Source organism: Rattus norvegicus, chromosome 14 (assembly GCF_021556685.1).
Source record: "Rattus norvegicus strain SHRSP/BbbUtx chromosome 14, alternate assembly SHRSP_T2T, whole genome shotgun sequence".
Classification (NCBI taxonomy): Eukaryota; Metazoa; Chordata; class Mammalia; order Rodentia; family Muridae; genus Rattus; species Rattus norvegicus.
Window position 1 is genome coordinate 79,778,931 of NC_141547.1, and position 71,192 is coordinate 79,850,122.

Below are 71,192 nucleotides of genomic sequence, written 5' to 3' on the forward strand. Positions count from 1 at the left end.
GGAGCTCCAATCACCCAGAGCTGCTCCAGGTGGGGCAGTCAGGGCTGTAATCCCAGCATCTGCCTGTAGGTTTGCTGGAGAGGTGGGAAAAAGAGAGAACTCATGCTTCTGAGAGAAGCCAAGGAATGAACTCCTTCCCCACATACCCCTGGTACTTCTGAGCCTGGACAGTCCTGCTAAAGAGTTATATCCTTCAGGGAAGCCATGACTGTGCTATGAGAGAAGCTGGACAAGTCACTGCAGAGGGGACATACATGCTGTGATGTTGTGAAAAAGAACCTGAGGTTTGGGGGTTAATTGGCCTCTCTGTTCTTTGATTCCTCCCTGAAAACGCAGTTAATCACAGCACCCTGGATGAGAGCCAGCCGTGAGCACTGAGCCTAAGAACAGTTTAGAGCAGTGCCTGGTGCCACGGAAGGTCTCTGGTGCAGGCCTGTCATGTGGTACAGACTTGACTATCACCTTATGCCCACACTCCCTACAGCCTCTGGGACAGAGCAGGGAGCAAACCAGAATTGCCTGAGGCATCACTCTCTGAGGACCCTGAACCTTGCCATCTATGTTGTCATGGTGCTGATGGTGGTGGTGAGGCTGGGAAGTGGTAATGGTGATGGTTACTATGGTGGTGGTGGAAGGGGTCATAATTGTGGTGACAGTGGCGGGTGGTGGTGAGAACAGTGATGGTAGTTATGGTGATGGCAGAGACCACTCACTCCGATCTCTCGTCATAACGTTGGTGGTGGTGATGATGGTGATGATGGTGGCAGTGATGGGGTGACAGAAGTGAAGGGTGACGGTAACAGTAACGATGATGGTGACAGTGGTCATAGAGGCTGTCATAGTTAGCTTCAGTTGTCAGCTTGACACAAACCTGGAGTCTCCCGGGGAGAGGAAACCTCAAGGGAAGACTTGCTTCCATCAGATTGGACTATGGCCATGCCATGAGGCATTTTCTTAATTGCTAATTGATGCAGAAGTCTCCGGCTCACTGAGGTTAGTGCCATCCCAGGAAGGGGAGTCTGAACTGGATAAGAAAGCTAGCTGAGCAAACTTGAACAAGCAAACCACTGAGCAGAGCTCCTCCATGGTCTCTGCTTCAGTTCCTGCCTCTGGGTTCCTGTCTTGAGTTCCTGCCTTGGCTCCCATCAATGATGATCTGTAACCTGTCAGCCAAATGAATCTTGTGGAAAGCTGCTCCTGGTTAGCGTTTTATCACAGCCACATGTGAGGCAAGGAGCGATGCTAGGCGGAGGTGGGCCAATGGCCGCAGCAGTGGTGTTGATGGGAGACAGTGGTGGGAGAGGATGGTGCTTGTACTTGCTGTGAATAACACACCGCGACCAACAGCAGCTTACGACAGAGGTTTATTTTGGCTAATGGCTACAGAGGGATAAATGTCCTTCGTGGCAGGACAGCAGGACAGCAGGACAGCAGGACAGCAGGACAGCAGGACAGCAGGCATACTGGCTGGAGCAGGAAGCTGGGATCTCGCACCAAAGCAAGCTGGACATAGCATGAGGCTTTATACCCTCATTTGTCCAGTGAGCGACATGCTTCCTCCAGGGAGAATGAATCTTCTAAATCTCCCCAAACAGCAGCACCAACTAGGACTGAGCACTCGAAAACTGAATGCTTACTCTAACCGCTGCCATCCTGGAGATGGGGATGATAGCAATGGTGGTGACTGTGGTAGGCTAAAGTTAAGAGGAATAGAGGAGGGGAGGCCAGGCAGGGCAGGGGCTATGGGACACAATTTTGAAAGCTGGCATACTCACCCTTGCCTTGGGGGCAGCTTCAGTTTACATGCATGTGCCCTGAAGATGGCAGGAGTGGTGGGTGGAGGAAGCTTTATACCAGTAATACCAGTACCAAGAACTGGTAGGCTAGGAAACTCACAGCTCTTACCAAAAGCAAGGGACCGGATTTCACGCTAGATACGAGGCGCCATTGCTGCCCTGAATGCAGTTGCTGCCAGGCCAAACTCCACACATGGTGTGGACTTGCTTTGCATCCCATGTCCCCAAGCCTTCTTCCCCACCTTTAAAATGGGGCCATAACCCCTTTGTGTCACCTTCCCGGTGGATAGATGTACAATGGCAGAGTATGATTGCACGATGTGGCTTGAAGATGGGGTTGGTACCACCAGCGTGGTCCTGGTGATCTGAATGCAGTAAACTTCCTCGCCAGTGCTTGGGAAAGGATATTTTCCAACTTGGCAGGTCCATGTGACATCATGAGACCAGGAGGACCTGAGAGCACCTCATTACCAGGGTCTGGGAACATCAAAAAGGACTGCACTGCACATCAGAGGTCCTAGTTATGAGCATGTATTAATATTTCCAACACGGGTATTTACAAGCTTCCCCAGAGACAGCCCTGATGGGCTGCAGGGTCGCACTGGGCTGAGGAGAGCGTATTGATCTGGGGGAGAGGTCAGTGGATCCAGACCTGAATCTATAAGACACTGAAATCCATCAATCCAGTTCCCAGGCTGCAGGAGTGACACCCAACCCCACTGTGGTCTTCACAGCCTGGTCAATATGGCTCCATTAGGGCCACCACCCTAAGTCCCCCACCCGGCTGTCACCTCTGTGCTGTCCAGATTAATATGTTTCTTGGCATTTCGTTCTGTGTCCATTAGTGTCACATTGCCAGCTGACCGGTTGTTCAGTCATCGATCCCAGGAAGGCCTCCTCAGTGGAGCTGAGCCCTGTGAGGTCAGCAGGGGACACAGTGACAGCTTCTCCTAGCCTAAGGGCAAAGGCCACTAAGCTTCCCAGAGTCCATCTTCTGGGAACAGAGTCTGGTGTCCTGACTGAAGCTGCAGGGGCCAGAGTTTCTGTGTCCACTCCTGCTAAACCACCCTGTCTTGCCCAAAGGTGATCATGGCTATTGAGTTCCAGGCAAGCCCTGGGGGGCACTGTCATTGTGTTGAGGTCGTAAACCCAAGTGTCTGAGATTAGCTGTCACTTACCAAGTTCACAGCAAGACAAGCTAATAAGCTGGGCCATGTCGGTGTGGCCTCCCAACCCCCAACCACATTCTCCCCACCTTCCATTGGGTGCACCTGAGCTGACAGGGCTGTGCTGCATGGTGGGTATCGCTGCCAGAGGGCACCAGGCTGCCCCATGGTAGAGCCCATGCATTTGAAGACAAGTGTGCTGAGGGACAGGCTGCAGGGCTGAAGCAGGGAGCCAGAACCAGCTTGGGCACAGGTGGGGGCCTGACCTCTGACCCAGGGCTGGGTAGGACAAAGAACGGGAGAAGTAAAGGGTGTTAAAAAAGTATACAGGTGACCCACCATGAGCCGTCAGACAGGAAGACTGGGAAAAGTGTCTCTGGCTTGTTCAGCCTCATCTGCACTACCTTATCTCAGCCCTTGGGCTGCATGCTGGCTTCATTGGCTTAGAATCCCCAAATAACAGGAGGGACAGTAGCTGTTAGAATTCCTATTGTGCCATGTGTCCTTCCATGACTATAGTACGGTCTCATGACAGAGACACAATCTGGGGAGGGGGACCAGATGGCGGTGCCACCCAAACCCAGCTCCATGCTCCCTGACCAGCCATGTATGGCTAAACAGCACTAAAAGGGCCTTGGCTTGTTCAGAGCCAAGGTCCACAGCTCATCCCTAAGGAGCAGTCGGGAATGTCTGTCCTTCTGTTCTCCCACTTGGCAGGTGGCTTTTCCTCCTGCTCCCTGGTGCGGCAGTTGGGGACTTCTGCTGAAAGACTGTATGACAGCTGAGATCCCCTTGTCCCCAGGATACCTGACATTTGTGACTGTGGATCAATGAGTCACCAACCCCACCCCCCTCAGAGGGGCCCCTCTCCGGTTGCAGAATTAAAAGGCAAGCTTGTTGTTGGTGTTGTTAAGGGGCCTGTCACTGGCTCTGTTTACACAGGGCCAAGGTGAGAGAGTCCCCTCCCAGGTGTCTGCAGAATAAGTGGTCCCCTCCTTCCTCCTGGAGGCTGGAAGAGCCCCAGTGATTCCACTTCTAAATGGGAAGTGAGAGGCCCAGGGCAGGGCACAGAGTTAGCCTCAGTCACTGGTAAGTGTCTTACTAACTTCCCTTCAGTTCTAAAGGGCCTAAGCTTAGCTCGTAATCTTGATGTGAGAATGCTGGACTCCCCCTGTCAAGTCACCAACTGTACATTGTACCATGGGAGATAAGGGCAGATCTGCAATGATTGTCCAAGGGTCTCGCCTCTCCCTCCTCCCACCATGAATTGAAATGGAATCCTATGTGTCAATCTCAGTGAAGAATGCTATGGTGGTGGCCGGGTGATATGCAACACAGAGACCCTGCAGGGCAGTGGCTCAGTTGAGCTAGCACCTGCCCATGTCCAGGGAGTATCCTGCAAAGAGGAGGCCAGCACTCAGGGCAGTAGGTCGCCAGGACAACACACAGGTTCACCATGATGAGGATTTTCCAAGGATCCTGGTCATCACCATGCATCCCACATATACCTCAGCTAGAGCGTCATCTACAGAGGAAGGGATGGCTCTAAGAAAAAGCTTTACCAGTTCCCTGTAGCTGGCATACACGGATACCTCAGAGCTGGAAGGGGACCCATTGGGTCTTCTCTGCAAAGTTAGCTTGTGGGTGGCAGCAGGAAGCCAGTCTATCCCGTAGGGTGAAGCAGGCAGGCACTTGCAGCAATCTTGTGTCACCTGGAGATGCGCAGGCATGCAGGAGCTCTTGACTGGCACTATCTCTATGCTCGCCATGATGCAATGTGTGCATACATGTTCGTGGGCCCATGTGGCCCATCTCTCTGCATTCCTACACATCCTTTGCAGGTACGGCAAAGGCCAGACTCCTATACTAATGTCCTCTGATGTTCACTGGTGATGCCCTTCCAATTTATGTGATGCCTCTGGGGAGTTGGCTGGCATATGTACCAGAGAGTCCTCTGCAAGTGGCCAGCATCCCTGGAGGCTCCACTTTCTTAGTCCCACTTCATAGATGAGAACACTGAGGCCAGGCAGCTGCCACCAGTAGCCTGATACGAGGGGGATCCTGAGGCCTGCTATCCACCAGGAACCCACCCATCCTCAGTCCAGATGCCAGACTTCAGATGCCTTTCCCATCCTGCAGGCACTGCCAGCTTTCAGCTTGTCCCCCATCAGCCAGGTCATCAGAGTGGAATTGTGGCCATCAGCAGGCCGGCCGCTGGCCTCCCATTATGGCCGAATGAATGATTCCGTTTAGAGAAGTTGTTCAGGGCAGTGTCGCAGACAATGACTGCTGTCAAAAGATTGACTGGAGCTTGCAGAGATGAGGTGGGAGGCGAGGCGGAGCCCCGTGGCCTGGGCTCAGCGTTTACTCACTCACGCAGAAAGCAAGGATTGCAGTGCTGAGCGTTTTGCCGCTGAAATCTGTGCCTTTTGACCCCAGAGGGCGAGATAATCCGGGGCCTGTTTCCACTTGAGCTTGGGGCTGTGTAAACAGCTGGCTCTGAGTGCAGCCTGGTATGGACCTGTGTGAGAGACAGTCCCCTGTTGGAGACACAGCTTTACTTCCTGGCTACAGGCCTTCACTGTATCCCCTAGGCTCTCAAGTGTATACTTGGTGTGATGGTCCCTGAAGGAACTCAAGGGAGAATGCTCCCTCTGGCTTCCTCCTGAAGACTTTGAACTTGGCTGTGACTTATTTTCTCCTGGGTTGTCAAGCTCAGAGGCCAAGGGAAGCTTAAGTGTGTCAGCAGGAAGGACAGTCTCTTCTACGGCCTTCTAGTTTACCGTATTTCTGCAGATTCTCTTTGGGCTTTCTTATGTTAATTAATTTGCCTAATACTACAGTGCCTTCGAATCCTCGGCTGGAAAAGTGTGTGTATGAGCAAAGAGGTGACAAAGTTGACTGCAGAAACAGGGGACACAGGCCAGGGGACACAGGCCAGGGTCCAGTGACCTTCTTTCCTGAGGCTGACTTAGCTCTTGACAATCTCATAAAGTGAAGGGCCCACCTCCCTCCCACCCAAATACAGCCTGCGTCCGACCAGTCCCAACCAACCTGAACCATGCGTCTGGTCACTGGTTCCCAAGGCTGTCCTCAGGACCTCTCTGCAGTAACAACCTCTCCCAGGTGTCACCACAGCTGCTGCCGATTCTCATGGTGCTCAGAGCTCTCTTATGGCTTGTGCTGGAGTCTGTGGGAGAGGCATAGGCCCTGCTTGCCAACCTTGGTAGTCACAGAGAGATGAGCCCAGAACACTCAAGTAAAGGGCTGGAGGTTGCACGGTGAGTTGAAGGCAATAAAGATCTATGAAATACACACACACACACACACACACACACACACACACACACATATGCATACACACATGCACATATACACATACATACACAGTCACATACATGCACTCACATACATGACCTCACACACTCACAATGCACATGTACATGCACACACATATGCATACACACTCACACACATGCCCACATACACATACATTCACAGTCACATACACACACTCAAACACATTTACACACTCACAACTCATATGTGTGTATACACACATACAACACACATGTACATGCACACACATACACATGTATATGTGCATACTCACTCATACACTCACAAGGCACACATGTGTGCACACCCTGACAACAAACACGTGTGTGTTCACATAAACACCCAACACACACATGTGCATTCACACACACTTGCATACACATGTGTATGCCCACATGCACACTCACAGTGCACACATGTGCACACACATGCAACACACGCACACACGCACACACACACACATTTTAAGTGACAAGGATTCATAAACCATAGTCAAGAAGAGAAGAGTCATAGGGCAGGTGGTATTATTTCTCCTAACTCATCAGACTTTCCACACCAATGTCCCTGAGTATCATGGGAAGGTAGAAAGAAGCCTGTGGCCAGAGTGGCACCATCACAAGAAGCCTAGTCTTGGGGTAAGGCAAATAGACAAGACTTCACAGTTCAAGGAGCAACCATGTGACTGCTGATGCAAACAGATCCTCATGGCTGAGCCTCAAATCTGCCCAGCAGCCTCTGCTGCTCCACTGACCCCACCTGAGACATGTGGCTTTAGGTCACCAAATACAGCTACCATCAGCACTGAATGGTTGCTTCCCTTGATGCTGGGACAGAGAAGCTGACAGAACAACCTAAAAGAGTCCTTTTGGTTGCTCACACTTTCCAGGAAGATGTAGTCCATCGCAGAAGAGAAAGTGCTGTATGGGTCATGGCGGCAAGGAGAGTGCCACCAGAGCGCATCACACGTCAGTGAACAGGATGCAGAGAGAGAAAGCTCAGGTCAAAACAGAAGTGGGTGTAACCTCCAAGGCCTGTCCCCAGTGACCCACTAAGCCTCATGCTACAGAGGTTCTGCAGTTTCTACACAGTACCACTCCCTTTTGATCCAGCTCTACCTGGTACTTTCCTTGACAGACGACCTCCCCACACCCCTGCAAAAGAACAAACCAAAAACATCATAAGGCTCCGCCCATACCACTTCACTTCACTCACTGAAAGGTCTCTTGGGACCTCCCTGCACAGAACCTGACTTTACCACACACTCTTGGTCTCATGGGATTTTCTGAGAAACTTCAGTACAAAGCTCAAATTCCCGTTCTCATTCAACGTGCCTCTAAAACGTCACCATGTGGACAATGCCAAGTACTGCTTTATCTCAAGAAGTATCTGGGTATCAGACCGTGGCTGCTGCATCCTTCAAATATCAGGGAATACATACATGCCCTCCAGGTGGCCCCATTCGAGCATCAAGCCCTGGAGTTTCATCTCTGTGTCCAGGCACCACTCATTTCAGATACTCCTGAGCTCCCTTGTAAAGGGAAGAATTCTCTCAATGGAGCTTGCTCTTTGACATGCTGGAGCTTTCTGTGGGGAGGGTCTGTCCACTGAAGCATAGTTTTCATTACCCCATCCCATGTTCATGGTTGTTTCTGTTTAATGCCCTTATTCTCTTTAAAAATGATCTCTTTGCCCGGGTAATTTCCTTTGTCTGTAACTTGAAACACATTCACATCCCAAACTGTAGATTTCACATCTTTTATCTCTGCTTTTCTCTCTCCACACTGCCCCAAACTTGGCTAAACGTAGCCAATAATAATCATCCCACAGCCTGGCTGTTATGCCATTTAAACTTTTCCTCCAGCAAATAAACTAGCCATAGCTTTTGGATTCAGGTATATGGGCAGCCAGATGCTTTGGCAGCAACCCAAATGTCTGCTAGTTCAGTTTTAGATAGAGTCCTCATTGCCTTCTGAAATCTCCTGAGTCCAGCCTTCGCACTCTGCATTTCTGTCAGCATGTGCTCTGTCCTGTCACCGGCATGGCCCATTAATCTCTGACTACAGTATTTGGGGGCTTCTCTCACTTTCAAATCCTTCCATGTTCTTCTTGCAAGCCAGCTGCAGGCTTCCATGCACCACATACTTACGTTATGGTAGCATTAACCCCACTTCTGGTACCAGTTTTCTTTCTTTTTTTGTGCTTTTTTTTTAAAAAAGATTTTATTTATTTACTTCATGTATGTGATTACATGGTTTCTGTCTTCAGACACACCAGAAGAGGGAATCGGATTCCCATTATAGATGGTTGTAAGCCACCATGTGGTTGCTGGGAATTGAACTCAGAACCTCTGGAAGAGCAGTCAGTGCTCTTAACTGCTGAGCCATCTCTCCAGCCCACCAGTTTTCTTTATTGGCTTCTTTTATTGTTACTGTGATCAAATACCCAATGGAAGCAGCTTAAAAGAGGAAGAGTTTATTCTGCCTCACATGTTCAGGGGAGCTTCACTTTGTCAAGACAGGGGAGGTATACCAGTATAAATGGATGTATCCATGGTGGTGGGGTCTGGTGGCAGTTTCTCCCAAGGCTTCTCACATGATATCTCGGTTAGGAAGCAAAGAATGAGACGACAAAGGGCTGGGCTCTAAGCCAGAGGACCTACTCTGTATTCTTTGTCCACCAGCTCAGTCTCATAACTCACAAGTTCCACACATTTCCCAAACAGTGCTATCAGATGGGCAAACACATGGTCTGGTGAGGGACAGCTCATGTGTAAACTATAACGTGCGGCTATAGGGCAGAAAATCTCTATGTCCACATGGGCACCTGCTGTGACAGGCTCAAGCCTTCACCTTTGCCCCTGGTGGTGAGAAAAAGCTGATAAGCCTTGAAGAGACAGGCAGTGAGGGCTGAGAAGAATGAGAGGAGACCTGGGGGCATGGAAAGTAAGAAGTATGTCTGCTTAACTCATTGGTGAGGACACCTCTGCAAAGGGCCACGTGACAAGTGTCTTAGATTGATGTGACCCAGTCTCTACTGGGATGTCTCAAGTCAGCAGCTATGGCTCCGACGTATCTAGGACAGTGTCTAAGCAAAGAGCATGGCTGCGCCACAGCGAACTTTGTTCACAAAGATCAGCAGCACTGGATTTAGTTTGTGTTTGGTGGAGATGAGATGCTAGAAAGAACAGCACATTTCCTCAGAAGAACAGGGAGCAAGCTGTTTTGCCATCTAGAGACAGTGGGAAGAAATGAGAGCCTGCTGGGTAAGGAAGATGGTGGTGGTGTCGGTGATGATGGCTGTGGTGACATTGATGAAGGTGATGGTAAGGTGATGATGGTGGTAGCTCGGCAATGATAGTGCTATGACTGTGATGATGGTGATAAAGGTGGTGGTGTTGATGAAGATGGTGGTGATGGTGACATTGGTGATGATGGTGGTGGTGGTGGTGTTGTTGTTGATGATGTTGATGATTATGATGGTGGTAGTGGTGGTGGTGGTGATGGTGGTGATGGTGTTGTTAGTGATGATGATGGTGGTGATGGTGTTGATGATTATGATGATGATGGTGATGATGATGGTGGTCATTCTGGTTGTGATGATGGTAATGGTGACAACAGTGCTAGTGGTAGTTGTGATGATTGGGGGTGATGGTGTGATAATGGCAGCTGTGGTGATGACTGTAACAGTGGTGATGATGGCGCTGGTAACGACAGAGATGGTGGTGGTGCGATGACTATGATAGTTATTTAGTTAAGGATGAGGATGAAGGGAAGGAGATGTTGGTGTTATTAATGGGCCAGGTTAGCCACCTTTGATAAGTAGCTTGAGAATATTGAGGGCAGGGTTACACTTTTCCTCTTATCTGAGATCTACCACATATTGGAGCTTCCCCAAGAGTAGCTACAGCATAATGCACGCTTACCAACCAGGCTATAGAGTGTTGATCCTGAAATCAGTCACATGGTATGTACCCCATGAGTCAGCCATATGGGGCCCTGGATTCCGGATCCCAGCCCCATCCAACAACTGTATACTCACCATCAGGCCAGGTTAGTCTGTCCCACCAGTGACTCTGAGTGTTCTTGTGTCCAGGTTAGGTGGAGGTCACTGCTAGTCTCCACAATGTCCCCACCCCTGCCGCCTCACTACTCCATCTTCCTCTGGCGAGGATCCCTGCTGCCTCCTAGAGCACCTGCCTCTTGATTTCCCCCTGCACAAGATCCTAATCTTGCCATAGCACCAGAAACAAGTCAGGGGTTTCTCTTGAGCTATCTTCTCTTTTCCATTGACCTCTCATCAGCATCATGGGTTCCAGAATGTGGCATCCTCAGGCTGATAGGACTGGCCCATCTTTCCATCTCCACCTCCATGCCTCATGACCTTTCCCCCATGTATCCCAGGTCCCTGTGCCCCTCTCCAAATCACCTACATCTTAGCTTACTGGTTCTGTCAAATTCCCACTCAAACTCACCCCTTGGGGCTGCATCTGACTCAGGGGAAAGACCCTACTTCTAAGTAAGGTCACACTCATAGTTTGGATCTCTGTGCCTTCCAGGGGCACAGTTTAGATAGCACAGCATCTCATGCTGAGTGTGACAAATGGTAGAGTCTCTTGGCCAGCTCAGCTTGCTGTAGCCCAGGCTAACTTCAAGCTCATGAACCTCCTGCTTCAGCCCTCTGACTTGGGGTTTCAGGCGTGAGCCCTCACATATCTCCTATCCATTTCTTCATCTAATTAAGAAGAATGCCATAAGTTTGTTGCTTGAGATGAACCGCTCTTGACAGACCTTGGTCCTCTCTATACTTCAAGCTTCCTAGTACAGCATCATTTCGTGTCTCTCTGATAGTCACCTACAGTAGTCCAGCCATTGTCAGCTCTCACAGCATCTTCAGAACCCCTTCTTCTCTAGGACCCTTCTCCATGCTAAAAAGATTGTGTCTTCACCTGTTCTGCTGGTGGCTTCCGTCAAGTCCTTACCTGGTTCACCCAGCTGGCCCACCAGCCCTCTGGCCACATACCCAGAAAGTAGGCCTAGCCTACTTTTTCCTGGGCTGAGTGGTCTTCTTGGTCCCTTGCTCCTTGACAGTTCTCCTTTCCACTCATGTCCTGCTACTCCAACCCCGAAGCCTGCTGCTCCTCTCCAATGGCTATGCCAACTCTTCAGTGTCTCCCAACTAGCTCTCCCTTAGGAAAGCATCAGGTCCCAGGCTTTGGGTGTATCCAGTCCCAAGCATTATATGGACCAAGGCCAATATTCCACAGAGTTGGGTTTAGTAAGGAAATAGGATACTTTGGGGCCTGTAAGGACTCATCTCTCAAAAATTCATCTTTCATGAGGGGACTACCTCACCTGCTTCTTCATCCAATCAGCTCTCAAAACTAGAAAATTACAGCAGGCATTTCTGGAGCCCAGTAGGAGACATGAAGCTGCACGAGGTACTCAAGATCGACAATGTACCACACATCCATCTCTACCTGCCTCTTTCTACTGCAATCTTGACCAGTTGTCTTTGGTGCTTGGTTTCAATCTCTGAATAAGAAGTTGGCCTTTGGAAGTAGCCTAGGTATTCCCATTTAATGGGAAGGACCTCTGCTCCTGCCTTTCTCCTTTCATTTGCCTCAGACATCTTTATGCCACCTGATAATCAGGCACCTGGAGCACAGAACAGTAAGGTGACCATACACACAGCAACAAACCAAGCCCGGATTGAACCTGGGTCTGCCTGGGGTGCACACAGATCTTACTGAGGGTCTGATGCTGTCCTAAAGGTGGTATCATAATCTCTGGAGCTGTCCCCCTACCCCCACTGCACATGAGCAGTGTGCAGGAGCAGAAGCAGGAGCATGCTGCTTTTGTGCTGTGTCCCAGTGTCCAGCATGGGACCAGAGACCTGCTAGGTACAAGGATGAACACTAGCCTTCCCTTCACCATGGACCAATGACCTCCTTCTCATCCCAGCAAGCACACAGATCCCAGCGCCCGTAGTCTGGACAATGGTGCTAAATGCTGGTGGAGTGATGCCCACAGACTGGGAGCCAACCTGGCAGATTCATGTCTTGAACATTGCATGTGCTCGGCAGAGCTATTCAGAACAGGTCACTGGGGGTTCCCTGCTGTCTGCCGTAGGCTGTTTCCAGAAGCACCCCCTAGTCAGATGGCAATCTGTCTTCCTGCTTCCATTGTCATCTCTCTGTCCCCCCAGAGGCAGCACCTTCGAGCTGTCCCTTGCTGTAACATGATCATGACAGGGCAGGATCTGGGCCACCAAGCCAAGAGACATCTTAATTAGTGGCTTTTCCGGAGTAGCAGAGCCCCCAACATTCCATAACTTGTCTGGTGAGTCTGAGCCGGAAATCTAGGCTTCCTCACATCTGTGGGTCAGGTTGGTAGCTCACCAAGGCAGTCCTTAGTGTCCTCTCTGCATATGAGCCTGCAGGGTGGAAAGATCCTAGCCTGTTGGCCACACCGTCTAAACATGTGTCTTGTAGCACACACTGCTTTCCCTCCCTAAATTCTTCATTGAGCTCCAATCTCCCAAAGTGTCACATAGACGTCTACACTCTCAGCACCACCTCTCTCACAGGAGCCACACTGACAGCCTGGAAGACAAAGGTCAGCCTGAAGCCAGCCCTGACTGGAGACTCAGGTCAGGTACCTATTACATGTCAGCCTCAGGTGCCTGAGCCAGTTTCTCATCTGCACAATGGAGTTGCTCTGTGTGTGCCTCTTCTCCAGTGCCAACCCTAACCATGAGCCCCACATCCTAAAACTGAACTTTTATTGGGCCAAGGGCCAGTCTTGACCACAGCCCAGTGCTAGGAAAAGTGATCACAAGAAATTGTGGGGGAAAGTCGGGACAAAAGCCCCATACCCCTGTGTTCTAAACTCCCTTATCATTATAGGTGTGGCTGAGCCACTGGACCGAGGTATGCAGAAAAAGACGATCATCAGAAAGAGGGCGGGATAGGGCAGGCTTCACGGAGCCCGGAAAGGTTTCATGTTGTCAAAGGGTGCTTTGTCTTCTTTTTAATTAAGAAAAAATGTTTACTTTATTTTCAATTATTTGTATGTATATGTATGCATACATGCCTGATGTGTGTGGGTACCTGTGGAGACCAGAAGAGGATGCATGATCCCCTGTAGTTAGACAGTCAGTGGTGAGCCACCCACTGTAGGTGCTGGGAACTGAATTCAGGTTCTCTTGAAGAGCAATAGACGCTCTTAACTGTTGAGACATCTCTCCAGCCGTATTTTTGTTCTTTTGAAATGGAGTCTCTGTAGCTAGGGCTGGCCTGAGACTCATGGTACTCCTTTTGCCTCAACCTTCTGAGGGCTATGGGACTCTAAGAACGAGCCAGCTTTATTTTAATTAATTAGTTGGCTGGTTAATTGGTGTTTTGAGAGAAAAACCTCGCATGTGCCAGTTAACCTCAGGATGTCTTTGAACTCCTGATCCTCCTGCCTCCACCTACCCAAATACTGAGATTAGAGATGTTCACTACCACTCCAACATCGGGAAGCTTTGTTTTTGAATACCAGAAGCCCGTGAACAAAACAGCCACCACCATGTGACAGCATCCTCACCAGCAGGAAAGCAGCTGGAAGCTCCTGCAGGGAAGTTTGTCACCTTTGAAGTCACTTGCTGTGGCCACCCCTCTGCCGTAGCATCTCTCAAGGGCTCTACATTCTCTGCTGGGTCTGGCCTTGCTTTGTGGGTCACCCTGGACGCCAGGGTATCTGCCTCATGGGGTCCCTGAGGCCACATGCCACAGGCTCATTCCCATGAGGTGACTGTGTTGAGTGGATGTGGCACTGGGATCTCTGGGGTTGGTCGGTCACTTTGCTAGAGCCACAGCCTCCTCTCTCTGACAAGCAGGTGCAGCAAGGGGAAGGGAACGCTGAGGCAATGGCAGGATACTCGTGGGGCCGCTGGCTCAGTTCAAACAGCAAGTGTTCAGAGAAGAGGCTGGTGGGGGGCGACCAGGTCCCTGCAGCTAACTTGTGGCTGGACTTTGCCTTGTGTTGCTGAGGAAGAGGGTCTCTTGGGTTTGGGTGGTGACAGCTGGAGACAAAGCTGCCCCTTGAACCCTCAACAGGTCCCAGAGGGCCCCGCCTCGCCAACAGTGACATCTGAGATCCCACCTAACCATCATGGCTGCACCCAGGACTCGTGGGATCTGTTAGGAGTGCTGAGGTCAGGACCCTTGCCCTGTCCAGATGGGCCTGGGCTGCCTCTGTCCATACCAGGAGAGGACAATGGCCCCTGTTGTCAGCCAGCCGCCCTCGGCCATGTATTTCAGAGACCTAGTGACCCTGAACAGCACTGTGAAGAGGTCCCCGCTGACTCAGACCCATGCCTCCTCACTAATGAAGGACTGTTAGTGAGGGCATTGACCTTGGTCAGCAGGCAGGAGCTCTCCATCCGGGGATCATGACAGGGACCAAGAGGGAAGGGGATGTTCTGGCCTCCCTGCCCAGAGAACTTACTCAAAAGCCCAGACACAACTGACCAAGGGCCAGCTGGAGTTAGAAACGTGTGCACACCATCCTTGCTGATAAACGAAGCAGTGATAAGCACGCGGTGCCATTGGACCTATGTCCAGGGATGCTCTGGGTGTCACGGAGAGATGGAGTGGCTCCTAAGCCAGCGGGGAGCCCCACGAGGCAGCTGGGATGAGGATGAGAGAAAATCATGGACGGTGCAGGTTCTAGACATGAGCATCAGGGGTAAAAGATAGTGAGATGTTAAGTCCTTTCCTAGGTGCAGCAGGTGACTGACGGCTAGAATGGGAGACGCTGGGCACCAGAGAGGCAGGCAGAGGCAACATAGCAGCAAACCAGCAAGAAGGGTTTGGGGAGGTCAAGAATGCCCGCTAGAACTGGAGCATCTACAGATTGCTTCAGCCAACAACGGCAGCATATGTTTCCAATGCAGGGACCGTCACCAAGACAGAATCCACTCTCAGTCATGAAATGCACCTTAGCAAGTGTAAGACATACAGGTCTGCTCTTAGGGCAAGACACGCATCCCAGACGAGGCCCAGGGAACACCGATGGGGAAACAGACTTTGAGAACTGGAGGGTAAGAAGTGCTGTGAGAGAAGCCAGCCTGGACCAGCTGCTGCCTGTGGTTTCACTCACTCCGTGTCTGCAAAGGCAGCTACGAAGCAGCAGCAGAGCCATGGTGGTTGCCATGGCTCAGGGGTAGAAGGGAAAGTGACACACGGGACTCCGCTGTGCGACACTTTCAAGGGGGAGTGCATGCCATCCCCATTTGTCTGAGCCCCAAAGAGCCTCACTACTGAGAGTGAGCCCAGAGGTGAATCACAGACTCTGGAGTGGCAGTTACAGTCTATAGGACACTCACTGTCACAGGGATGCTGCTCTGTGGGGTGTTGGTAGCAGGCTGGGGGCGGAGGCCGGTAGGAGACGGGCTGCCTCTGTAGGTACCTTCTGCTCTGTTCTGCTGTGAACCTAAAGTGGATGTAAACAACACAGTCTCCGGACCAAGCAAGATTAATAATTAAGTCAATGTGAGTCAGCGTGGGTCAGGTGAGCCAGAGATGAAGGAACGGACCTGTGAGACAGGCACCTGGATGGTGTCCAGGGCACAAACATCCGGGGAAGAAAGTCTTCATCCACAGGACGCCTGCATTCGATGCTTGACGCTAGGAAAAAGAAATCGGACCCCTACCTCCCACAACACACAGAAGCCAAGTCACAGTGGAGAAAAGAACCTCAGGGAAAAATTAAAATAAAGTCTTTATGGTCCCACAGTAGGAGGACTTGTAAGAAATGATGGAGGTGGTGAGAAAAGGAAGGGGTGCGCACAGGGCAGAACACGCTCAAAGTGTATCGGGTACTTGCATGGAATCGATCTTATACCACCCCGTATAATAGAATAAATATGCTTTTTTTTAAAAAAAGGAATTCTGAGCACTGGGATTTCCTTATAACGCTGGCCCTGGTGAGTCTCTCTCAGGAAGCTCCATCGGTGTGTTGGTGTGCATTCTCGCTTTCCGCACGCTCTGCCTTGATGTCTGTGCTTAAATCCCTGTTAAAACCTTTTCTGGTTGGGCTATGACTTGAGCACCATGGTGAGGACCTGCCTGAAAAGAGGAAAGGATGGAGGGGAATAAGGGACAAAAGGAAGAAGAGAGGGAGGAAGCAAAATAGGGAAGGGGATGGAGAGGGGAAGGAGAGAGTCACAGCAAGAGAGATACAGACATACAGAGAGACACACAGAGGGGAGAGGGAAAGACAGAGAGACAGACAGAGACAGAGACAGAAACAGAGACAGAGAGACAGAGAGACAGAGAGTGAACCTATGGAGATGTTCATTGTTCATGGACAGGAAGGGGCGTTGAGCTCTCATCTCTTCCTCAGTTGACCTACAGACCTAATGCAATCTCAATCAAAACCCTAGAAAGCCATGTCATGGCCGTCAACAGAGTATGAAATTTACGCCAAGTGCAAAAGCCAGAATAGCCCACACACTGTTGAAGGGACTCCCAACTATGCTTACAAATTTGACAGTGCCTCTGGGTGTGGCTGGAAACTAGGGGGTCACATGCTGCATCGGTCCTGTCATAACCCGTTGCCAAATCACAGGCCTTCAACCTATAGGTGGGGAACCGACCACACCCATGGCTGAGGCTACTGCAAAGTCACAAGGCCAAGGTGTCCCCTGTGGAGAAAGATGGAGGATTGGGCACTGCTGGGCCTCAGCCTTGTAAAGAACTGGATTTCAGCAGAGCCAAGCCCATCGACCAGAAGCAGAGAGCCTGGGCCATGTAGTCTCTGCTCACAGCGAAGGTGCCCTAACCTGGCAGTAATGAAGGGGAGCCAAGGGTACCCCATCCAGCCAGGAGATTGTTCCTGGGAAGACTACCCTCTTCACTCTTAATTCAGACTTACTTCCCAAATTTGTTGATGTGACTGCACTCAAGACAGTTGTTGGTGCTCAGCAGAACAGGAAGCTAATGGGAGACACAGAAGGCACCTGTATAGCTTCAATAGCCACACTGTGCCCATCTGTCCCTGGCATTCAGCTGTTTGGGAGAATAACCTGGGTGCTAAGGTCAGAGGAAGCATTAGGGGCCACTTTTGATGTGACCAGTGTCTTCAAGAACAGTTTCCTAGACTGCCACAGGAAGCTGGGAGTTGAGCATCCAGCTATGTGCAGGAGCTCTGGCGTCTCTGAGCCCAGATATGAGTTTGTGCTGCAGTAGAACACTCCCTAAGTGGATGGACAGTGCCGGAAGCACGTAGGGGGCAGCAAGGCATTGTGGGTTGCGGGGTACTAGCTGAAGACAGTTGGAGGCTCTTCAGGGCCACTGTGGAGCTCATGAGCCAAAGGGGCCCCACTGATCTGGAAGCCATGCACACAGCATGCTTGAGGCTGTCACCTTTCTGGCAGTCCCTCCACTGGTTTCTGCCTTCCCCTGGTTGGCCCAAGTTCCCCCTAGCTAGACTACCCCAAGGCACCAAGCACCCCATCACCACTTTCCCACATCTGTAGCTACTGCTGTTCCTGACTGCTGACACCACAAAGACTCTTCCCTGATCACTCCCTCAGCCTTCAAACTCAGAGAAAAAAAGAAATGACCAGGTCCTTATCTTTTCTTCATTCCTGCTTGCCCCAGACTTTTGGAACTGGACCTTCGAGGCCCACACAATCCTCTCCATCCAAACCTCTGGTCTGCTCTCCTCCCACTGGGATCGTGGGCCACAGGAGCCACCCACAGGCCTGAGGGACATAAGAGCCATCTCTCTGCTTCCGATTCCCATTGCCCCAGGCCCCTGCGTATCTAGCAACCTTCAGTTTACAACTGGGAGTCTCCGTAGTGATAACTCGTCCAAGCAGTCTTCCCAGCAGCACCAAACAGGTGACCTCCCATTTTTAGGCTGTAGCGGCAGCCCCCACTACAGTTTCCTAGTCATGTGCAGGTTAGACATGGCCTTGGGTGATAGTAAAAGGCAAGGCCTGCAGGTGGTAAAATAAGGATTGTTTAGAGTCTGCCAGGCTCCTTACAAGATCCACAGAAGCCAGCACTGCCACCGCCACATCAGGCTCAGCTTTTGGTCACAGGGAGAGAGTGAGAATGGAGCCACTAGCATCTCAGAGTTTCAGGGTCTGGGCAGGGCGGCTGAGGGGTGGTCAAGCTGATAGGTCCTCGGGTGCCATTCTACCTCATTAGGGCATCTGACCACACTGCAAACTACCAAACTGTCCCTGCCTCTGTGGTGAATTCAAGTGGCACAGAGAGGATTTCTGAGCCTTCCCAATATGTGACCTTAAAGCCCCCCTCTGCCCGGTTCTGTGCCCACCCCACACCCCGCTGCCCACATGGGGGCTACAGACACTGCATCCCTGCTCCTGGACCACTGGCCCAATGGGAGTGTGGGGAAAGTGGGTGGTGGGGGAAGGTCTGTGGGAATAGAAAACTGGGATGGCTGAGACAGAATCAGCGATGGGGAGGGGTGTCATCCCCTAGAGGATGTAGTCCCCCCAGTACCACCAAGCTCTCTTTGTCTAATACACCCGGGGCAGACCCTGGTCTCCTTGGGGCCACCATGACAGCCAGGTAGATCACACAGACCTACTGATTTCTCAGATGAGGCCTGGGGCTGGGGGAACCCCACAGTGCCAGGACCCAAGACCAGGATCCTGACTCACAAGCCCCACCTTCCTCCCCTAGCAGGGCTCCGAGAGCTGCCGGCTACCTCAGCATGAACAGCTGAAGGTGGGGACTCACAAATTCAAGCCTGGTAGTTGTGAGGTCACAAAATCACGGCCCTGATCGGTACAAGGTGGTTTGAGCTTTGTCCTCAATTTGCCCAGGTGCCTGATGCAGTGTGGCGGGAACATTATAGTGTCCCCACCCCTCCCCTGGGGTTCATGAAAGTGAGATCTGGATTAAGGAAACAGACAGACAAGCCGCACAGAGTGTGAAACCAGAGCCTGGAAGGGCAAGGTTCTGAGCTGTGCCTTCCGCTTGCCTGAACAGCCTGACACCAGGCTAAGCGGAAGAGGACCTGGATTAATCCAGGTCCACAATTATCACAATTGCCTCTCAACTTCTTGGCTTGCCGCACTCCCCCTCGGCTCCCTGCCAGGAGGGTATTGTGTTCCAAGAGAAAATACTTTTCATTTTTCTACAATTTCCGTTTAAAAAGTTCCAAATGTTCCGCCATATGATGTGAAATCAAACTTCAAGAAACTCCTATGGGGTTTTTGCCAGTGGAGAAAACATGGGGTCTGACACACTGACCCCAAGGCAGTGAGGATCCAGCTTCAAGTCAAGTCTTTCTTCTCTGTGTCCTTCCTCGCCACTCCCAAGGAGGCAGCACTAGGCCTCCTTCTCCAGGATAGGAAGCTGTCAGCAGCAAGGCAGAGCCCGCCTGAGCTCCCTCCTCATGGATTCGTCCTGCATAGATTGTCCAGGGACATGCAGGGAAGTGAGACCCAAGAGGCATGGGGTTTGGCTCAATTCTGTCAGCTGTGTGGACTGGTATGCGTGAGGCCCAATAACCAGGCCGAGTCAGTTCTCTTAGCTGCATGATTAACTCCGCCAACTTCCTAAAGTTCTGAGCAGAAAGTTCTTTCCAATTTGCATGTGGTTAAACTAAGACCCAGAGAATCGAACATGATACTGGGGGTGGGGTACAGAAGGCAGATGTAGTTGGATCCCTGTGATAAGAATCTATTACATTGATTAGCCAATATAGGTGACCCTCACTGTGAGGGATCCTGACCCCTCTACAGACCCAGCTGAGAAACACCAACTTTCTGTAGATGAATGCTCCTTCTGTGTGAGCAGGAGGGAGACAGTCGGCCCATCTGGGTCCTCCTGCCACTGCCTTCATCATCAGGACGAGGGCCTCCTGCCCCAAGCCTGGTGCAGCCTACCAGTCTAGCCCCAGCATGGGGAAGTGGGCTCAAAGCCCAGCCACCCACCTATTTCAAATTGCTCATGTGGGACTAGCTAGTGGTCCGTAAAGATGTTCAAAGGCAAGGGCTGGAGAGATGGCTCAGGGGTTAAGAGCACTGACTGTTCTTCTGGAGCATCTGGGTTCAGTCCCTACCACCAACGTGGTAGCCTAAATCATCTAAAAACTCTAGTCCCAGGGGACCTAACACCTTCTTCTGGTCTTCTGGGATCTCTTGAGGCAGGAGGGATCACCTGCTAGGCAAGATGTGCACGACTGTTGGAGGGGTAACCAGCCCCTTTCTGGGTTTGATGCCTGCTCCACAGGAGAGAATTCTGGGCTGGTCATATACACCTAGTCAATGTCCCACGACTAGGGATGTCATGAGCCCTAGGGAGAACCGACTACGGTTGCTTTGCTAAGTGGGCCCGATGTCAAGCTGCCCTCTAAAGACTCATGTTTATCCCTATAGATTAGGGCTGTGCTCGGCCTTCGTCAGAAGCATCTCTCTCAGTGAGCAGTGCTTAGCGCAGAAACCCACAGCCAGCCAAAATGCTGGGGAGAAATGGTGGCGGGGTGCGTGGCTCTGAATGGGACAGCTATGAGAACTTTGTGGATGAGGAGGTAGAAAAATTAGAAGAGCCAGAGGATGGGGCACCGAGCAGCAGGTGATACCTTCTGGACATGTGGTACCATTGCACTCACTGCACTGAAGTGGAGTGGTTACCTGCACAGACCTTGGGTGGGCCTCTAGACATTCCATCATGGGCAAGGAGGGGACCATGAGGAGGCTACTCCTACCTGAGGGACTACTGGAAGCTTACGGCTGTCAGAGAGGACATCATTTTCCTCACTGGCGGAGTTTCTTGTAAGTACCACTTGCCCCAGTCAACGGCCTCTCACTTACATCAGCCAAGAGACTCTAATTAAACTCAGAGGGTCACTGTGGTGGTTTGTATTTGCTTGGCCGCCCAGGGAGTGGTACTATTTGGAGGTGTGGCCTTGTTGGAGGAAGTGTGTCGCTGTGGGTATGGGCTTAAGATCCTTGTCCTAGCTGCCTTCAGAACAAGAGGTGGAACTCTCAGCTCCTCCAGCCCCACATGTGCCTGGACATTGCCATGCTCCCGCCTTGATGATAATGGGCTGAACCTCTGAACCTGTAAGCCAGTCCCAGCTAGATGTTGTCCTTTATAAGAGTTGCCTTGGTTGTAGTATCTGCTTACAGTGTAAAACCCTAAAAGAGTCACATACAAGAAGGTGACATGGCAGTAGGGGATGGGGGGGGGGGACTCTGTTGGGAAAAGGGTTCCACTAGGAGAAGGAGCCGTGAACATGATTAAGATTCATTATATAAATGTATTGAATAATTCTAAAGGTATTTAATTGGGGGAGGGGTTCTTGTAGAGCTCTGTGCTGAGGTACTAGCCTAACACAAAAGGCCTTGGCTTTCACCTCAGGCACTACCAAAAGTAAGAAAGGGGAAAGAAAAACAAGCAGGACCAAGCAGTGTGCAGATCGTGTGGGTGAGACTAGGCTCAAAGCCCAGAGAACAGCATGCCTTCCATCGAAGAAGCTGGTCAGGATCACCACCCTGCTCGAGCCCCACCCAGGGGAGGTGCTGGCTGCTGTTCAGTCTGAGGAGTGAATGATGTCATCAGTTTACATCACCTACAACCAGATGGGACTGGAACTGGGGATATAGCTCACTTAGTCAGGTGTTAGCCTAGCAGCTCCATCCCCAGCAGAAAAGCAGGCATCGGACGGTATTCGTACAGTGCCAGCACTGGGGAGGTGGAGGCAGGAGGATCAGAAGATCGAAGTATTCTTTGGTGAGTTCCTGGGATACAAGGAACCCAGACAACAGCAACAACAACAACAACAGCAGCAGCAGCAACAGCAGCAGCAGCAGCGCTGGCCCTAGAATGTGATCTATCCAGGCATGTAGCTTAAATGGCCGTGGTACAGGTTACTAGCTGAATTTATGCATGGCTTCTTTGCCTGAAATTATGTTGCAGTATTTCTTCCCAGGGCCCCTGTGACTTGTCTGGATTCTCTGGGGGCCCCAGGGCAGGTGGGCACCCCACTGCCTCTCATCAGGCTGAAGTCTGGGCTCCAGAGACTCTGTTCATCGAGGGTCAGCTTCCTGTTCAGAAGAGCATGCAGGCTAGAGTCAGGTTTGCCCCAAATGTGGCTATAATTCAGTCCAGGCCTGAATGCTGGACTCACTGGAGGGCCCCAAGCAGTCTTGAAGCCTGTATCAAATGAGGAGCATGCTCCCAGCACTGGGCCCTGGCAGACAAAAGAAATTCCAGACTCTGGGTGGGTTTCAAAGCTTCTAACCACCCATCCCACCCACTGCTGCTACCATGTGAACAGGAGCTGCCTCACCACTGCGAAGCGCGCTGAGAGCGCTCCTTCCCGAACAGCGAGTTAGGGTCACTGCCTCACAGATCTATCACATCTGCTGTCACCTCCAACCCTCCTAACGTTCAGGTGAAAAGTCTCTTTCCCTGGCAGTGCCCAGCGCCCGCTCAGGGACACATCCACCAGGACATGTTTTAATGGCCCCAAGGTCTGATATCCCTTTCCCTGAGAGAACACAGCCTGGATTCTGCCATTGTCTCATTCTGGGTGAGGGATGAACCCAGGTAACAGAGAATCAATCTCAATTCCTGAGTGACTTTGAGGTGTCCAGACAGGTTGGTGAACTGCCCCTCTATGGGGTGGCAGGCCAGATCCAACTCTGACCTCATTTGCACACACCCCCGTACCATTGCCACCCCACGGGGCATCTGGGGTGGAGAGCCAATGCAGAAGATGAACAGGTGTTCTACCATACCTGTGAGGACACAGCTCAGAGAGGGCCGGTGGGTGGCCAAGGTCATGGAGCAGGTGGGTACCTAGCTGCTTCTCATCAGGGTGAAGCCTGGGGGACCAGCGGCTCTGTTCAGCAAGTGTCAGATCTCTGTTCAGCAGAACACGCAGGCTGGAGCCAGGCCTATGTCAAATGTGGCTGAAATCCAGAGCAGGCCTGAGCGCTGGACTCTCAATAGAGAGCCCTGAGCTGAAGTTCCCGTTTGGAACTGAGGAATAAATGGACTCACGTTCTGCAAAGGCAGACAGGAGGCTTCTGCTGTGGCAGCTGTCTGAGCACCCCAACTGCCAACAGCCAGGGCCCTCTGCCTAGGGTCTTCGTTATTTCTGATGTCTGGCTACACGTGCATTCAAGGTAGGCAGCCACAAGCGATAGGGAGTTCAGGGCTCTTCTACCTGGAAGTGACCCTTGACCTAGGATGGACAGGACTGGCTGCGAAGTCAGGACACAACAGTCCCCATAGCTCTAAGAGACAAAGCCCCAGTGGCCCACAGCCGCTAACCGCCTCTCACTGACCCTTCCCCTCCCAACATTCCCCACCCACCTCTGCTTCCTCTGTGGGCTTCCTGAGAAACCTGCCCCTTCATCTCAACATCAGCTCCTGAGACTTGAAGCCAGGAGAGGACCTACCTGACTCCCCCACACCTGAAGGGCCTCACATTTGTTTGGCTTACATACTCTAGAAAACACTCTGGGGTCTTCTTCATTTGCTCAAGGTGAAAAGAACTTTACCCAAAATGGCTTGACAATGCTGGGATTGTTCAGTGGACTATAGCTGGCTCTGGGACATCGCCGCAAGGTGGCATTCAAAAACATAGTAATAATCCTTGGCACGAGTGAGTGTCTGTGACCCCTACTGAAGTCAACCCAGGGCACACTCTAGCCTTGCTTCTGACTCTTTTGATCCCTGGTTCCAGGGAGAGATGTGACCTGGGATGTTGACTTCTAGATTATGGGGCAGCGAAGACCAGATATCCTGGGGGCCAGGCCACGCCCAGGGTCAAAGAGAGACCCAGAGTCCGGGGACCTGAGGCAGCCACATGGTTTTCACAGGCCTCAGTTTCCTTCTCGGCATGTGGCAACAGTTATAGCCCAAGGTCCGTCACAAGGTCTGCCACCTCAAATGTGCTCAAAAGACAGATCCCCCGACTCCTGCTGCTGGAGTGACTGAGGTCTGAGAGAGGGTCAGCAATAAACCGGAACAAGTCATTTGCTGCAACCTAACCGAGGACCATAGGGTGAACGGCCCACAGTAGACGTGGTTATCGGTTATTCGCAACCTCCATTTTAATAAGCACCTACTATGTGCTGGGCACTGTGCACACTAGGGGTCCCACATCACCCAGCTGCCTGTTCTCAGCTGACACCTCCCCTGGAGCATCTGCCAGAAAGGATTAAGAAGTTGCCTCAGGAAGCCCCGGCTTAGTTCTGGAATGTTCCTCCAGCTGAGAAGGAGAGGCCAAAGAAGGAGAGAAGGACCAATTATGTGCTGCTGCTGTGCCAAGATGAAAGGCGCTTTCTGGGGCTGCCCTCTGTCCTGTTTGGGCTGTCAACAGCAATTTGATGAGGAGGGCTGCTGCCCTGACCTGCTTTTTAGGACTTCAGGATGCCCTCAGCCAGGAGGTGACCAGCCAACATCTTCTTCAGGACAGTCCCCAGTCGAACCTCACCCCTAAAACTAGGAGTGCTGATTGGAACAAAATTCAGGGCCATCTCCCACTAATGGCGTCTGAGCTCAGAGTGATGGCGAGTTAGCGTGGCTTTAATCTGCTGCTGGACGTGGCCATCCGCGCTGAATGGTTGATTGTTACTAAATTCTAATTGGTTCTGGGTCACTCCCTTCCAAACAGCCGCTGCGTCCTGTTCATTTTTTCAATTAAATCTTAACAATTCACATCTGACAAAACTCAAAAATCTTGTCAAAAATGGTTCTGATTTGTGTGGTAAAAAGCACACGGGCAAGCAGCGCTGGAGCGCACACAGCAGGCCAGCACAGAGGGCTGCGGCTGGCTGGCTACAGGAACCCTAAATTGTTCCTTAACCAGTGTAAGGCATCTTGAGTATCAGTTTGCACACAAGTGCTTTTCCTGACCTGTGACTGTTCAAACCTTTTTATATTTCATCTCTGACTAAAAGCTGCACTCTACCCCTCTCCATATATATACATACATGCATACATACTACATACATGCATACACACATACACATACACACATGCTACATATATACATACATATACACATGCATACATACACATACTACATACATATATACATGTGTGCACATACTACATGCATACATGCATACATACATACACATACACACATGCTACATACATGCACACATACTACATACATACACATGTGCACATACTACATGCATACATACACATACACACATGCTACATACATACACACATACTACATACATACACATGTGCACATACTACATGCATACATGCATGCATACATACATACATACACACACACACACATATCGGGAGGTGAACTAATATGGAAACAAAAACAACAAAACAAAAGCAAAGAACTGGAGAGTGGCTCAGAGGTGTGAGTACCCAAGCCCGTGGTTGGAGTCATGAGTACAAAGCTACAGAGACTTCCTCCTCTCTGTCTTCCTTAAAAGTCTTCCAGCTCACTGTTCACTGTCCCACCCAGTCCCAGCCAGGGATTCCCTCCTTGTCCCCACAGCTCCACCCCCTTAGTCAGAGCCTCCTTTGGACTCCCCCATGCTAACAAGCAGGGGTTGTCCCATGGTGCATGCTTGCTAGGGTACATAGGGCATCTTGGTCAGCACTCTATTAGGGCTGCATGAACGGCTGAGCCACCAATACTGTGGGTCAGGTTATGCACTCCTCTAAATGCCCAGCCAGGGTTTTGGGACAGAGCTTTGGATCAACTCACTCTGCTCACTGTGTCCTGGAGGCTCTCCCAGGGACTTTGGGCATGAGTTGCCTCCTCCTTTGTCCCTACTTCTACAGATTGCACCTTGCACCCAATAGAGTCCCCCACCCATGATTGCCTTTGTGTGTACAAAAGCCCTTCCCCAGCCCTTACTCTGCCTCTCAGGGTACATGAAAACTATGGGTAGGCATCCCCTGACATGGAGCAGATTTTCCTCATCCCCCAGCACACCGTTCCCTTCCCTACACAGCAGCATGCCACTCTGCTATTTTAATCAGTGGTCATTGCCAGGTGCCTGCAAACGCTCTGGTGTTAGCCAGGTGCCCAGCATGTGCAAAGGTAGTAGAGGGACCCCAGGGATCCACAGACTATTGGGTTCTTATCTCAAATGTGCTGGCAGTTCATGGGCACAGTGACACTCCCCTGAGCATCTGAGCTACGTCCAGGCTCTGAGAAGTCCTGCAATTACAAAGGACAGAGAGCAGCTTCTGAGCTCATTTGCACCCTCATGAGAAGCTCGGACCTGGGTCTCTGCTTGAGTATCACCTGTTCACACCAGGCAGAGAACGTCCTTCTGCATCTGAGGCTTGGGAATCTCTCTAAGGCAGTGCACGTCTGTGAGGAGCTTCCACATCCAGCCCACTCCTTGGGACCTACTGAGCCCTGTCCCTTCTGCTCTATGAGCCAGGGAGGTCTATGAGAGCCAGCCACACAGCCTGCTGCACAGTCCCCTTGTTCTCAGTTGGCCTCACTGGTTGGGGACAAGGCAGGGGACACAGGGGGCAATCAGAATCCTGAGGTGGGGCAGTATCTGAACTTCCACCCCTGCCTGGGTCTTTCTAGAATATGCTACACCCTGTACACAGCTGGTAACCCATAAGTGCTTTCTGAACACAAGAAGAAAGAATAAGTATTTTGAAGACACAGCCATGAGAGGAAGTGCCTCGGGTGGGGCTCCCAGAGGACCTGAGGTGACTTGGAAAGGAAGCCCCCCTGCTGGGGGTCCGGATTGAACTGTGATTGGAGGAACCATGGTGTGGATAGAACACTCACAGCCATCCTCCTTCAGAAGCAGCCTCGTCAGTGGGAACCTGCTCTGACTTAGCCTCCAGCAGTTCAAAGCCAAGCCAATGCCTGTACTCTCTGCTGAAGCTCACTGATACAGGACCAGCCCCCCAGCTCAATCCGGCAAGGAACCTCAGTATTACCATCTGTGAGATGAGGTATGAACCCCAAGGTGCTGTCCCTCATATGAGAGGGAGAGTCAGGAGAACGGAAAAACTTAACAGTGGTGGCTGTCAGGGGCCGTGTCCCCAAATCAGCATCAAGGCACAACCCTTAGCATCTCAGCTTGTTTGAAAGCAGCCCTTACAGAGATGGGCCAAGTGCTGGGTGTGGCAGCTCTCACTTGTAATCCTAGCAGTAGGAAACCAGAGGCAGGGGGGATGCTGTGAGTGTGAAATCAGCCTAGGCTACACTGTACTACTTTATCTCAAAAGAAAATAATAATAATAATAATAATAATAGTAGTAGTAGTAGTAGTAGTAATAATAATAATACCCCCAACGATCCGGAAGTGACTAAATGACAAGGAAGCTATGCTGGGGTGAGTTCTGACAGACCTGGACACTTCAGGAGGAAACAGGAAGACGGAACACCTGAGAAGGTCAGGGAAACGGTGGCCAGCTTCACTCCAAGGAGTCTGTCTGCAACTGTCTCAATCCCACGGCCACTGCAAGTCACATAGCGGAGGCCACCTTGTCCACTGGGACTCCTGCCTCCAGGAGTCCACTTGCATTGTTCATTGCTGACTCGTCCCTTGGAGATTTTTCTTGCATTCCCCAACTTCTAACTTCCTCAGGGCTCTGGCTTTCCTGGGCTAGGATGGGAAGATGTGGGAGACCCTGATAAGGAGACCCTGGGCATAACAGTCCCTTTCTGTAAGCCATTCAGGGTGTGGTCTCCAGCTCATCACAGCCTGGCTCTCAGCTGGTTGTCACCAGATGAGGTGCCCTGTCCTTGTTTCCTTCCCCATGGGTCAGTGGGAGAGATAGATGGGAAGCCACTTAGGTGTTACTCAACTCTTGTAGAGCCATGGTCTTGCTGGACCTCCTTAATCCACAGTCCACCCTTCCTCCTCCTTCTCAAGTCCCACATCAGGCCTGGCTGCAGGGAGGGTCTGCAGAATGACTAGATAGATACAGAGTTGCAAGCCCCACCCAGTCTGTTGAGGAACAGGGCTACTTGGGGCTCTGTTTGCTCGTTGTGGCTTCACTGGGGCCATGGTCAACAAGGCACCCCAAGACCTCACATCTCAGCCCATCAGAGAGTCGCTCTACGTGCTCACACCTATCTAGAGCCTCCACGCACCTTTTCCTGGGCATACTAGTGGATGAGCAGCTCTGCCTTATCCCTCCTGGTCAGGGTTTTCTTAGACCTTTGCCCAATCTTCAGGGTCCTACTGAAGTGACCACCAGAGCCTGGGGCAGAGGACCAACACAGCCCCTTCTCTGCCTGAAGCCTTAGGATGAACCCACGCCCCTGAAAAGTTGATCCAAGCTACTTCCCCTCTGCCCTCTCTACCCAGCCCCAGCCTTCAAACTCTAAGGCTCCACCCATGATCACCACTACCAGGCTCACATACCCTGAACCTGAGCTTGGTTCTCTCCCTGGTCTAGAACTGTCCTCAGATCTCTGCCCATCTAGGTGATCCCACCCCAGTCTGCTCACTGTGGCACACTCCAGTCGCCCACTGGATGCCTGGCCCTGTGCTCATCCAGACTTACTTGGGCTCCTGGATCTCCGTCTCTCCTGCCTGGCTGGGCTCTGAGTCAGTGGCTGCAGTGGGCAGTGCCTGCAGGTAACAGGCACCTCAGAAGGCTGGTCACACCAGAAGTCCAGGTTCCAGGGCCTGTCAGCAAGAAGAGGCTTCTGGGATAGAACTCTCCTAACTCCCAACTCAGAGCCCAGAGCAGGCTTCCTTCTGTAGGCCCCAGGGTCTCAGGTGAAGAAACTGAGGCTTTTATCAGCTGGTCCAGCAATGGAGGAGCCAGTATTACCAAGCAGAATGAAGCTCTGGAGTCTGTCCCCAGCTCATCCCTGCCTGTGAGAAGAACTGGGCTGGATCTGAAGGGGGATGGGCCCTAGTAGAGAAACACTGAGAACTATGAAGGCTGGGCTCCTTCCCTCCCCAGGCTCCTCCCCCAGTCCTATTTAGACAGAACTGGAGGGTGGCTCCAGCAGTTCATACCACACCCATTATCTGTGCTCCACTGGGCTCGGGGTCCTGTGACATCAGCTTTGCTCTTTTGGTTACAGCTGTCCACACAGCAGCCACCCTGGATCCCCAGACTCCACCTGCAGACCCTGCAGACCAAGGCTTGAAGCATGAATGAGGCTTTGATAGGTCCTTTCTGTAGCCATGGGACAGTGCATAGCACTAGGACCCTGGTTTCTGGCTGGAGAGGGTCTAGTGCCCTCTGGGAACCAGCTCCAGGGTACAGGTATCACAGGCAAAGTAACACAGGGCCCTGGAGCTCTTTGAAGGTTGCCTGGACCTCTGGTGAGGACTCCCAGGAGAAAAAGGGAGCCCCAGGACCCTGGCTCATTGTGGGGCTGCTGTGGACCTGGGCTACTCTCAGAGTTCCCAAGTCTGGGATGGTCTTCTGTGAGCCAAGGGGACAGAGCTTCACAGTCTATGCTGGGACCCTCAGTTGCTTAGCAACAGGCATCTCTGAAATGTTGGACAGAACACCAGTGTGTGTTGTGGACACACACATCTGCATATACACAGCCTTGTGTGAACACACACATGTACATGCACAGGTGTACATGTGGTCTTCTGGATGTACATGTGTATGTGCATACAGTCCTTTGTGGGCACACACATGCAGATCCATGCAGTCCACAGTGGACATATGTGTGTTCACACAGAGAGGGTTTTTGCTTGCTCACCGAGGCTGGGACAAGGTGGTGCTCAAGAATGCACCACAGGGAGGTTATGGGGACAGAGGTGGCCAGAGCTAGCTCCTCCCTGGCGCTCCAGTGCAGTCGGGGAGCTCTCCAGATCAAACCTGCCTAGTGCCTTCTTCAAGCCCTGGGTCTGGCTCTGAGGAGCTGTGGACAGATACAGTGGGGCAACCCAGTGTGTGTCAGGCAGTCTTAAGTTAACTGATAGAGTGAGGAACTGTAACAGAAGTTAGCAGATAGGCTGCCCACCCGGGAATCCACCCAGCAGTGTGGACGGGAAGGACTTAAGTTTGCCCTCTTGACCAAGTGTCACAGAGCAGCTGTGATGGCAGGCTGGGTCTTTCCGGTGTCTGCTCTGCTCTGTGGTGAAGAGACACTTGCTTGTTAGGCTATGCTCTTTCAATGCCCTCCACTGTATCAGTCACACAACATGGGAGATACCACCAACCCACCCACCCACAGTCAAGGAACCCTGAGTGACTATTACACATGCAGTCAGGAGCCCTTATCAGTCTGGGTACAGCACTGACCTGGGATGTCTGTGGGGGGCGACAAGCTTTGGTTCCACAGAACACTGGGACGGATACACGCTGGCTGCAGATGGTGGGTCAGCCATGGCAGCATGCGCCTGTGCGTTTTCATTTGAGAGAGGGTGACTGAAAACCTGTACTGGTGGGTGCTATACACCGATGTGGCTGAGGCATGGTCCTCAAGTGTCTAGCTGTTAACTCACTGGGAAGAAGTTTTTTGAAATGAGACAAATATTTAAATGAGACACTGTGTAGACCCAAATGGCTGCCAGGGCGCAGTGGGCTTCTTACAAGTTCTCACAAGCCAAGATGGAGGTCATCTGAGGGGAAGGGATTCTCCACTGACTGCAGAATGAAACCTCTGCCTGGGTTTCATGCCCACTCATGAGGTTCATACACACAGGACAGCATCAGCCCTTGTTTGAATTTCTAGCGTGTCTATCTGCCCATGCAGCTTCTCGATTGCCTGTCTGTCCAATGTATCCGGGAGTCCCACTTGCTTCAGAGAATCCTGACCGGACAGCAGCAAACACAAAGCGTATGATAATCAGAGTTCCAACACTATACACTTTCATCCACATCTGTTAGCGGTAAGGTAAGTGTGCATTCTACACTTTATGTCCTGAAGAAAAGCAAGGTCAGTAACCGCTGCCCTCTCCCTGCTTGGACGCCTCCTCCTGTGGAGACACCTGGCGAAGGTTTCCTGGGGCTCACAGGCTGGGTGACCACAAGCCAAGATCTTTGCTCACCCCTTAAGGCTTCGAGCTACTACGAGTGCAGTGTTGTAGTCACTGAGTCTGGGAGACAGAATGGCCGGCAGACAGGCCATCCCTGCTGCTCTGGTGGGGGCTTTGGAGAAGAGGACAGGGGAGAAAGCTTCCAAGTGGCAGCTTGCCTGTAGAGAACACGGGGGTTGAGGATTTCTGGAGCAGGATGCAGTTGGGACCTGAAACAGCCCCAGTATGGGCCAACTTCACCAGCTCACCTGGACTGAGAACTCCTGGGTGTTGACACCCTATGCAAGAGCTTGGGGACAGACAAACAAGGAACCTAGAAGAGCAATCCTTCAAGAAGGACTTAGTGCTGAAACAGCCAAGTTCACAGCCAGCCAGGAAGTACAAGCACGGGGGTGGGGGGAAACTAAGTGGCTGGGTCCCAGGGAAAAATGATGGGCTGGTAACAGATTTCTTAAAAACCATAAAAACAAACAAACAAACAGCCTGAAATGACAAAAGAGCACTTGGGGGAGGGAGGGACTCTGCTCAGAGCTCAGAGGTACAACCTACTTGCCTGGTACGTGTGTGTGTGGGGGGGGGGCAGCACGGTAAGAAAGCAGGAAGGAAAGGAAGGATGGGAATAGAGGGTCCAGGTACCTTAGGGTTGTAGGAGGAAGCCAGGATGCAGGTTAAGGACTCGCTGAGGTTCGCAGAGGTACAGGATCTTGATGGGAGTCTTTTCTGCTCTTTGTGGAAGCGGAGAACATTTAACATCGAATGCATTATGAGTTTACATATGGTGCATTGGTAACTTTAATAAAACAGAACTGGTGGAGGAATAGGGAGCCACGATGACATACTGGAGTTTTATTGCTGTTGTGTTTTTTTTCTTTTTTCTTTTCTTTCTTTTTTTTTCTTTTTTTGTTTTGGTTTTGGTTTTCGGTTTTTAGTTTTTTGTTTTTGTTTTGCTGACAATGAGCCAGTCCCACCTGGAAAGCTCAAACTCCCAGCCTGAGGGTCTCTCAGTTTAAACCTTCACCGTGTCCAAGTGAAAACGATCCTTTCTCTCTCTCTCTCTCTCTCTCTCTCTCTCTCTCTCTCTCTCTCTCTCTCTCTCTCTCTCTCTCTCTCTCGGATTTGGCAAGAGGTTCCACAACGTGCTAGTGGATTCCGTACTCTACAGAACTGCTGGTCTTGTAAGCCTCCGGTGGGGTTTGTCACACCAGCGTTTAGGAGGTGAGTGAGGAGAGTCAGCTTGAGCTACATAGCAGATCTTCTCTCAGAAATAATAGTAATAGCAACAATAATAAGTGGGCTTGTCTGGACTGAGTTCTCATCTTGAAAGCCTAAAGAGAGTTTTCCTCCATCATGCTTGGTCACACCTTCAACTTTTCTGCTCTGACAATACATTTCCTATTTAAGATCGAACGAACAAACAAATGAACCGTTCAGTGAAGCCTGAATCTGTAGCTCAGGCCTGAAGCCTGCTTCAAGCCTTGGATTTCATCGCCAGTCCAGCAAAAAAGAAAATATATTAAAAACAAACAAACAAGCAAACAAACCTCAACCAGAATTGGTGGCGGCAAACTTTTAATCTCAACACTGGCAAATGGATCTCTGAGTTCGAGGCCAGACTGGTCTACACAGAGATAAGGTGTCTCGGGGAAACAAAGTAACAACAAAGTTTAAAGAAAGAAAGAAAAAAAAAAACGGTCTCTTCTCTGGGCGACTGGATTTGGAAAGCCGCTTCCTCGTGTGTGTGTGTGTGTGTGTGTGTGTGTGTGTGTGTGTGTGTGTGTGTGTGTGTTTAATTTTCTATAACACCGCTTCTCTGCGCAGCTGGGGACGTGCAGGACCGATTGGCTGCCGGCCTGGAGGCCAGCGGGCCTGGGTCCTGCTCGCCCTGGCCAAAGGCCAGAAGCGTGGGTCCGGGTCCCAGCGCGGGGGCCCCAGCGGTCACTGTGCTTCGGAGCTGCCAGGCTCATCTCTGGTTTGAACTGGAAGGTTCGAGGGTCTGACTCCGGAAGGCCCGGAAGCTCTAGTCTAAGGTGAGCGCCAGGTTCCCCGCGGACCACCGGGCACCTCACGCCGCCCTGCGCGCCTCGCCGGCTCCGGAGCGCGTCGCCTCCCCGCGGGCTGCAGATCCCAGAGGCGAGGTCCTCGGCGCGGCTGAGGGTGGAGGGCCGAGGGGCGGCTCTTAAGGAAAAGAAGTTGAATCATCAGAGAAACCATTAGGCTAATGTGATGTGCTGTAAGGCGCGGGATCAATGCGGCCAGGCCGCGGTGAGGGGCGCAGGCCGCTGCGCATGCGAGGCTCCTGCTCATTTGGGGGAAATGGATTTTAAAAATTTCTGAAAGAAAACTCAATCCAAATCTAAAGAAGCCTTGATGTAAAGGCACGGTGGTTGTCAGGTTTCAAGAGCCACTCAGAGAGAACTCCCTGTGGTGTAGGGACAGTGACCTCGGTGGGTGAAGCCAAGACTGGGATTCTAAAGAAACAGATGAAAGAGAGCTCAGACATTGGATGAGGGAAGAAAGAGCTACTGGGGAAGTGCTGGTGGCTCCTCCGCCGCAGATTTTGGAACCTTAGATTCCCGTGAGCCCTCAGACACTGGCTTCTACCCCTTCATATTAGGGCGGAGAGAATTGGATGCAGAGACACCCAAAGGTGTGCAGAACCCACTCTGAGCATAAGAGTTAGGTTAGGCTTAGGGGCATGATGCTCTCCCAACTAGTCCTATGTTGTTATGAGGGTCTCGGAGCCCCGCGTTAAAGGGCATGGCCTGGGCCCTGGATCTGAACCTGGGCACAAGGCTCCACCAGATCTCATGGTATTAAGGTGGGTGACTAGAGGTCCCAGAAGAGAACGAACTTCTTCAAGACTTGAACAGTACAACTTCCCCATTCGATCCTCTCTGTCCCCAAAAGCCCTTCAGCTTGCTGGCCTAAAGTATTGTTCCCTTGTAGAGAAAAGAGGAGAGGTGTGGCCTGGGACCTGTCTTGGGGCCACAATGGACATGTATATATAATGACCAGTTAAGATTGGGCCTGATGGTTGCTGGGGAGTCGGGATGCTCAGATGTAATCTTCCTGTTCTACACATCCACCCCCAGGAGGTAAAGAGGATCTGGAAAATGTTGAAAGTCCTTTCTCTACAACCAATTTCGGTCAGCCCCAGTGGCACGTCAGCACCATTCTGCTTGCTTGCTTTGGGGGAGCCCTGCTAGGCTCCCGGTGAGTCCCAGCCGCTGTCTCCAAGCTTTTTAAAAGGAAACGGAATGAATCCCAACGTGGGGCCCTCAGAGGTACTCCCTAGTTTGGAGAACTCTCTGAGATCCTGAGAGGCGGTGGGCTCTCCCACTTCTGGTCCCCTCATTTCTCCAGTTGAAAAGAAATTCCAATTTTGCCTCTGTCTCCCTAGGCCACTGTGTGTGTGAGCTTTGGAGTCAGGCTGGGACAGATTATTTTTCGGTGCACACAACTAGGATAGCACCCCTGTTTTTTGTGGGGGCACGGTGCAACTGTGAGGCTCAGGTCGCACTCCTAAGGGAGCATCTCTAACAGTGAGAAGCGCGGTCCCCATCCCAGCCACCGAGATCCAGGGAAGACAAAACGTAGTGAGCCACCCTCTGTGCCTTGTGTGCTGGGGGTGGTCTCTGTCCAGGAACCAGGCTGGGCTCCTCCCATCAGGTGGGTCCATCCTCTGTCCTAGGCCAAAGCGAGCGTTTCGGGCCTGGACTCCGCCAGCACCCTTGTTCATGTAGCCCCCTGTTCCTGATACCCGGCGTCCCCACCTCCATCCCCTGCCTTCAGCACGGAACGGGACCTTTACTAAGCGATGCTGGGCACCTAGCCCCCGTAGGGACACAGAGGGTGAGGGGATGGGAGACGAGGGGTGAAGACGGAGGGGATGGTGTGCAGACCGCAGCAGACTGCAAGACGCCAGGTGAGCGGCCTAGGCGGGATCGGAGGGGCGCCGCGGGCCGGGCGGGGCTGGACCCGGCGCGAGGGCGGGGCGGGGCCGCGAGCCACAGCGTCCCCTGAGACTGCCCGGAGCGCAAAAACCCAGCAAGGCTGGAGGAGGAGGGCCGGTGTCTCTTCCCGGGCTCCGCAAGACGCACCTCCCCACCCCCCACCCCCCACCCCTTGTCTCTCACTCCTACCTGATGGCGAAACAGGGCTTCAAGGCACTGGCGGAAAGGTGCTGACGCGGGGTCTGCCGCCGCGTCCACAGCCGGATGAGTCGAAGTGCGTTGAGTCCGGGATTCGTAGCCGGAGGTGCAAGTAAGAAACCCGAGCTCCTGTTGTAGAGGAGTCACGTCCTGAACGGCAGGACGCGTGCAAAGGATCGCAGCCACTGGGGAGAGTCGAGCGGAGAATAACGTCGCCGTGTCCTGGGAGAGCCACGAGAGAACCAGCAGGCGGAGGGCGGGGAGGGAAGACCTTCGCGGGCGGGCGCAGAACCGTGGCCAGCAGGGGCCCGGGCCCTTAGAGGTGGTGCCGGCTCAATCCTGGGTTGCTCAGAGCGTGCCGGTGCTCGGTCTGCTTAGGTGTTTTAGCCCTTCTCCATCCGCCCTTCGCGTGTGTCTCCTGTGGGGCCCCCAGCCTCCTTCCCGCACTCTGCGCCACAGATCTACTTGCGCCGGAAACAGAAGACCTAGATCCCAGACCCCAGAGGCGGCCGCGGGGCACTACCCCACACTGCGTCGCAAGGTCGCGACCTTTAAGCCCTTTTGCCTCCTCACTGGCGCCCGTATCCCGGGTGAGGAGTCCGGAGTAGTCACCATGACCAGAGTGAGAGGGATGAAACCCCCGGAAAGCTGCGTGGGAAAAAAGAAAAAGAAAAAAGAAAGACGTTTGAGACCAAAATGGCTGTAAAGCTAAATACGTGAGCTTTAAACGGTCAGATTCTGGCTAAGCCCCGAGGAAGCACAGCTTTTTAAAAGCGGAGTTTTAAGTGAACCCAGGTGAGACTCGATTGGGTCAAAATAAAGTTGGCCCGTACAGCAGCTTCTCTGGAGGAGAGTCACCCTTCCTCGACCCCCACAAGCACAGTTCCTCGCTTTTCCACGGCCTCGTTAAACAGGTTTACTTAGGTTTATTTTCAAGCCTGCTGCAAGTGCGACTCCTAACCGAGCTCCCGTCTTCCACTCTCCCTTTTAATTTTGCAGCATATTTTAGATAAATCAACATCACATCGTCTCACTGGTAAACTTAGAAATTTATAATTTATTGTAAAATTTATTGTAAAATTAAAGGCACTTTGATGTTTTGTTTTTAAGGTAACCGTCTGATTAAAAATCGTAGTCCCAATAAATTCTTAGTCTGGCTTTGATGGATTGTGGAAGGACACACAATTTTGTCGTTTTGTTTTGTTTGTTTGTTTGCTAGCTTGCTTGCTTTTCTGTTCTGGTTTTATCGAACTGGACCAGGTTCGAACCTACAAACATCTTTATGATAATAAAAACATTACACGACAAAACAAACCGGGCTGCTGCAGGAACGTCCCCTTCCCTCTCTTCCCCTCATAACCCACAGGAAGCCCTAGCCTGTCCCCATGTTCCCTCAGTCCTGGAGCGTATGGGCAGCAGACTGAGTGAGCATACGCAGTGAGGACAGATGTGTCCTCACTCCATTCCAGAGCCAATGGGTCAGCCACTTCTCCTTTCTCCTTCCTGGACAACCAGACGCTCGGGAGGTGGAGTTCCAGAGGCTGGGACCCTATGGTCCCAAGTCCTTTCTCCATAGCGTTTTGGTGAATGCCTGCTCTGGTTGCCAAGCAAGACCGTGGAAGCCAAGGGACCTCCCTCGTTCATCGGTACTGCCCAGCCCCAGAGAACCTGCAGTAGCCTCTCTCTGGCTGGTGGAGGCCACAGAGGCCTCATCCTTGCTAGTCTCTGGCCTCCCAGTGGCTTTCCTGGCCCAGAGTCCGAGCTACAGGGAAGCACGGCTTTCATTTTCTACCCTGTTGCTCGGGGGAAGTGGGGGGACAGAAGAGCCCACCCAAGAGAGAAAATAAGGCTCCAGGCTTAGTTTACCTGGCCAGTGCCCAGAGCCTTGGTCTCAACCCAGCTGGACTGTTTTCCCCTGGGCTCTGGGAAGCCTCCTCCCTGAGCAGTCAGATTCGTGATTGAGTATGAGAGTGTCGTCTGTACTGCAGCTGTTAGGGTTGGGGTACAGTTCTCAAGTTTGTAGGAAGACGGACGTCATTGTTCCAATGCCTATGTCGTTTGCTCTGATTTGGGATGAAGCACGAAGAAGTCTTCCTGGATGTCCCTACTCTCTGAGCCCCACCCGCCCAGTACCTAGACAAATGAGCTAGCCTAGGGCTGCTTCCATACTCCTGGTAGAAACACTCAGTTAGACCAGGAATATTCCCAACTCACTGGTAACCCCACATGCCCTGCTCCAACATGAACACTGTTGGTTTCACACAGAAAAGGAAGAGAGTTATGTGCCAGCGGCTTGTGATGGGGGAAACGGGGGTCTCGAAAGTAGGGCTTGGCAGTGGGACTCCTCTTGCAGGGTTCACTAACTCGGACTATTTGGATCTCATGAGCAGGAGCCTCTGCTATTCAACTGATGGCGGCTCAACCTCACTTAGCTGCCCGTGGGGCTGGACCGGGAACGAGTGAGAGGGAAGTTCACCTGGCAGAGACAGATCGGAAATCATTCATCTTCTGCCAGCAACAGTCAATACAACGAACGAGGTGTGCCTGCAATCGATGCCAGCATCTCGGACTAAGGGCCTCAGCCAGTCCTGGCACCCTTGAATGTTGAGGGCTTGAATGTTGCTTGTTGAATTTGAATCAGGCTTAGGGCTGCCTTCTTACACTGTACCCCAGAACCTGGTGGATACTTATGGAGCCCGGTGAGCTTGCCTGAATCTGATAAGCTGAGCCAGTTTTAAGAAGCTTCCCCCTGCATCACTGGGTCCAGTTCCTAGCTCCAGGAGATACCACGTCCATGCTGGGTGACTAAAGACCTCCATGGAGGCTAGAGGATGATTAGGGAGGTAGGAAGCTCTCCTGCCCAGCGTTGCTAATGTGTGTGTGTGTGTGTGTGTGTGTGTGTGTGTGTGTGTGTGTTCATTCCACTTCCCCAGTTGATGGAGTAAAGTTCCATTGCAGGTGCCCATAGAATTCTGTCCCTTGTGGCTCCTTGTGGCAAGTGACTCCCCTAAGGTCTTTCATGGTGTCTTGGTAAGATATTCTGATGAGGACACATTTGCCTGATTGAAGACACCTTGTGGTCAGTGTGTGATCTCAGCCCAAAACATTGCATAAAGACTGGAATAAGGGGCTGGGGATTTAGCTCAGTGGTAGAGCGCTTACCTAGGAAGCGCAAGGCCCGGGGTTCGGTCCCCAGCTCCGAAAAAAAGAACCAAAAAAAAAAAAAAAAAAAAAAAAGACTGGAATAAAATGGTGGTCCCACAATGATTTCCTAGTGCTGAGTCTAACTATGCTTTTTTGAAAGGGCTGGGAAGTGATGAGGCTAGTGACCTGAGCCCCCCTGAGACCTTGGCAGCAGGGTCAGCATTTCCACCTGGACCACTGGGGTGTAGGGTGTGTGGATAGAGTTGTGCCATGAGAAGCACCCATTGTGTATACAGGGAAAGAGTCAGGGAGGCCATCACTGCTGCAGGAACCTGTGTTGTGCCTGGGGTCTGCGAAGTACCGAAGTACCACCGCTGGCTGCACCCGATCCTTTCCAGGATGGGCAGGCATTTATCTGAGAACAGTGCAACAGCCACAGAAGCCATGGGCTCCAAAGTCTGGGGGTGGCATAGTGGAGAGGTGAGAAGAGGAAGATGTAGGCCTGCTCATTCTGTCTGGGGACAGCCTGTAGCCTGTGTGGCTGCTGACTGGGGCCCAAGGCTTTTGAAAACTCCTTTGAAAAGAATTAAAACTCATCTCATCGAAGTGTCTTTGTAGTCTCTTCCAGACAAAGCCAGTAGAAGCTGGCTTACTCATGGCAAAGTAGTTCAGAGTGTCCCAAGGCAGGAAGAATGCCCGGGCTCCAAACTCTGATTGGCTGACACAGAGATGGGACAAGGCTGATGGCTGACAGAGATGGTCAAGGACCAATGTCCCTTCCACATCAATCTCAAAATACACACATCCTCTGGGTGATGCCCCACGAAGCACTACCACCTAGGTCTCGTACTGGAAACCCAGCTCTTTGTAATAGGGTGGGGTCGAGAGAACACACACACACACACACACACACACACACACACACACACACACACACACTCCTAAGATGGACTGACTCCCCCAGGCCCCTGGCGCCTTCTCCTAGGCTGTCTGGCGCCACCTTGGGCGCCCCTGGCCCCCTGTGGACTGATGGCTGCACATCTCCACTTGGGGGGGGGGGTCTGCTTCCAGGTGGAGTAGGGAGGGAGACAGGTTTTCCAAGGTCCTCTGTTAAGACTGGGAGTGACCTGACCCCTTCAAATTTGGAATGCCCTCCCCCAAATAGGCTCAAAAGTCCACCAAATGAAGTAGACCAAATGCCTCACCTGTAGGCAGAGGCACTCAGTTTGGGGACAATGGAGATGTGTGACCCTGGTGGTCCACACTGTTCAAGCAACTTCTTCTGAGATCACACAGAGGGTGCCAATGACCAGGGGAGGCAGGAGCAAGAACCCTGGTGCCCAGAGCTTTGATTTAGATCAAAGAATTTTTACACACATCCTGCTGTGTGCCCCAAGTGCAGGTAAGGGCAGTGGCCACACAGCCTCATGAACTCTCACGGTTAAGTTGGTGGCCAGAGAGCCCTACCTTCATCTGCCATGGCTTTGGTTTCAGTCCCCAAATCTCTACAACATACGTCTTTACATCTCTACGCCTGGACCCCTAAGCCTTCCATGGAAGTGTAGCGGGCCTCCCCAACACACAAGGAGAGTAAAATTTAGAACCATTGACCAGGAGGGTGGCTTCAGTCTGACCCTCCCCTACACCACCTCTATCTACCACCTACCCCAGGGCTGCCTTCCCAAAGTCCCTGGCCAGCTTTGGGAGAGAAGTACCCACTCACTCAGGCCTGCTACAAGCAGCAGCTCCGCTCTAGCGACCACACAGCTGCGAGTCCATCCAGAAAACGTCCCTTTTTATTCCATATGCAAAGAAGTAGATTCATCACAGAAAAAAAAAGTCTTCATCAAGCCAAGAGAACCAAGGCCACCCAAGAGTGAAACCCAAGATCAGTTGTCCCAAGGCCCCCCGCGGCTCTCTGTATTGTCCCTTGGAAGGGTTCCTGCGAGGTCCCTCCTGAGAAAAGGACATTCTGAGTTAGGGGCAAGATTGCCTCAGGGATAGTCGCCATGCGGTCCCTTGGCCAGCCCACTCCAAGTGTCCGTTTGCTGCTGCGGAGCCCGCAGCTGCTCAGCACTCGGTGCCGGCCACCGCTTTCTATTGGAACGGGTCTTCAGTCCTGCAGCTAGCTGAGAGTCCCCGCTGCCGCCGTCCGGTACACTCAGTACACTCGGTACACTGGGTACACTCTGGAGCAGCTGCCCACGGAGACGGTCGCCCGAGGAACTGCGTGAGGCGCATGGCGCCTTCCTCTCACCGCCTCCTCCCGGCGCCCCTGCATGGAGGGCGCCGGCTCACACTAGCCCCGGCATCTGCGCGCGAAGGAAGGGCACCGAGGCGGCGGCGGGGAAGGCGGCCAGCGGGTAGGCAAGCGCGCCCGAGAAACCGAGCAGCGGCGGCGGCGGCGCGGGTGCAGGCGGAGCCAGCGGGAAGGGCAGCGTGGGCCCCGTGGCGGCCGGGGGACTCTCGTGGTAGAGCACCGGCACGCGGACCAGGCGCTGCGCGCCGGGCGGGGACAGGCTAGCCGCCTCCAGCTCGGCCGCTAGCTGCCGCTTCCACTTGTTGCGGCGGTTCTGAAACCAGATCTTGACCTGCGTCTCCGTGAGTTGCAGCGAGGCGGCGAGGCCTGCGCGCTCCGCGCTGCTCAGGTAGCGTTTCAGATCGAAAGTGGACTCGAGCTGGAAGACCTGGCTGCGCGAGAAGACCGTGCGCGTCTTCTTCCTGCGACCGCCGCGTGCCTCCCCTGCCGCAGCGGCTGCCACCGCCGGAGCCTCGGCCAACTCCGCCGCTTCCTCCCCGCCGGCAGCCGGGCCCTGCGTCGTCACCTCCCGCGGAACGGCTCCCGGCCCCGGGCACCGCGGCCAGGCGCTCTCTGCGCGGCCCATATCCTCGCCGGTCTCCGGAGAGTCCCGGTCGCTTGCTGCAGGGGAGAAATAGGCATAGTGGTGGGCTCTAAGGGTCAGAGTCACTGAGACTGGCCTCCTCCCACCTCCAAATCCTCCTCACCCACAATGTTACAAGCTGGAAAATATTCCCCGCGTAGGAGTTGGGGAAAATCCACCACTGCGGGGGCGGGGGGGGTGTGGAGGAAAGTAGCAGAGGCCGAAGGTGAAACCCGGGCTGTGGCAAACACGTGGCAGCACACACCCAGAGAAGGACACAGAGAAAAATGCTAACCTAAAAGACAAACTGACATCTGAGATTGCCCCTGGCTCAGCTGTACCTCAGCCCCCTACCCCCACCCCCACGATCTCACAAAAGGCTGGCAGAGGCCCGGGACAAAAGAAACGATGTCCTTCGAAGTTATGTACACACAGAGACTGACATTCAACCTATCAGCTAGGAGTCAAGCCCTCCCCATCACGCACCGGGGAGCAGACACTAAGAAAAGAACTCTTAGGAGACATGAATGCACATTCCCTGAAGAAACACTGTCGGGTCACACTGGCACAACCCTGACCCAGGCACCCTCAGAGGGAGGCCCTCTGCAGCAGCAAAGTGCAGCAGCAAAGCTACGGAAGGAAGGCTGTTCTATACACCACAGCATCCCTACCCTGCCCCAAGCATCTCCTACACATTGCCCACAGAGGACCTCTGGGCTCATGCTCCAAGTCCCAAGCTCAGGGCTGACAAGGGATCTCACCAGGTTAAAGAGGCTCCTATGGGCTCCTGGTTCTCCTCTAGACATCCAGGCCCATGAAACCGATTCAGGCCAGCCTGTCCCTCTGCCTGACTAATGGATCAGACAGTGGTCAAGGTGGATTTTGGCCCAGGTTATGCCTCAGCACGGTGGACTTGTATGTACAGCTAAACTCTGCCAGGTTTCCTTGAAAGCATCCCGAATTGTGCTCAGCCTCCATGTTCTGTGCTCAATGCCCATGCAAAGTCACCTAGCGGGGTGGTATTTATGTAGCCAGATCAGCGGGGAGGTCCCACAAGCCCCTACAGTCATGGAGGTCCATGTGTTGCCACAAAGTGCTAATCTGACTCACCTGCTCGCCTGACTCACCTGGAACAGAGAACTCTAACCCGCATGGCACGAAATAAAGAGGAGCCACCTCTGTGGGAGGTGACCAGTGGACTACAGGTGAGGATGGCCCAAGTAGAAGGGAGAATAAAATGGCCCCGCACGAGCCTTTCATTGGATTTCAGGATACTACTGGACTCTGTTTAAGTTTATGTAAAGAAGACAGACATTCCAAACATAGGCTGGGAGACTTGTCCTACTCTATACCAGGAAGGGGGTGGGTAGATAACAGAAAAGAATGGTCCCAGGCCACATTCTACACCAAAGCTTACATACAGATGGCTCCCGGCGCCTCGGTGGGCAATCTTTAGTTTTGTAGAAGTCTGTGTGTTTAGGGGCAGGCTGGCAAAAGGGGCTGAGGTGAGGAAGGTTAAAATATGCTTCTAGTCTCCAGGGTTGCTCTCTAAAGAGCAGCTCCTAAGAGAGGTGAGGTCTGGACCCTCTGAAAACAGACAGTCAGAGTCAGGATGTCCAGTCTAGAGGGGTAAGTGCGTTTTGGGACTGAGGAAGCCCACACCCCTATTCTCTAAACCCGCTATAGGAAACAAAGGCCAAGGAGGGGGGAGGGGCAAGAAATGAAGAGAGGGGTGGGATGGACCCTTCGGAGTGGGCTCCTACCAACCTCAGTCTCTGGGCCTGAGAAGACCCAAAGGAAGGCCCAGGGCCAGCCCAGGCTCATACTGCAGCAGAGAAAGCAAAGGATATTTTGGGGGTCGCAATCGCAATCGCTATAGAAGGTCTCCCATCCAGCCTCCACAACTGTGGCCCCTCAGTTCAGCCCCCTTTTATTTTAGTGCTTGACCCCACTCCCCTCCTTTGCCACTCTTCCTCTTTCCACACTTCTCTTTCACCTTCCTTGTTTCTCTCAACGCACTCCCTCACCTTCCTCCCTCTCTCATCTTCCGGAGGCCTATTTCGCTCTCCTCTCTCCTGTCCGAATTTTCGTGTTCTCAAGCCCTAATCCGCGCCTTAGTTGCTTCCCGCATGCAGCGCCATTCCTGGTCTCCCGCGCTGGCGTTCCATAGGGGTCTCATACCACCCAGATCCCGGTACACAGGAAGACTAGGGACTCACAAGGCCGGTGTCACCAACAGAATGCGCAGAGAGGGAGCAGAGTCCTGCCCATTGCCCACCCCTTTCCCGCACCCTCACTCACTGTCAGGACTCAGACCACCTCCGTAGCCGCCCTGCGCCCGTGGGTACCACCGCGTCGCGCCTCCGCAGCCGAGAGCGAAGGGCGGCCCGGGCCCGGGAGGCGGCCGGGGCCCTAGGCCCAGCGCTCGGGCCCTCGCCTCTCCGCCCGGCCCGCTGCCTGCGCGCTGCTGTCGCCGCCGCTGTAGTCGTCGTCGTCGGGCCTGCTCCGGATCCTCGTCCTCAGGGTCGTCGTCGTCTTCCTCCTCTTCCTCGCGGACGCCATCGCCCTGGGCTGCGCGCCCCGAGCCCTTGGCCTCGGCTGCCAGCAGGTTCTCTATGAGGAAGGAGGAGGCGCGAGCCGGCGTGGCACGCCCGGGCTCGGTCAGCTCATCCGGCATCGCGGCCGCGGGCCCGTCGGGCAAGGCTGGGATCCTGGGGGTCCCTGGTTGCCCGGGGCGCAGCCGCTCTACCCAGTCCCGCTGGGATTGTGAAGAGCGGTCGCCTAGCGCACGCGCGGCCCGGCCCTGGAGAACCGCTGCCCGGAGAGAGGGCGTCGGGCTCCACGAGGCGGGTGTCAGCTTCTGTGCTGTTCTAGGCTGGGCGGGAGCGGGTGCGCGCGGACGGCCGTTCCCGCAGCAGCCTCGCTCGCCTTTCTCGGAGCGACTCAGGTCACCGCCCCGGCCGGCCTCCCGGGGAGGGGTGGGGGGGCGTGGCCGGGGGCGTGGCGGCGCGGGGTCTGTAGGCTCAGCCCCAAGGACCCGCTGCAGCCCGGAGAGAAGCCATTGCAGGAGACGCCGCCCGGCCGGATTCTGTGCGCAGGCGGCGGCGCGGCCCAGGGCAGGCGGCCCGGTGGTCGCGCGGGGACGACCCCGCGAGATGCGTGCCGGCGCCCCCACCCCCTGCACCCGCTCCCGGAGTGGGAGAGGGCGGGGCCTCGGCTGGGAGGTCGACCATTGGTTACAGGGTCGCTGAGAGGCCCAGGCTAGCCAATCGCATCCGAGGAGAGCCTTACTCACCCGCCCGGAGCGTGTCGGAACCCACGGAACGCGCGGTTTGTGCGTGAGTCCGTGTGACTGTGTATTTGCGCGCGTGTAAGAACTACTGCGGACTGGGCCACAGTCTTTTTTTTAAGACCCCGCATGTAATTTAAAAGGGGGATTCTGCCAAAAACAAGTTTGCAGAAATGCAGCATGTTTTAACACTTACGCGGAACGAAATAAGCTCATGGTGGCTTCGCGGTGCAATGGTATGTATGCTCTTGTTTCCCGGGCCCAGTTTCGGTGTGTAAAGAGACTCAAGCCCGAAGGTGCCCCATGGTATCAAGCTGGGTAGGAACAGATTACATCCTCGCTGGCACCTCCATGACCCTGCTCTCTCTCAGGCTGGTGAGTGCCTAGCCACTGTGCGGGACTGCAGGTCTTGAGGGACAATTCCTCGTTCTGCCTCTGTTTCTTGTCCTGCACAAAGTGAATTATCTTCCCCGGCTTCAGGAGCAAGGCCGCAAAGGGTAACCCAGACTTTGCTGAGACCCAAGGAGCTGTGACCCACTTCCGACAAGAACAGGGGGATAGCCTAATCACTGAGGGGGAATGCTTCACTTGATGCGGGTTATCACAGAAAGGCTTACCCAGCTGCTCAGTGCCACTCACAGCCAGTGCCCAACAAAGTGTGTCCCACTTTACCGGAAGGCGACTGCAGGCCTGGAGCCCGCTTTGCTTAATCTTCCCAAGGAGTGAAATAGAGGGAGCATCACCCGGTACCTCAAAGGGGAAAACTAATGTGAAAAGAGAGCCTTTCCCCTCCCTCCCACGGTAAGTGGCTTTTGAGACTTGGAGCCCACGGCTTGCCATGAGTATGAGGATGGTTGAGCAGCCAGGCCTTTGGGGTTTGCACCCTGGCTGGATGGGAAGTGGGCTTTGGGCACGCTAGGACTTGATTTCGGAGACATATTGGGCAAGGATTCATACAGAATCCCTGGCAAGCAGCCACATTTTATAGATGAGGGCTCTGAGTCAAAGTTGGGTGTCTCCAGGGAACGTTTTACTCTCCCAAGTGCTACTACTTCCTTGGTGTCCCAGCTCAGACACACTCGGGGATCTGGGTAGAGGGGAGGAGGGAGAAATTAGCACCACTCCGAAATTCGTTTGTAGGAATCAGGCGCAACCCCTGGGCCAGGCATCAAGGTTGATTTTGCTGTTTGTTTGCTTGTTTTTGTTTTGTTATGGTTTTTTGGTTTTTAAAGTCAGGGTTTCTATGTTATCCCTGGCTGTCCTAGAACTCACTCTGTAGACCTCGAATCCGGAGATCCTCTTGCCTCTGCCTCCTGGGTGCTGGGATTAAAGGCATGTGCCATCACTGCAGGGCTCTGGGTTGTTTTTTAGGGGATGAAGGGACTGAGACCAGAAGGTAGTGGGGAGAGCCTTACAGCTTCTGCAAGTTCCAGGCTCCCCTGTGAGCGTAACTTCCTTCCTGTAAAACCGCAAACCTGTAAAACCGCAAGTCTGTTAGGTGGGTGCTGCGGTTACCATTTCTTTGCTGTCTGGGTTGGGGAGGGCAGGCAGGCTGCTTAGGCGCCTGGGTGGTAATTCCCTCCGCTCTAGGGCTCTGGCCCTCTGGTCTGGTCCCTTGCTGGTAAACTGGATAAGTACTGCTATGACACTTCACTGAGCGGAGAAGTGCCTACCTTGGTACCTGCATCTTACCCAGCATTCCCTCTGCAGCCACACACGCCTCAGCACTAGATCAGCAAGGGACGGAGGTCAGGAGTAGGGGGAGGGCACCCACCTCTCCTGGCACTGGCTTGGGAGCACTAGAAGGAGGATGACTTCCATGCTTCCTGGCACGTGGATCCTACAAGTGGATTGGTGTTGCCACGCAGGAACTCACTCAGGGTGTGTATGTGTCAGGAACTCCCGAGTTGGCCCGCTGGGTGCTCACCCAGGCCCTGGCACCCACAAGCTCAGCTCTCACACAGAGGAGAGCAGAGAGATACCGCTTGAGTCCTTGCTGCCGGAGGTTTAGCTCTGACGCTGCCCAGCGTTTAGGCCAAGAGAGGCTAGTTTGTCTCAGCTGAGGGCCAATTTGGCTGAGGAAGTAAGACTGCCAAGCAACTTCTGGTGCTGCCTTGCCAGAGCCCTACATCCCAGGGTCCCTTTATATCCCCCCACATCCCACTGCAGAGTTCTAGGGCTCAAGGACTGTCCCCCCCTCAAGCCACACCTATCCACGTTCACACACAGTAGCTGTGTAGGCTGTGGCTTCTCTTCCCACTTTGTCCTGGTGCCTCCTTTCTGTCTCACCTCTCCTGTGAGATCTGTCAGGAAACCTGCCAGGCCTTAGCAGAGTCTGCCTGGGCTGGAGGCTGTTCATCACAGATGTCCCCTAAATCTGAGCGGTTGGATCTGTGGAGCAACTCTGAGACCAGAGTGGCCAGCTGCAGGGCCACCTAAAACCTTTCAACCAACAAACCTTTTCATTTGGAAACATTTTGCAAGATGCCCATTTTAAATTTTTTTAAAAAATTACCATATTTTGCTTTCTTCATCTCTTGCCCAACCCCATTTCTTCCCCCCTCCAACACACCCTATACAACCCAGGTGCCTGCCCACTCGTGGGTTTTTGATTGACAAAGGCCAACACTCCATGTGCATTCTCTCCGCATCTTATTTTCAAAGGCATGTATGTGAGGGGATTGAATCCAGGACACCCTGAGATGTCAAATCTGTGGACGTCCATTTAGCTCAGGCTAGCCCTGTGTTCTAGATAAGGCTCCCACCTCCACCTTCTCAGTGCTAGCACTTCAAGCTTGCACCACCACATCCAGTTACGTCCACATGCAGTAGCATTTGCACCCACACCCTACTGTGTGCTTCCAATGTCTCTAGGTGACTGATAGATCTACTAGCATGTGGATGTTGTGGGATAGCTGCTTTGCAGCATCTAGGGGGTCATGACCTAAAGGTCTGTGCCCAACATGGGATAGATGCAAGTTTTCTCTTGAATTTTCGTTTTCTGATGCTAAGAATGAAGTCCATGTAAAGATAGTTTTGGTTTGGTTGACAGATAGGTTGGTTGAATCTGAGGATGGGGAATCTGTATGCAAAGGCTATCACATAGTCACATACCCAAGCTTGCCACATAGCCACACACCCAGCCTGGTAAATGCAACAATGGTGGTGTTTCCTGTTGTTTGCCAGTCCTGTTTCTCAGGGTGTTGTGTGTGCCTGGTACACCTCTACCAGCAAGCCACAAGCACAGCCTTTTTATTTTTATTTCTTTATGGGGTAGAGGGTGCCAGGGTGCTAGGGAGTCATAAGCAGAGCCTAAGGAACCGTACCTTGTCCTGCTCTGTCATCTGTATCCACCATGACTGACTCGCCATTCCCATATCCTGAGTTCTGTCACTGTGACCATGAGGCATGTTTCCCAAGCCCTGTGTAAATAACAGACAATTCTCCAGAACTCAGGACTCCTCAGGCGTGGTGTGTCTTCAATTCCTGAGTGTGGGCTGTTGAACAACCAAGGGCACATAGGCCCCACTCAGGCTCCTTTTCTCTCAACGGAGGGATCCCTTCAAGGCCTTTTTACTGAGGACCTTAGGGTGCCAGGCAGAGTTAGCCCAGGAACCACATCCATTGCTCTGCGGAGAGGGAGCAGTCACAAGTTCCAAGAGAACTCAGTGGGAGGGAATCACCCTACCCTTCTGTAGAGGCAGTTGGAGAAATGCACAGTAAGGCGAGAGTCAGGAAAGGACCACTGAAGAGACTCCTCCCTCCCCTCCAGTGGATGTGCCTCCTGGGGGACTTGGGGTACCTCCCTTTCTGTGATTATAGATACTGGGTCAGACAATACAGGCACGTCCAAGTCACTGCAGACAGCTATATTCTTTCCTCACCACTTCCCAGTTCATCTCCCAATCTGAGCAAGAGTTGACCCTGGTGAAAAGAGAAGATCCAGGACTGAATGAGTTAGGGAGCTAGAGTCAGGTCCTGGAAAGACAGCAGGAGGGGGGGGGGAGTGGGAGGAGGACAGCAGGTCCTCTGCAGGGCTAGATTAAAAAAAACTGGGCTCTTAATTTGAAAAGCAATGGGGAGCCATCATCGAAGGTTGTTAAACTAGAAACTATTAAAAATGGGAGAGTGCTGGGACAGACTGACTCACGCACCTTTGATCCCAGCACTTGGGAGGCAAAGGCAGGTGAATCTCTGAGTTGGAGGCCAGCCTGGTCTAGCCAGGGCTACACAGAGAAACTCTGTATGGGAAAACTAACCAACCAAACTAGCAACATGGAAGAATGAACCGAAGCCTTCAGCACCAACGGAGGTGCTGCCCACTGTCCCTGGGATTTGCAGCAAAGGACTGTGGTCCTTCCTGGGCTGCTCAGACACTTAGCCGGCCTAGCTAGCTTTGGCTATAGATACACCTGTAGTCTGGCTGTGTCTCCTCTCCTCTCCCCTCTTGGCTCACAGTGCTCAGCAGTCGGTCTCCAGGATCTTGTTGACAGCCACACACCCTCTTCCACATCGCAGCCAGCAGGGCACAGTCTCATGCTCAGGGTTGGCAGATTTGAACCAGGCCCCCATGCTGTGTCTTCCATCACTGGTCACCTCAGCATCTTCAACTGCAAAGGGGACTTAAGACACCCACCGTCCACTGAGTTGGATTGTGGGTAGCCCACAATGTAGACAAACCTTTGTTGTGTGTTAACAAACAATCTCTCTCTCTCTCTCTCTCTCTCTCTCTCTCTCTCTCTCTCTCTAAAAAGATGCAATATTGGGGGAGAGGGTTTGTTTGTTGTTTTTGAGACTGAGTCTTGCATAATCCAGGCTGGCCCCAAACTCACTATGTGGCTGAGGATGACCTCATCCCTACACCCCACTGGCCCCTGCACTGGGATTACAGTCTGGTGCTAGGGATCAAACTTGCTTCTGATGAGATAGGCAGGTCCTCTACCAATGGAGCCCTTGGCTGCATTTAGGAGTCTACTTACTTCTGATCCTGTGAAAGTCTCCCTTTAAAACTGAAAATAGGAAAGGGAGGGCTGTGTTCTCTATGCTTAGGGACTAGGAGGCTGGAAGAGAAGGGAGGGGAGGGAGCAAGGAGGGAAGGCAGAAGAAGGGGAGGAGGAGGGCTAAAAGAGCTGCAGAGGAAGCAGAGTGGGTACTGGTGTCTGGAAACTGAGATGGGCCAAGACCCAGAGCTGGGGAACCAGGTGGGGAGGGAGCTTGGAAAAACACAGCCCTGGGGTCCTCACCTGCTCTGCAGTGCTAATAGCTGGGTGGGTTTTATCCTCTACAGGACTCTAGGACCCTAAAGCTGAGTTGTAGCTGGGGCAGCCTGTCAGTCCCTTGGCTCTGTTCCTCTCCTTTGACCCCTCCGTGTTTATGTATGCATGCGTATGTTTGTGTGTATGCATGTATGTAGCTTGAAACCCTCCTAAGGCTGCAGAAAAGCCATTCTGCCCTCTCCAGGAGCAAAGATTTGCCATACCAGACCCAGGGAAGACAGCTCAGAAGGCAGCACCTGCCCTCTGAGTGGGGACACTGGACAGGGCAAAGCCATGGCCCAGAGAAACAAAGCAGCACCAGAGACTCATCTCAGTACAGGAAGCTTCAGAGCCCTGTGCCAGAGGAGCAGACAGACCCTGATGGTCTCACCTTGTGCTCACCCTGTGTAGGCTGTGAGGACACCCTGTGTTCTCCTCCCTTAGGGCAGGAGAACATCTGAATGTCTCAGACCTATAAAAGTGGACTGAATACCATTTCCCTCTCAACACAGGTTCTCCCAGCTATTTCACTGGCCCATCCATTTCCCCATCCAGCCAACTGCTCCTTTTGTGAACTCCGCCATCCCCCCCCCACCAAGTAGCAGGTCCCACCGTAATGAAATCTGCTGTTAGAGTCTGGAGGTGGGGCGGTTGCTTTGGTGGTTTTCCTGGAGGCAGAATGCTATATCACGAAGAGTCAGAAATGCATGAATTTGGTTCCAGCTCTGCCCGCTGACCAGTGGAGACTCCAAACATGTCTTCCACTCTCTGCAGGTGGTCTTTAGGCTCCCAGTGCTTGTGGCTGAGGTGGCTTCAGGAGTGTGGAGGAAAAAAAGAGAAAAGGGGCAAGAAGAAATCATCTCAGATGGATGATGGGCAGCCAGATGGACGGATGCTTAGCAGGGGGGCCGCCTTTCTCCTGGAACCCGCCTGGCGCTGCCTGCCCAGTCCTGCTCTCCGGACCCCCATCTTCCCCCAGCTGTGGTCACTTTAACACTGCTGGGATGTCTGGTTTTAATGTGAGGAGCACCTCGAAATAGGAGCAGGTTTGGTTTCCACAATGGAGCCCAGATTTCTGTTGGAGTTATCCAAATCCCAGGGGATCATTAGACAGCTCTGGCTGCCTGTGACCCTGATTGGAAGTGACTTGAGGTTGGGGAAGGAGGTTGGAACAAAGGGCTGGATGGCCATGATGCAAGAAAACTTTTCCTCAGGACTCAGATAGGCAGCATCTTCTGGAAAGCAAAACCTATGGCTGAGTAGCGAGGGAACCTGAGGTGTTAAGGGCTCCACCCTCCACTTTGGAGAGGAGGCTCGTGGTGTCTGAGCAGGGTATGTTTGGCAAGGAGTCGTGCTATCTAGGGAGAACCTGAAGACTTACTTGTCATCCCTCTCAATGGCCAGGGTGGTGAGGGATTGGTCTAGAACAAGCTCCTCCCCTCGATTTCTAAGAGTTCAGCAGCTTCTGGTGAATACTCAGACCCCACAAGGTCATGGGAGAGATTCGATGGTGTCTCAGTCATGTACTGTCTGTCAATGCACCACGCATTCATCCATGCGTGTATTCATGCATCCATGCATCCATCCATGGATCCATGCATCCATCCATGCATCCATCCATCCATCCATCCATCCATCCATCCATCCACTCTCAGGCATAGGTTTAGCACCTCTTAAAGTTGCTTGAAAGAGTGGGTTCACATCCCTTTTTCCACCAAGTGAGGTCACTGTAAGGTAACATTTTAGAGGCAGAGGGCCACCATCCTCAGCCTCGGAACCTGCTGGCACCTCAGTCTTCAGCTCTGGGACTGCAGAGCTGTGGGAGCTGTGGAAGTAAATATTGATTCCTAAGGAAGCACCCAGCCTGAAGTGTCTTTCTATTAAAAGGCAGCCACCATGGGGGGGATGTGGTGCCATGACACTACTCTTTCAGTGCCATGATAAAATACCTGACACAAGCAAGGGAAGGGAGACGCAGTTCATTTTGGCCCTGGGCTTTAGAGGTTTCAGCTCATGGTCAGCTGTCCACATTGGTTTAAGTGGTGGTAAGAGACTTCCACAGGAGGACATGGTGGGACAGGTGGAACACAGAGCTCAGTTCATGGCAACCGACCAGGAAGCAAATACAGAAACCAAAAAAACAGCTGAAGCAAGACAGCCCTAGTTACTCCTTCCTCCAAGTAGGCTCCACTGCCAAGCTTCCCCCACCACCCAGAAGCATCATTCAGAAATAATGCATAGTTCAGAGGCCCCAAAATCCAGGTACTCCACAATGTCTGGGATTCAGGAACCCCAGGTAGATCCACAATATCTGAATCTATCAGCTGGGGTCCAAGAGTCAAATAAACCATATCACGGCCCCTGAAGCTGAGGTGAGCACAATTGCATCATGCCTCACTTGGAACCTGATTAGAGCCCCTCGAGAAGGATTTCAGGATCTGTCAGGGTCAGGAAGGTAGGATCCCCTCAGTGGGGAGGCGAGTACCAATTATCAAAAGTGTTCTATTAAGACTGGGGCCAGCCCTCTTAACAGCCCACACCTGAGGTGCAATGGACTGTGGGACTTGTGCTCCCAGGATTCATAGCAACCTTGGCGGCATGCGTCCATGCTCCTGTAAGAAGATCACCACTGCACAGAGTCACAGCTCTTTTCCACAAAGGGCCCAGACCTGCACTGACCAGTGAACTTCCCTCCCACCGGGGTAGAGGTCTTCAGGGAGAGTGTGACAAATGGTGGCTGTCTACCCAGGGTGGGTCACTGTGTCCATTATGCATGGTGACTGATGGAGTTTTATTTTGCATCCCAACTTCTTAGCACCTCACAAAACATAGTAGGCCTGGTTGGAAGAAGGGACGTCTCTCTTGTTTGCCAATGAAGGGAAATAATAGCATGGGGGACAGTTTGTAAGATGGACCCTTGCTCTCAGCACTGAGGTAGAGGTGGGAAAGATAGCAGCGTTAATAACTCTTGAATAAACGTGTCCACGAAGAGCCTCCAAATCACACCAGCATTGCCCTCTTGGGACCAGGAGAGGATGCACTAAGTTCAGAAACAGCTTCTTGGATCAGAACCTTCCAAACACAAACCACTGGACTCATGTCTATTCATGAGTCATCTTTCTCTGGATGACCCGTCCCCTCAACACACACTTCTACATAGTAGAGAGAAGCCTTCTTTGATATCTGATTTTTTAAAAAACCTGATAACTTTTAAAAAGCCAAAGCAGAAAGCAGAGCCCATGGGTGCCACCTGCAGGGGGCTTGTGGAACTGACCCGATAACTGCTTAGAGCTGTGAAAATAAACATTTCCTTGCGTCCCACATTCCTTCCCAGACACGTGGTACCATACCCAAGACATCTTAAAGCGTCTCTAAGGTTGATTGGGAATCTTCTTGGTGTAGAGCCAAAGTGAGAGATTCAGAAACTCCCCATTCCCACAGCGCTTGCTTATTGGACTAGAGATTTTACAGCACAGCCTGAGGTGCTGGAATGTGGAACCTAAGGCATGAATTAGCAGCCCTAGTGGACAGAAGGACTGGGCAGTGGAGAGAGACTGAAAGCCTCCCAGAAGGGGCCTCCCACCACACACCAGGCAGAACCTTCATCTTCCCCCTCAGACTGCAGATTCAGGCCGTGCCGCTTCTGCTGTGTTGCTTACCATCAACTGCTATTGCTCTGGACTTGACAAGACCCCAGGAGTCTGCATGTTAAGCTAGCCACACATTATGTCTAAGTAAAGAGAAATGGTTGCCCTTCGTAGAAGTGTGGGGAGTGGAAGGACAACATACACACACACACACACACACACAGAGCTAACGAATGACAGTCCTGTTAAGGAAGAAGTCGGAGTACCCCAGTCCCCTGGGAACTAATATATCCCTTTACAATCCAACAAGATGTTCCTATCACCTAGACCCATTTTTCAGTACAGTAGCCAGAGGTCTGCTTCAGGGATTTTGACTCACCCACTTTCTTGATCTGCACTTGGAAAGGATACCAGCAGGGGGCAGTATCCATCCTCTAACTCAGTGGTTCTCAACCTTCCTAATGCCGTGGACCCATTAATACAGTTCCTTAGGTTGTGGTGATCCCCGACCATAAAATTATTGCTACTTTTTTTTTTGAGTCTAGGTTTCTCTGTGTAATAGACCCATCTGTCCTGGAATTTGCTTTTTAGACCAGGCGTACACCACCACTGACAGTCTAATGTCCTTAAAACAGGAAACCAATATTGAAACTGGAGGACTGACTGATCTTGCCAGGAGCAGCTTGCTGGATCCCAGAGTACCAGCTTGAGGACCTCATATTGAGCACAGTGACCATGGCTGTTTGGACGCTCAGACTTTGCCCTCCATGGTCCCCATACAGAAAGGGCATGCTGGGTCACTAGAGAGGTGGTCCCTCCCTTGGACAGACAGGAAGAACCAGTCCTAAACTAAAAAGGTTCACACAGAGAATTTAACATTGGGTGCCTTGGCTGAATTAAACTTTGGGTGTGATTCCAGGTTAGGAGATTTGATCAGGATTCCGAGCCTTGGAAATCATTTTTGTTCAAGTCTGAGTGACTGGGCAGGGGAGATCTGTGTGTCTATGTGGGGTAGAGAGGGCTTATTTTGCCTCCTTTTGGATAGGGGGGAAGACACTCCCTCAGGAAGTCTTTGGGGATGACCTGCTTTGTCAAATCTCAGTCAAGAGATTTAGCCTCTGCCTAAGCTCAGGCCTCTGTCCAAACTATGGTTTTCTTAACAAACACAGCAAAGCCAATCTTATGAGGGTAACAGCCAGCAGCTAGGTCCTGACAGGGTCCCAGATGGTCTGCGTTCACAGGCGCACTTCTGCTCTGACAGCTCAGGTTCCTCTAAACCAGAGTCTACACTGCCATGGTGGACCCCGTGGTGGAGATTTCCTAATGAGAGAGCCCCATCTCTCTATCATAGAGGGAGGGAGCAATCAAAAGAAGCTGGACCTCCCTGGTCCTCTGCGCTGGGACAGGAACTAAGGCACAGGCTGATCCTGTGATGCTGGACAAGCAGGTTCCCCAACTCCACTGATGCCTGAAAATGAGGGACCCTTGCCCTGTTCAACTAGAGAAAGAGAGGTGAGCTTAGACAGGCAGATGGAGGAGGAAAGATATGGATGGACCCCTCTCAGAAACACCCAGCATTCTGCCACTATTTAGCACTTCCCAAAACCTCCCAGATAAGCGGTTTTACTTGGCCCAGGCAATTGGGACCCTGGAGCCGCTTCACATCAGAACTGCTTTTCAAAGCGTCCAGCCTGGCTGTGGGAAGGACCAGGACCCCAACAGACAACAGACACAAAGCTGTTAAGATTAAGAAAGTTTGCTTCTGTCAGCCATCCTTGTCCTCCGGAGGCTGTAAGCGGGCATACCCAGGGTCCCTGCGTGGAGCGCTAGAGCTGCTTTTCTACGTGACTCCCCAGGAGCGGGTCCAGGGACCGAACCGAATGGAAGAGAGCTCCTGGACCAGCAGAAGCTACTGAGGGAGCACCGAGGTGCGTCCTCAGACAGTCCTGGCTCCCTCGTGGAGGCGGAGGGGGCTCTGATTTGGGGGCCACTACAGGCAACTCTGCGACAGATCCATGGGATCTTCGGGCATCTGAGTTCCTTTTGCAGGTTTCTCTGAGTTTTTGGTGGGTGGAGGACACCTAGGTTGCTCCTCAAACCATCCCAATCGGCCTGCTCTTGTGCCTCTCCTCCCCTCCCAGAACAAGGGAGCCCGCCAAGGGAGACTTGGGAAGTGCCCCTTTCCTGCAGCACCGCTACTGTTGCCAGGGGCTCCCGGGTCGTTAGCAAATGGGTTCCTCTGTCCTTTGCAAGTCCCAGAGTCCTGTTGGCAAACCGTTGAGGATCTACCTCAAGCCACTTGGCCAGGACAGAAATTAGAGTTTGTTGGTTAGAAACCTCCCACCTTGCCCTGCAGGGCAGTCTCCAGAAAGTAGACTCTACTCTCTGTAGGGCGTTAACTGTCAGGTGTTAGGAAAGAAGTCATGTTGGACTGTGAGGTACTACACAGGCCAACCGCCCAGGACTCCTTCTGCAATTGATCCGAGCACTGCTCACACTGGGCCTCAAGGATCCAGGCAAACTTGGCTAGTGATTCCGTTTGAGGGAATTACCTCTTAACTGACCCTTCCTCCAAGTCCCAGTGGGTGGCACCCCTCCCCTCCTAGAGGCCCCACCCCCTCCCACTGCAGGGTCTGTAAAGTTTGTGCTCAGGGTCTGGGCAGAGGAGTCAGTCTCTTGGTTTTAAAATTTGAGGACCAAGTCTCAGCTCTCTGCTTCGGGGAATGGGGGCGGGGCAGATCTGAGATGTGCCCAACACATACTTTGTGCGGCCCATTGCATATGTGGTCTTTGTTAATAAAAACAAAAATAAGTACAACAAAACAAAATATCAAAAAGTAAAAAAATTAATAAAAATAAAAAATGAGGAGGAATAAGCAGCAGAAGCAAACAGAAGGCACAAGTGGGCTTGGAGAGCCCAGCAGGGTCTGTTTTCAGGGTCTGCCTCTGAGAGTCTCACCTCAGGACATTGATGCTGTGCCTTTAGCCCGGTATACTGTGTCCCTTCACTTGGGAATCATCCTCTTCCTGTGATCCAGGTAGCAGGATAGCTCCCTCCCACAACCTGGGGGGAGTGGACAATACAGAGGTGCCTCTGCTCTGGGAGATCATGGGCTAACCTTTGACTACCTTAAGTCAGCACTTGCTGTGGAATTCTGTGTTACTGTACTTGATTCCTTTTTCAGAGCTGGAGAAACAGCTCTGAAATATGCCTCTGCCCCACACCACACACGCACACATGCATGGACCCACATATGCACAGACACATGCACACATGCACCAGAACACACACTCACAGAGAGAGAACCCTGTCTGCTCCTGTCCATTTCTGCATTTACCTGGGGATCACTTTACCAGAAGGGACCCACAGTTTGCAAGGAGGCTGTACCTCATGTGGCCCAGAACCTCAGTTTCCACAACTGGATAGAGATTGATGACCAAGAGCATGACTTTCTTCTAGCTTTGGTTGGCCAGGCACAAGACAAACCAGTCTGGAGAGACGAGGTCCTCAGCCCTCTGAGGAAGGGTGGGTAGGTGTGTTTCCCCAGGTCCCCAACCCATATGTGACTAGACTGAAGCTGTAAGACAGCTTGGGTTATACAGCTGCTGAAAGGGCCTATGGGTCTATGATGGTTCCAGAAGATACGCTGTCAGGTCTTGGATGGCAGTCATCCATTCTAACAAGTGGTTAGCTCTAGAGTCTACTCAGCCCAGGCTCCTAACCTGGCCTGGCTCCTTGGGCTCTTCTGCTAGCTATGCTGTGACCCAGGACCACCTCAGTCCCTTCTGTAGAGTGAGACAGGAGCCTTGACTTGAGTTCTGGAGCAGCTGGGGCCACGTGATTCTCTACCTCACAAACCAGGTGTCTGGTTCAAGGGATGGAGGATCCTGGGGACCTGTGTCTGTGTGAGTTTGCTGCTCTTTTCCCACTCTGCAGCTGGAGGTGGTGCAGCAAAGAGGAGCTGTAGAGAAAGTTTTCCACAGCCCACTGAGTTCCCCCCAAACCTTGTGTGGTAGCAGACCAGCCTCTGTTAGTTGAAGAGGAAACAGGCCTAGAGAGGTTAGGGAAACTATTCAAGGCAAGACAACCACCTGAAGAAGTGAAATTTGAATTCAGGACATCGGGCACCCTGGATCACCCTACCCAGCACTCACAGACGTGTGTGCTCTCACAGGCAGAGGACCAGTGATTAAAACGTGGAGGGTTTTAGAGAAATGCCCACCTCTGAAGATGAGAACACAAATCCATTTTCTTCATACTTTGATTGATTTCTCTTCAAGAGCTCTTGCATTATGGAAGGCTTGGCTCTGAAGGTCAGCTGGTTTAAATAGAAATAAGTCCGGGAAAAACACGTCAACACCACCCCAAGTTCAATGCCCCGGAAAAGCGCATCTCAGGCTGCCAGTCACTTGAGGAATTATGAGGACAGACTTCTAGCAGCTTGGCAAAGCTGCAGACTGTCCCCCATGGACCATCCCCTGGGCTGTCCCTTTGGACCACCCCCCACAGACCATCTCCTGGGCTGCTCCTCTGGACAACCTCTAATAGACCATCCTCTGAGCTGTTTTCTCAGGACAATCTTCCATGGACTGTCCCCTGGGTCTCAGTTCTGGAAAAGGCTGGTCCCTGGGTACTGGCTCTCCATCCTGAAGGGAATTTGAGGTCATAGGGGAGTTCCTAAGGGTATCACTTCCCAGAACTCCTGGTGTTTTAGGTCTTCACTTTTGAGCACGTTCCCTCCAGCAGCTGAGGCCTTGGATGCTCAGGGAGTGGTATCTAAGACAGTTGTGCTACCTGTGTCTGAGTAGGTATTCTAATTTCTTCTTTCTTGTCCTTCCTCCCTCCTTTCTTCCTTCTTTCTCTTTCCTCCCTTCCCTCTTTTTTGTCCCTTCCCTCCAAATTCCTGACTGGATTCCCTGACTAGTATCTGGAAACAACAGTGAACCAGAGGCCATGTCTTTGGCCTGTTGACCTCCTGGGCATTGTGCCATTTGCTCACTCAGATGGCATCTGAGGTCAAGTCTCCATCTCCACTTGAGAAATATGGAAACTGAGCCCAGAGAGGTGTAGCAACTTGCCTGAGGTTGTCCAGCAAACAGGTAGGTCATTGGTCTGTCACTGGCATCTCCCACCAGGCCTTTGCTTCTGTGGTGGTTGGTTTTTGTCAACTTGACACAAACCTAGACATATAAGGGACGGGTGAATCTTGATTGAGACAATTCCTCCATAAGACTAGCCTATATGAAAGTCTGGGGTATATTGGCTTGATTAATGATTGATCTAGGAGGGTCCAGCTCACTGTGAGTGGTACAACCCTGTGCAGATGGTCCTGGGTGGTAAAAGCAATCAGGCTGAGCAAGCCATAGAGGAGCAAGTCAGTAAGCAGCACCCCTCCATGGCCTCTGTTTCAGTTCCTACCTCCAGGTTCCTACCTTGAGTTCTTGTTTCTTTTCCTAATGGATTGTGACCTAAGAGTTGTAAGCAGGAACAAACCCTTTCTTCCCCGAGTTGCTTTTGGTCATGGTGTTTACCCCAGCAATACTGACCCTCATTAAGATACTCTCCACACTGGGCAGGTCCATAGCTAGGCAGAGCTGGTTCAAACCCTGATGCTTCTGCACCTACAATTTTGTCCTCTACCAACAAGCCTTCCCCCAAGCCCAGGGAGGCTACTCATGTTCAGGCAACCCGTTCAATGATCATGAAGAGTTGTCCATCCTGTGTGGAGCGTCTCTGACTTCCTTTGGACAAATTCCCTTGGATAACAGGTTCCTTGCTCCCACCCACTGCATCCAATGTTGTCCTGACGTGACATTGGGCCCCAACCAGAGCATGGAGCCAGGCAGCCGTGTCCTTGTAGACTTCTTGCCTGGACAGTGTGTGAGCTGGGTGGAATGGAGGAGGGGGAGGGAGGGAGGAGACATGTTTGGCACGTCATAGGCCCTGGGATGATGAGAGTAGAAGGACAAACAGGGCTGTCAGGAGCAGGAGACTCTTTGTTGGAAGAGGGCAGCTGTACAGGCCTAGCTTGAATCATTAACATCAGCTCCAGTGAGTTAGCTTGTGCTCTCAGTGACATGACCCAGAAGCGGGGCTACTGGGTAGCACCATGTGGAAGGCTAGTGGGACCCCAGCAGCAGGGATTTCAGACCAAGGCTTGAGTCAGAAGAATGGAATCTGGTCTACACTTCCTCCACCCCTTGGTTAATCCATCAATGCCAGTTGTCAGAGCACCTTCCTAGACACAGCTTCCAGACTGGTGTAGTTGGGTAAAGGGAGTCTGAACAGCTAGGTCCTGAGCCACTTTGAATGCAAGCCCCAGGAGAGGGACAAGAGGAGAAAGACAGGGTATGATGTCATTACACGCAGGGTGCAACAGACCCACTCCCAGATCCCACTTACCTGTTCCACAGCCCTAAGGCCAGAGGGCTTGGCAGACAGAGCACCCACTCCACTACAAGCTCCCGGTGTCAGTGAATCATACTTGGCAGGCTTTAAAAGAATAATTCTGTGTGCACAGGCACATGAGTGCACACATGTGGAAGTCAACTTTTGGGAGTTGGTTCTTTCCTGCCCTATGAGCCCTAGGAATGAAACTCAGGTCATCAGCCTTGGGTGTAAGTGCCTCTACCGGCTGAGCCATCTTGCCAGTCCTCGGGCTTTAAAACACATTACTGATTCCTGTCAGCATTGTGGACGGTTCCATCTCTTTGTCTTGTTGATTTCAAGAATCCACCCTAAAGATACCCTGGTGAAGCTGCAGGCATCAGGTGTGCAAGGCTGGCCATCACAGTTCATCCTGCATGTGCTGGCATTGGGATTGCTGTCTGCCTTTGACTGGAAAGTCATACATGGATACGGTATTGAACCTGACCATGAGGACCAGGATTGGGAAGTGTCCATCACTGATGATAGTGACCAGAGTTTCCTTTCCTTTCTTTTCCTTTCCTTCCCTTCCCTTCCCTTCCCTTTCCTTTCTTTCCCTTTCTTTTCTTTCCCTTTCCCTTTTCCTTCTCCTATTTTTCCAAGACAGGGTCTCCTTACATAGCGGCTGTTCTGGAACTCACTAAGTAGACCAGATGGGTCTTGAATTCATAGAGCTCCATTTGCTTCTGTCTCCTAAGTGCTTGCATTGAAGGTGTGTGCCACCACACCCAGCTTCAGATTTCTTTCTCATTTGTGTAATTAACAAGGGTTTTTCAGGAAGGCACTTTGGAGTACCATAAATACCCCATTGGGGTCCCATGAATACCCCATTTATCGTCATACTTCTGATGAGCTGTTTACTGATTTATAAATTGAGTTTCCTGTTCTACTCAGTAGGTTAATCCATGACTACCATTGTTTACTTCCACACTCAAATTCAAATTATACCCTCTTCCCTCATGGCTGCCTCTGTGTCCCTGTGTCAAGTCCCACTCATTCTGTGACCACATCCTAACTCTCTGGGTATCTAACTGCAAGCCCCTTGGCTGTTTCCATGGTGAGTATTAGGATCAGAAATTTCTTTACATAGAGATCCCTTTTAAGGGTCATTAGAAATCAAGACCAAGGGAGGGACTGAACGTGCTGGTTTTGGTGTTGTTGCTTTAAGTGTTTGCCAGCCAGCAGTGTTTACTCAACAAATGCACACACACACACACACACACACACACACACTGCCCCAAGGAAGCAACTCACGTGTGCCAGGAGGATTTCCACTCCACAGTCAGTTAATTATCACAGGAAGTTTTCTCAGGGCTTTGACCAAGTCACACAGGAACGATTGGTGGGGGTCAGTTTTATTTTGGCTCCTGGCTCCAGAAGGTTCTGTCCATGGTTGCTTGGCCTCTGTACTTGGGCTGAAGGTAATGGTGGCAGAAGTATGTGGCAGAGGCTTCTCATCTAGTGGAGGGCAGGAAGCAGAAAGAGAAACAGGAAAGGACCCGGGACAGAACACTTCCGAGGACTAGTGTTCCACTTCCTCCAGCCAGGCATCACCTCTAGAACTTCCAGAATGGTCAGAATTAGCATCAGGGGCACAGGACTTACCGTTTTCCAAGCAACCCACACTCTGCAGTTACAATGGCCACCTTGTCCTTGGCTCTAGAGAGCCTCCTTGTCAGGAGCACTAAGGCCAGCATATCCTTTTTGGGCTAATAGAGAAAGTATGGTTGTGTGAATGAGATTGTCCCCATAGGCTCTTATATTGGAACTCTCAATCATCCAAGAGTGGCACTGTTTGAGAAGGATTAGAATGATTAGGAGGCGTGGCCTTGGTGAAGGAGTATGTCACGGAGGGTGGGTTTTGAGTTTTCAAAAGCCCATCCCTGGCCCAGGCGCTTTCTCTTTCTGCTGCCTGTAGATCAGGATGTGACCTTTCAGCTTCTTCTTCAGCACCATGTCTACCTGCAGGCTGCCATGCTTCCCTCCATCATGGTAATGGAGTAAACCTCTGCAGCTGTAATCCAGCCCTAATGAAATGCTTCGTTTTACAGGAGTGCCTTGGTTATGGTGTCTCTTCACAGCATTAGAGCAGTGACTGAAGCAGAGGCTTTGATATTGGGCAGGCTGATGTTCTGAAATCCAGAGACCATAGAGGCCTAGGAAGCCCTGGCAGGGCTGAGTCCTGAGGCCATTTTTCCCTTCAGAGGACAGAGATGCTTCTGTAGGAAGCAGGACCCATGGATGGGGAGGATGGACACTCTCCACTATCCCCAGTCCTGCAGCACAGGTGGGCCATCTTGTACCCACATGTGCCTGGCTGGCCTGCAGGCACTCCCTGTGTTTGAAGACCTCCATCTTCGGTGAGGTCGAGACCTAGGCCGATGTGCTCTGAAGCACCTGGAGTCTGCAGTCTGTCTCTGATGAGCTGTGTTTGTTCTTCATCTGATCCTGAAAGGGGGTTGGAGCGAGCCTTTGGGGCCCCCACCTTGTGCTATACACCTGAGGGGCTGCCGGCTAATTGTTCCCACATCTCGTGATCTATGCCAGAAAAATCACAGTGGCTTGAAAGGAGCCTGCTAGGACGGCACAAGCCAGTCTACACTGGGCAGCACTGCCCCATCCTGGAGCAGACACTTGCTGGATGTCCATACGCGCTGGCCCCAGGCAGAATCAATTCTTCTCTGGAAACCTTTCCCAGTGTGCACCTCTTCCTGCTTCCCTCCTGTTACGGCCTTTTAAGCTTCAGCACTGAAGGCTCCTAAGGAGCAAGCTGAAAACCCTGTCACTGTTGGGCCACCCCTACTGTGGGTGTCCCTGAGTGCTTCTCAAGGAGAAAACTAGAGGTCGCTTTTCCCTCACCTCATCTGCTTAGTGGTCACCTCCTCCCTCCCTCCCTCCCACTGCTCACAGCCTGTTTCTACTTCATGTTCCAGGGAGAGTCTGCCCTTATTCTTCCTAGCTTCCAACTATACCAGCATGCTAAGGCTGAGTTCCTTTTGTCCTAACATCCCTGTGCTTTCTGCTCCCTCTGTAACACCTAGGCCCCTTTTGCTGTGTCGGAGGATGTGGGCACAGTTGCAGGCAAGGTGCGTTTTAGCTACCACAGGTAAGCACAAGGTGGTTGAGTAGACTGGGGGGTCTGTTTCCCCTTCCTCATGCCGGGAGCCTGGCTGTGCACCACGGATGCTCCTGAAAGCCAAGTGTTCAGGTGACCATGTTTTGCCAGGCTGCTAGACACCTTCTCGCCTGGTAGACTTCCCAGCCCCTCTCTGATGTGCAGAGACAGCCCTGGCTGGAGAGGGTGAGCGTTGGCCAGGTGCCTTTACGGCTCACTAGAAACAGAGCAGAGCCACCGATTACAGCATCTTCAAGCGATTATCATCGCTGAGGAATGGCGTGCAGCTGGTGCTAACCCACCAGCCACCAGGAGGGAGCATCTCCCTGTGCCTCTGTTCTCCTTGCAAGGACCCTAGGACTCCCAACCACTGCCTCCAGTTTACAGCCAATGCTTTCTGAACTTCCTTCGACCCAACATCCCACCATGATTCATTCAGTGATGCCAGAGTCTCTGGGGGGTTCTGCCTTGCCAGGTGCAGTGCTTAACTCTGCATCACCAAGAGAACAGAGAAGTTAAGTAACAGGCTTTGAGTTGCTCAGCAGAATGCCACCACACAGGCCTAAAGCTTCTACCCTTCTGAGTCGAGAAGTTTCCTTCCTCCTGCAAGGGGTTTTGCCAGGACAGAGGACCCTGCTCCAGCAGCTCCCCCCATCAGCACACACAATCCACTTGGCCCATCTGTATCCCAGGGTAAGAAAGATGGCCTGAGGAATTGAGGGTAAGGCTATTTATTACTGGTACCAGGTATCCTGGGTTGTCCCAATGCGGACAGAATAATGACGGTCTCCCACCATATAGGAAGTAGCTAAGGGTCAGATCTACGTTTTGCCAGTGTTAGAAACTGCCTGCTTTCTTTGGCAAATTGACACTGCTGTAGGTCACCTGGTTGGTGTCGGACCAGTAGTGTCGAGGGAACAGAGACAAAAATGGAAACCTTCTTAGAAAGATTAGTAGTATGTGGATGAGGGGCTGGCGAAGGTGCTGGGCCTGGGTGTTGAACAGAAGTGAGCGGCCCTGTGCTATTGGGATTGAGAGGTCTGCCAGGCCCTTCCTCATGTCAAGGGTATGGAGCCTTGGTCGCAAGACTATTCAGGCTGCAGGGATGAGCATGGATGCAGAGGCCTGGAAGAGCTAGATGCTCTTCAGAGAGTTGACAGGGCTCCAAGGTGCCGTGAGAACTGTAATTTGCTAAGACAGTTCAGAGTGCTTCAATAAAGCAAGTGAGAAAGCACAGACTCCTGGCTTGGCTCACATCAAAGATACCACATTGTCAACTTTAAATTTATCTCTTAAAGAGCCGAGGGGAGAAATTAGGTAAAATGGCTGGAATGTGCAAGAGAGCCAGTCACCTAACAACGAAGCCAAGAACAGCCGTCTCCAGGAGCAAGGAAAATAGGTCTCAGATCTACTCCAGCCGTCATTTCAGAGAAGAGGTGTCATGGCAATGATGTGAGGAGTGGCTCTTGGATTGATAGCCCAGTTAATAGTGGGCCCGGAGAGCGTGATGGGGGAAATACAGACTTTGCCTTTTCCATTTTTTTTTTTTTTTTTGGCATTGTCATGAGTTCTGAAGCTAAAAGCAAAAACAAAACAAAACAAATTGTTTTTCTTTTCCTTAAGCAAGCCAAAAAAAAAAAAAAAAAGAGAGAGAGAGAGAGACCCAACAATAATCAAAACCAAATTTACATCAGGCTCCCGAGGGAAGGGAGGCAATCTTGCTTGTCTTTGTATAGAAAATGATATCGCAGGCTCGTCACGGGAAAAGGCGGCTCAGGATCAGACAGACAAAAAAACGCAGCAGCAAAGAAAATGCAAGCCCCATTTTTATTACCTGCCAGACTGCTAATCAAAATCACATGGTAGTTTTTCCGGGTTTTCTCCCTCCAATATCCGTGCTATTTGTCAATCGTGAGGAATGTGTCAATTCTGTGATTCTCTCTACTTGTAAGCAAATACTCACCTTTGTTCTCGGATTTCACTCACACTGCCACGGCCCAGGCCTCGGGTGTCTGCAGACTGACATCCTCTGGGACATCTGTGAGCATCAGGTAGCCAACAGGGCTAAGCACCCTTCAGAGCTTAGGGCAAGTTTCAGTGGCCCATGCTGTGTCCCTGTACCTGGCAACCTCAGTCACCAAAAGTGCTTCTCACGGTGTTCCCAGGGGACATTGGATGGCACCTTGCTTGGAGGTCTCTGAAGGTGGTGAGCTCACTACCTTCCGAAAATGCTCTTTCAAAGGTGGATGGACAAGTTTGCCTTACCTACCATAGCAGGATGTGAACGCCAGCCTGCACCCCTGGACTTTGGTCCGTTAAGGTTTTAAGGCACCATGGCTTTTGATTAGCTCTTCTTTCCCACTACACTCTGGTTCCATTCATATTGTTGGAAAAGCAGAGAAATGCTGGCGCTTTGGGTAGAAAGTCAGCATCAGGCAACAGAGCTCTGTCCCTTCCGGTGCTGTGCTCCAGTGTCTGAAGATCCTCACCTCTGGGAGTAAAGGATGCTGATGAATAGTCCCCCAGGGCCTGAGCAGGGCTACACAGTCATGAACACAATCGTCATATCACCCGCTCAGAGACCTGCTGTGTGACAGGCGGTCGCCCACTGTGGGCATAATTCAGACTCGACAGGGCACCCTGAGAGTCAAAACCGGTTCCTTGTGGGGTCTTGTTTACTTAGCTGAGTGGATAAGTCTGAGCAGTAAATGCCATAAAAGAATCACTTTTCTATTTCTGAGCATGGCTGTCAGCATGATGGGGTTTTAAGTGGTTTGCTGGACCTGCCCCGTGCACAGGAGAGAAAGCCACATGCTTGTGGGGCATCGATTCCCTTTCTCCTTCCCCCGTCTCCCCAGAAGAAACCTCGCCCACTGCACGGAATCGGCAGCTTTTCCTGCCAAGACCTTCTCTCCCGACCATTAGTAAGCTACCTCCCATCATGGGCAGAAGCCACCAAAAGAAACCTTACCCATACCAGGTCATAAGAAAGGAGTCTCCTCAGTGTACTAATGTTCAACCACCCCACCCCCAGACAACAAAGATGTCTGGAAAATAGGATTCCTGTGGCAGGTGTCATATGTGAGATGTATCACACTGGAGCAGGGCAGCCCAAACCCAACACAACTGGTATACACACTCGCACATGCATGCAAGCATGACACACATACACGCATGCATGCAGAACTGCAGCAATGCCCAAGGGATTCTAGCCCAGCCAGGGAGCCAGGCTCTACCCATTGTGTGACCCTGGACCAGGTCACCTGTTCCACTTGCTCCAGAAATCTGAAACACATTGCTTTTGCACAGGACTAAAATGTGCTTGGCTATCATTAACAGCCCGGACAGACATAAATGGAGACAACTTTTCATAGATTTCATAGAGCATCTGCACACTGGCAGAAACATGGGCAGCCTGGAGCTCAGTGCCTGAGGCCCTCTTGGAGCAGCATTTGGACCCAGGTTTCCAGTGCCTCAAAGTGTTTTTCCCCAGGGCTGTTGCTGTATGCTGAGAATTGCCCCTGTGGAAAGGTGCAGGCAGCCAGGCCCTTGGAGGTCATCTGTGTTGGGAAACATGCATGACAATTTGTCTGACAGAGGAGGATCTTGGAGCAGTTGGATGATGCATCCTCTGGGGAACCACCTTCCTCAGCAGCCACCCATAACAACATGCAGCAGCCCAGTCAGTAGAAATACTGGTCCAGGACAGGGGCCCAGAGTATGCTTTGTCAGAGACACTCAAATGTTCCTCTGTGCAACCATGTGACAACTGTTCCCTTCACCGATAGCATGAGGAAGTCCCCACAGTTGGTCCAGGGTGTCTCACGACTGGGGTCTTTATCAATTACCCGTGTGGATTGGTAACCATAGCCGTGAGTCCTCAAGGCAGCTGGTCTCGTCTCTCAGCTCAGCTACAGTCAGTACCTTGACTATTTGAGGACAGCGTCCCCATCCCTTGCCAGGGCTCTGTGGGCTATCCCTGTACTCCTGTCCAGTGCCTTCTACAGACATGTCCTTCCTGTGTGCACTGGTGTCCTTCTTCCTCCAAGGGCTCCAGCAAGGTTTGATCTCCTTCCTGGTTTCAAATCCCACTTGTTCCAAGAACTGCAGATTTCTCCAGGCTGCGGATCCCTGGCTGGCGCCTCCCCACCCTCAGCTGTCACATTGTTTGTTACAAAACAGCCTTTGAGTTTATATCCTGTGATGATTCATGGTTTTCACCAGTTAATGGGAACCAGGCCTCACCTCATTTGACGTCTTTCTGCAGGGGTGTCCTGGGAGGGAGGAACTTGGATGCTCCCAAAGAGCCAAGGGACAGGAATTGGGGCACTGGGGTCCACAGCAAATGCTTAGGATCAGAGAGCAGTCAAAAACCAGCTCTGCCACTTGCCAGTCTGTGACCCCCAACAAACCTCCTGACACACTGGCCAACCCAGCTGTAAAGTGAGGACTTTGGGTGCCACCAAAGAGGTGGCACTCAGCAGATTCTAGACAGGACAAACGACCAGAGACAGAGAGCTCACAGGTCAGGTATGACAGATCACAGACAGGACCAAAGGCAGAGTGTAGGCAGATGGAGAAGAGCAGATCTCAGACAAGATCAAGGAAGCAATGCACTAGAGCCAGGTGAGGCAGGGTAGAGAGGGACAGGACTGTTGCTGGAACCATGTGGCTTTGTGCTCAGGGTGCTGCTGTGGTGAGAAAGAAGATCCCGGAAAACATGGGCAGAGCATCCCAAGGTGCTCCATCTGGTCCCCACAGGAACGATGGGGTCACAGACCTTAGGAGGAGCTTTACCACATAGAATGAACTACGAGGAGGAAGCTAGGGGCTTGCTAGGCCTTCGTGGCTATGCCCAGAAGTGGGATTTAGATGTGCAGAGCTCTGGGGACACAGAGAAAGTAGAAGTGGAATAGCTGGGCTGGAAGCAGCGTACAGAAGCAGTATACAGAATGAACGGTGCATGCCCAGGACACATAGGTGACTCCATTTTGGTAAGCCCCCAGGCACCATTCGGGACCACACTGAAGGCATACCTGGTGGCTGCCTCTGGAAACCTTATATCCATCTGTGCCTAAGACCTTCAGCTCAGGATGAGGCTCAGGGGATGATTAGAGTATTATAGGATGGAGAGTCAACCTGCTTCATCCCAGACACTCACCTTGAGATTCAACTGCTGTCTTAGTCTCTCCTTGTTACAAAATGACTTCTGGCCAGGCTGGGACCTGGAAGGGTGGACCACCAACAGCATAGCTGTTAGCTTGGGAAAAGCAGCTTCCAGGGGACCCAGAGCTTTGGCTGTGTGGAAAGGACAGGAGATGTATGTCCTGGCACAAGACTTAGGAACAACCTCCATCCATCTGCATAGTGGGTCCTCTGGGGGCTGTGGGGAAAGTGCCAGCCTGCTGTGTTGGGGTATAAGAGCCAAGTTTCTTGACCTTGGATTGCCTCTGCCCTGGGTTCCTGACCACACCCCTCTGCTCTACTTAGAACATGAATGAATATAAAACCTCCCTCCAGTTTTCGTGGACAGCCCTGTCTATATTATTCATGGAAGCTCCAGAACTCCCAGATCCAGTTTACCTTTAAGAAAATGAGTAGAGCACATGCCTTTAATCCCAGCACCAGGGACTCAGGCATCCTGTGAGTTTGAGGCCAGCCTGGTCAACAGAACTGGTTCCAGGACATCTAGGGCTACACAGGGAAACCCTGTCTCAAACAAAAACAAACAACAAAATGAAACAAACAAACAAAAAAACCCACAAAGAAATAAAATAAAATGGGTAGTTAACACAGGCAGTTAAGGCCTCGGTGGCTTGGACCGGCTGGAAGATGACCAGGCACGTTGGGATGACTCTGAGGGCAGGAGAGGTGGGAATCAGGACCTCTTAGCTGAACAGAAGGGTGGCAAGTGGTCTTGAGTATATCCTGAATGTGAGGGCCTGGGACTGAGATATAAAAGGACCCCCCGCTCCCCACTTTAGGCATGGGTGGCACTAGGAAGTAATCACAGTGAGAAGGGTATCCTCCCTGCCAATCCTCACAGTGAGAAGGGTATCCTGCCTGCCAACCCCCAGGCATAGCCTTTCACAGTATGTAGAAGGCCAGAAGTGCTTAGCTCTCTGCACCTGGCCCAAGGAGGGCCAGACTGGGGATTGCTGAGAGGAAACCTTGAGTGGTCATATCCCATGACTTCCTGTACGTGACAGGGGCTATGCCCACATTTGGAATTCTGTCTGCCCACACTAAGATGGCAGACAGAATCCATTCACTTCCCAGCTTGTAAGCCTCCCTATGAGACCCCCCCAAGTTCCTGGTCCTCTGTGCAGAGTGGGCTCAAGCCCAACCTCCCAAGAATGCTGTGGGTTCTTTGTCTTGTTTAGGCTCTGGCCCAGGGCTGGGCTTGGACACCCTGAATTCATTCAACTGCCCCCTCAGGGGCTCTCAGGTTCCACAGAGGTAAGAGCCCAAAGACCCCCAGCCACAGACACCAGTAAGTAAAGTTGAGGCAAGGACAAAGACCTTCCCCCAACCCCCAAGGCTACAGACAGGGAGATATACTCAGGGAGCAAGACAGGCAAAGGCCATTTCTTCTCATCATGGGTTCCCACCCTGATGTGGTAGGCAAGAGGATAGTTTGCTCTAGGAGGGCTCCAGCATCCTGGGTTTATCCCTGCCTAGGAAGCTCAGGTCTAGGCCTGCTCTTTTAGGATATCTGCCTAACAGTGATACCTTTCCCACAGTGGACTAAGTCCAGATGAGGGCCTTGGATTCCAGACTTGTCCCCATCCAGCAGTCAACAGGATTCTCAGCAGGCATATGTGACGTAATGGTGCCACCCAGTGGCCACCTCCAAATAGCATCCATGGGCTATAGGCAGGAAACGGGTCAGAAGTGGGCAGGCGCCCCCTGCTGGTTAGCGGACGCACAGACCAGCTTTCTCTGCTTTTGCCGGGGACGAGGTGGCTGAAGGGCTGACACCTGTGACTTGCACCTCCCAGATCAGACAGATTTTGTAAATAAAAACCACAGGCCCTATCTTAGTTTCTTTTCCTGTTTTGTAATGAAATATCAGACAAAAGCAATTTAGAGGAGGGTTGGTTGTGGCTCACTTGTGCAAGTCTTGCTGGCAGCTGATCACTTCACATTCGATCAGGGGACAGAGAGATGTGTGCTGCTCCTCAACTCCCTTCTTTGTTTTTATGCCACCAAGGACTCAAGCTCAGAGAACGGAGCCATTCATATTCAGGCAGGTCTTCTCACCTCAATCTAATCAAGATAGTCCCACACATGCTAGGATGCTGACCCATGCTGTCATACTAGCAGGCATGGCTGAAGGTCTGACTCCTAGGTGACTTCAGATCTTGTCAAGTTGACAGTTGGCATTAACCATCATACGTGCTCACCTCAGATGGAGAGGCATGAGGTCCCATTCAGCAGGGCCTGAAACCACACCTCGGCTCAGTATCCAGAGTCCATTGTGGGAATATAGAGGAAGTTGACATCTTTCGGAGGGAGAAATGCCATGTGTGTGGGCTACAAAGTGGGGACTTTCCCCAGAAATTGTCTGGGAAGAATGCAGACCAGCCAAGGAAGCTGGCCCCATGGCTGGGGATGGATTGGGGAGAGAGAAGTCAGAAGGTCCTCGATGTCTCAGGTCAGCCACTGGGAGCATTGTCAAGGGCCAGAAACAGTGGGAACCGGAGAAGAGACTGCTGGGAGAGGAAGGGGTGCTATGGATGGGACCCGGGCAGGCAGAAAGGTGGGGAGTGGAACAGCTGAGGCTTTGTGTCTAAGACTGGTGCTGTCAGCTTGTGGAAGGAACGGGAGCCCCAGAGAATGCCTGGGTGAGTTTGACAGAGTGCAGATGGGGTGCCTGGGGCAGGTGGAGTGAGGGGTGCTCTCACACACACTTCACTGGAAGCTGACAAAGCCACATCTGGGGGAGAGCTGAGCTTGGAGAGGTGAGCTTGGGCTGTGCCATATCTTTAAGGGAAGTCTGCTAGCTGCAGAGATCCCCAACAGTCCAGTCCCACCGGGTCCCTCTGGGCTAAAGCCATTGAGTCTAGCCTGGT

At 52.2% G+C, this 71,192-nt stretch overlaps 1 protein-coding gene and 2 long non-coding RNA genes across 3 annotated transcripts; 1 reads left to right on the plus strand and 2 right to left on the minus strand.

The window, feature by feature from the left end:
* Positions 1-32,815: 32,815 nt before the first annotated feature.
* LOC148001408 (uncharacterized) lies at positions 32,816-35,896 on the minus strand. Its single transcript, XR_015637495.1, has 2 exons — positions 35,410-35,896; positions 32,816-33,442 (listed from the first exon to the last, which is right to left on the minus strand). It is a non-coding gene; the product is annotated as an uncharacterized LOC148001408 (long non-coding RNA).
* Positions 34,939-36,507, plus strand: LOC148001409 (uncharacterized). The gene is made up of 2 exons (XR_015637494.1): positions 34,939-35,192; positions 35,425-36,507. It is a non-coding gene; the product is annotated as an uncharacterized LOC148001409 (long non-coding RNA).
* Positions 36,508-40,340: 3,833 nt separating this feature from the next.
* Hmx1 (H6 family homeobox 1) lies at positions 40,341-44,124 on the minus strand. Its single transcript, NM_001108363.2, is given in 2 exon segments — positions 40,341-41,482; positions 43,746-44,124. Coding segments are annotated over 2 exon segments (1,002 nt in total). The 5' UTR covers positions 44,122-44,124; the 3' UTR covers positions 40,341-40,856.
* Positions 44,125-71,192: the final 27,068 nt, after the last annotated feature.